At 38.9% G+C, this 72,089-nt stretch overlaps 1 protein-coding gene and 1 long non-coding RNA gene across 2 annotated transcripts; both read left to right on the forward strand.

Moving 5' to 3' along the window:
- The first annotated feature begins 24,160 nt into the window (after positions 1-24,160).
- Positions 24,161-25,451, forward strand: LOC110917464. The gene is made up of 2 exons (XR_002580579.2): positions 24,161-24,545; positions 24,656-25,451. It is a non-coding gene; the product is annotated as an uncharacterized LOC110917464 (long non-coding RNA).
- A 23,007-nt stretch (positions 25,452-48,458) lies between these two features.
- LOC110916724 (dentin sialophosphoprotein) lies at positions 48,459-50,749 on the forward strand. The gene is made up of 2 exons (XM_022161407.2): positions 48,459-48,886; positions 49,790-50,749. The coding sequence occupies exons 1-2, from the start codon at positions 48,497-48,499 to the stop codon at positions 50,510-50,512; spliced, it is 1,113 nt and encodes a 370-aa protein (XP_022017099.1). The 5' UTR covers positions 48,459-48,496; the 3' UTR covers positions 50,513-50,749.
- Positions 50,750-72,089: the final 21,340 nt, after the last annotated feature.

A 72,089-nucleotide genomic window follows, 5' to 3' on the forward strand; every position in this document is an offset into this window, starting at 1 on the left:
TACCTGTTTTATCAGTAAATACCACACCAAACAATACCAAACGTCCTAAATTACCAAGTTAAACATCCAAACCATCAAGTTAAAAACAAAAGCAGAAAATAAAAGTAAGTTAGGAAAAGTAAATTGTTCAACACTTCGGCACGCAGGCCGGAAATTGTTCGATAGAAAGGGATTTTAACCTGTAGGATCACCAACCAGCCGCTCCTACTCCTGCTCCACCCACCTAGTCCATGTCTTCATCACTGTCGTCACCTCCTCCCCCATGCCCCGCCATATACTCCCGGATGCTTCCAATGTCATCTTGGATATCGGTGATGTTCCTTTCAACGGCTCCGATCCGGTGGTATGTGTTGTTGGCGAGGTTGTAGGTGTTCCTGGTGCACATAAGGTTTTCCTGCAAAAGATCATGTAAACTCTGAAAGTTAGGAAAACCACCTCCTTGTGAGGAGGACGGGCCTGGTTCACCGTGGGGTTGGTACTGGTATTGGGGAGGTGGAGCGTGAAGGACTAGCGCCTCTTGCGGGTTCCATGCATGACCTTGCATCCTTTGAAAGCTCACCGACCCGTCTTCCGCCTCATAGATTAGGTTCATGGAGCGACAAATGTGTATATCAACCCGTCCTGACCATGGGCTCCTTTCAAAAGACCTAGGTATGCGCGTGAAGTGCTTGAAGAGGCGGTACACCCATCCCCCGTAGAAAATAGGGGTTGGTGCATGAGCAAGCCGGTTCAGATGCATGTTCCGGAGTAGGAGGAATAGAACATCGAGGGGTCTTCGGGTGTGAATGCAGTGGAGGACTACCAAATCTCTCAACCCAACAACGCCGCTGCTGTCATGCCTCTGACTAAGAGAGTAAGCAAGGAGCCTATGAATGTAGCGGTAGAGCAGATCCCTTAGCTTAGTGCTCTTAGTACTGCTCGGATTGTAGAACCCATCACCAATCTGAGCCCATGCGGCTTGGCGTTCATTTTCATCCAACTCTCACATTCCCCCTGTGTTTTCTTCACTTCCCGAATCCTCCTTCGTATACAGCCCCACTATTGCCCTGAATTGCGCCATAGAGATCGAGTACCTAGTTCCACCACACCGAAATGCAACACCCTCATTGTCGAAAGGGTCGCACCTTAAGTTAAAAGTGAAGGTGCTGTAGAACTCCATGGTGCACTCGTGTACCTATCGTAGTCGAGTGGTTAGGGCAACCCTTAGTGGGCCGGTAACGAGGTTGTTGAACCGGTCAAGTTGGTTCACCATGGCTAAGAGGTCCGTGCATGCTTGCCTTGGGAATTCTTCGGGTCTTGTTTGAAGTGTGTCATATCTGGCTCTAGCATCGAGCTCATTTGCGTTGAATCTTGTGAACTTCTTCGACATCTGAAAGAATACACCAAAAGTTAGCACGAAACAGTGAGATTTTCGGAAGAAACTACAAACAGTGAGCTGGACACGGCCCCGTGCTCAGTGGGCACGACCCCGTGTCCAGGCGTCTGTTACTCAAAAATTGCATTTTTCGACCCGGTCCCGAAAATCTGAAAATTTTTGGCCAAGTAGGTGCGGTTTCCCCCGAAAATGAAACCCCAAGTGCCGTTTTTCCCAAAACAAACCGTTTACCCTTTCAATTTCATCTTTTTCGGTTCAAAAACAAGGGTTTGGGGTTTTCATGAGAAATCGGCCAAATCTATCAACAATACAAGTGTATTTACTTCCCATTACACTATTCTAAACTAATGCTAACAGATTATTGCAAAAATTTGAGGTTTGATCCGGATGAACTTTAAGAACCCTAGATTTTTCCCAAAATTTTTGGTGTTTTAACTACATGCAAGTAACTAATCTAACTACTAATGATGATAGAATCATACCTTGATGTTGTTAGAATGAGAGGAAACGTCGAAAATCTGCGGAAAATCGCCTGGACCAGAGCGTTTTTCGGGGAAACGGGACGTGTGGAATGGTGTAACTGATAAGAAAAGAGGGTTTTATCCCGACAGTTGCGCGGACACGGCCCCGTGCCGAGCAAAGTTTTTTTTAAATTTTTTTTGTGCTCGTGTGAGTGTCCTGTTTTCCCAAAATCTTAATTCGATGTTTACCCATTTGTTAGTAAAATACCAGGTATGATGTGGATGCCTCTATTCGTCGACCGTTTGAAGCGAGATCTCTTCCTCTTCATCCTCAATGGATCCTCGATAGAGTTTCAGCCGTTGGCCATTGACTTTGAATGGAATTCCATTCCGAGATTTAATTTCTACAGCACCGTGAGGAAAAATATGGGTGATGGAAAAAGGTCCTGACCACCTAGATTTTAGTTTACCCGGAAATAATCGAAGTCGTAAATTAAACAATAGAACCAGATCTCCTACTCGAAATTCATTAGGTTTAATGTATCTGTCGTGTAAATTTTTCATTCTTTCCTTATAAATTTTCGAGTTAGAGTATGCATAATTCCTTAATTCGTCTAATTCATTTATTTGACAAAATCGATTTTTGCTTGCAACTTCTAAATCCAAGTTTACATTTTTTATTACCCAGTAGGCCTTGTGGGCTATTTCTACTGGCATATGACAACTTTTTCCATAGACGAGCTTATAGGGGGTTGTGCCTATAGTGGTTTTATAAGCAGTTCGAAAAGCCCATAAAGCATCATCTAATTTATCGGCCCATTCCTTTTTATTTAAACCTACGGTTTTTTCAAGTATTCGTTTTAAACCTCTATTAGTCACTTCGGCTTGTCCGTTTGTTTGAGGGTGATATGCTGTTGAGACCCGGTGATAGACCCCATATCTTGTTAAGATTTTTTTCGAGTTGATGGTTACAAAAATTGGTACCTCTATCACTTATTAATGCTTTAGGTGTTCCAAAACGAGAGAATAATTTTTCAGAAATCTTACCACTACTCTTCCATCATTTGTTGGAAGTGCCTCGGCCCATTTAGACAAGTAATCGACTGCCATAAGTATATATTTGTTTCCTTTTGACGGTGGGAAAGGTCCCATGAAATCGAGTCCCCACACATCAAAAATTTCACAAACGAGAATGCCATTTTGTGGCATTTCGTTTTTAGAAGAAATATTACCTGATCTTTGGCAAGCATGTCTTGACAAGACTTTGCGCATCTTTATAAATGGTTGGCCAATAAAATCCTGAATCAAGTACCTTTCGTGCGGTACTAGCGGCACCCTGATGTCCTCCATATGGACCTTCATAACAATGGCGGAGAATTCTTCGTGCTTCGCTGCCATGTACGCACCTTCGGATGAGTTGGTCGGCACATATTTTGAAAAGATAAGGGTCTTCCCAAAAGTAATGCTTTACATCAGCAAAGAATTTCTTTCTTTGGTGATGTGGCCATCCTTTGGTGACTATACCGCTAGCTAAGTAGTTAGCGTAGTCGGCATACCATGGTTCTTGTCTACATTCCGCCATTTCCAGGGACTCTGTTGGAAATTTTTCGTTGATTTGCTCGTCCCTGGTTGCCTTCAAAGCTGGGTCTTCTAGGCGCGAAAGATGATCTGCTGCTGTGTTTTCTGCCCCTCTTTTGTCTTTGATTTCAATGTCAAATTCTTGGAGGAGTAGAATCCACCTGATCAAACGGGGTTTTGCATCTTGTTTCTTGAAGAGGTATCAGATAGCTGCATGATCTGTATAGACTACAGTTTTAGAAAGAACAAGGTAAGAACGAAATTTATCAAAAGCAAATACCACAGCTAGTAATTCTTTTTCAGTGGTTGTGTAATTTTCTTGTGCATCATTAAGTGTTTTACTAGCATAATAAATCGGGTGGAAATGCTTTTCTTTTCTTTGTCCCAAGACTGCTCCAACGGCAAAGTCACTTGCATCACACATGATTTCGAAAGGTAATTTCCAATCGGGCGCTATCATGATAGGTGCATTGACTAGCATTTCCTTGAGGGTTAGAAATGCTTGATTGCAATCCTTGTCGAAGATGAAAGGCACATCTTTTTCAAGTAATTTTGTTAGAGGTCTTGAAATTTTCAAAAAGTCTTTGATAAACCATCTATAAAATCCGGCATGTCCTAAGAAACTTCTGATTGCTCTAACGGAGGAGGGTGTAGGTAATCGAGAAATTGTGTCTATTTTTGCTCGATCAACTTCCATTCCTTCGCTCGAGATCTTGTGACCGAGTACTATTCTCTCTGTTGCCATGAAATGGCATTTTTCCCAGTTAAGGGCGAGGTTAGTTTCCTCACATCGGGATAGCATTCGTTCGAGGTTATCGAGGCATTGGTCGTATGAATCTCCAAAGATAGAAAAGTCGTCCATGAAGACTTCCATTGTCTTTTCTATCATATCATGGAAAATGGCCACCATGCAACATTGGAATGTTGCAGGGGCATTACATAGACCGAATGGCATGCGTCGATAAGCAAAAGTTCCGTAGGGGCATGTGAAAGTTGTCTTTTCTTGGTCTTTAGGTGCTATTGGAATTTGAAAGTAACCTGAAAAACCATCCAAGAAATAGTAAAATTTGTGACCGGATAGTCGTTCTAAAATTTGATCAATGAAGGGCAAAGGAAAGTGGTCTTTCCTTGTTGCTTCATTTAATCGTCTATAGTCTATCCACACTCTCCATCCTGTGACGGTTCTTGTTGGTATTAATTCATTCTTTTCATTAGTTATTACCGTCTTACCTCCTTACTTTGGGACTACTTGGACGGGACTCACCCATGGACTATCGGAGATAGGATAAATAAGTCCGGCGTCAAGTAGTTTGATGACCTCATTTTTAACCACTTCTTGGACATTTGGATTTACTCTCCTTTGTGGTTGTATTACCAATTTGTAGTCATCGTTCATCAGAATTTTGTGCGTGCACATGGAAGGGCTTATTCCTTTTATATCTACAAGCTTCCAAGCGATCGCATTTTTATGTTTTTTCAAAAGTCTAATTAATTTTTCTTTTTCTACACTATTTAATTTAGACGAAATAATTACAGGTGAATTACCATATTTGTCTAGAAAAGCATATTCCAAACCTTTTGGAAGTTCTTTGAGCTCAAGGGGCGGGTCTTTAGGAGACTCCTTATTTTGGGGCTCATCTAGATCAAGAACTTTAAAGGTTTGTTCTATGGCGACCTCTTCTTCAACAAAGTGGTCAATCTTTTCACTTATATCGGGTGGCTCATCTTCATCTTCAATTAGGGGATCATTGTTGCCAAAAGGATATTTCATTGAACGCTCAAGATCTATGCTTCTTTTGAATGCCCCTAACTGAAGAGGTAGATTATTAAATTTCCGGTTTTTCAAAGCTTCGTGAGTTTTTACAAAAGGTCTTCCCAACACTAGAGGAGCGTCATCGAGGATGACAAAGTCGGTTGGACTAACCATTTGATTTGTTTGAACCAAGACGTCCTCAACTACACCGATTGATTTTATTACTCTCCGATTGGATAGAAAAATGGGTATTTGAAGTGGGGCAAAATCACTAATACTTAATTTTTCGAAAATGTAATTAGGCATTATGTTAACACAAAGATCCTTATCAATGGTGACGTTACTAATAAATGAATTTTGAAAAAAACATGGAACCGGTGTAATGTTAATTTCAAAAGGGTCTTCTTTTATTAGCGAAGTTTGATCATTAGTTAACTTAACACTTACCATTTCTTCAATTTTAGTGTTAGTGTTTAACTCTTTTAAAAACTTAGCATGAGTTGGTACTAAACAATGATTTTCGAAAGAAGGTGACAAGAGATTAATTTCTTCAAAATTAGACTCTTCTTGAATTTCAACGTTATCGGCCTCACATTTTTCGTTGTTTAGCTCATGTGTTGGTTTTTCACTTATTTGTTCTTCCATTTTTAACTCTTCAATTATCGTTTTTTTATTTAATTCTTCTCTTGCGCGGGACTCCTCTTCCCTTGCGCGAGATTCTTTTATGCACCGTTCGATAGTTTTAATGTGTTCTAATATCCTATCGGTCACTTCGGTGATAGAGAAAGGATCGGGATCCTCAAAGCTTGAATCTGGTTGTTCGATCCTTGGTTCCTCATAGTACTCATATGAAGTATATGGTTCATACCATTGTTCTTCATTGTAAGTATATGATGGATAAGGGTCGTAATTTTGTTCTTCATAGTACTCATATGAGGTGGGTTGTTCATTCCATGGTTCCTCATAATAAGTATATGAAGGTGGTAGTTCATATCTTGATTCCTCAAGGTATGAGTATAAAGGTTCATACCTTGGTTCATCAAAATATGAGTATGAGGGAGAAGGTTCATACCTTTGGTCTTCATAGGATGTGTATGAAGTCGATGGCTCGTACCTGGGCTCCTCATAATAGTTGTATGAAGTAGATGGTTGAAACAAGTTACAATATTGTACCGGGTGCGGGTTACCACAATTAGTGCAATAGTCTCTCATGTAATCATCCTCCTCATATGTGTAGTTGTAGCCTCCTGAGTATTGATCCATAGGGATCACTCAAGGGATGAGTTGCAAGAGCTCCAAACACTCCTATTTATAGGCTGAACAGAAACCCGGGCACGGCCCCGTGTCCGCTGGGCACGGCCCCGTGTCCATCTGACTCTCTCTCTTCATTAATTGTAATTCGCAATTACAATAAATGCGCCTGCAGGAAGTTGACCACGCCCTCGTGTCCGCTGGGCACGGCCCCGTGGTGGGCAACAGAAGCTTCTATGAGTTTGTCTTTTCTGCTGGCACTTGGGCACGGCCCCGTGCTCACTGAGCACGGGGCGTGTTCAGTCTTCTTGCTTCTTTGTTTTGCTTGGGAAGATGTTGTCGGGGGTCGGGCATATCACTTTTGTTCCTTTTCTTGTATTTATGTTAGATTTTGCTGTCTTTTTGCTTCTTTTGTTATTTTGAGCTCATTTAATCCTGAAAATACAAAAGGAAGACAAAAGCACACTTTTTCCAACATTAGTACTAAAAAAGGGTTAGTTTTAAGCCACAATTGATGTAATTTATATGTTGCATTTTATGCACATTACTGTCACACCCCCGATTTCCACGTGTCACCGGTGGGCCCGGTGTGGGGTACAGTGACGTAGTTGGCATCGTCATAGACAATCAACACAATATAATAATGCACAGCGGAAGCAGAATAGAAGCATTTCAACTTTTAAACAAAGTGTAATAATAAATATCACAGTAGTTGAAATGGATCCACAGGCGGATCAAATAAAAATAGAAATAAATAGTTCAACAGATAAATGTCGTCCGAGTTTGCGAGACTATTGTGGACGCTCTCTAGGAAACAGCCAGCCTATTTCCGTATAGTACCTGCACTTAATCTTTTGGGAAAAATACGTCAGTTTACACTGGTAAATACAAATCGACTGACTCATTTTGAAAATGATTTAAAATTGATTTAAATGCACAAGGCATAAATATTTTATTAACTTGGGATAATTATAAAATATAAACTTGTGAACGATTTACATGCACTTATATCTCTGGTGGCCCGGGATCTACTGTCCGGGCTAGAGATTTAATTGACACACCACATCAAAGAGTTATACACGACGGGTGTACGCTTACACCCCGTGCTCTGGTCGTGGCCATCTCGTAAGATAATGCCAAGGATATCCGGGACACGGTCAACAACCCCCCAAAGCCTTTTAAGTAAGACAAAACTGTTTAAACGAAGTCGCACAAGCTATTCAAGACTGAACACCTATAAGGAGCAGGACTTGTGCGCCCGATCAAGCGGTATTTTAAATACCGTACCCCAAGCCCGTATAGGGAAAATAAGTCAAAATGTATTTACCTGAGCAAGTATAAGTCACAAACGATAAGTGGTGGTAGCTTTTACCGGGCTTCCTAATCTGGAACAAAGGTTTATAATTAACCTATTAGATTCCTAACGGCCTTTTATTTAAGCTTAAGCTTTGACCGGTTAGTTTTAGGAATGATACGGTTTACGCACGATTAAGCGAAAGACCGGATAGAATGTGATTTAGACCCGACAAGTTTGTATACTTGTATAATATGGGTATACTAAATACATTCTGGATTTTGAAGCAAAAATGATATCGTTTGACCCGTTTCGGTCAATTTACGCAAACTAGTTACGTAAATCGAACCGAACGCGAAAAGGGCGATACGGGTAGCCAAAAGATTCAAATGCAAGTTCCCTGAATTAATATGCTTAGAATATGATATTATATCAGTAAGTTATGTCCTATATTGCCCGGGATAATTTTAAACTCAATTTATGCCTTAGAAGGGCATTTTGGTCATTTAAAAGATAATAAAAGGATAAAATTAGAAATCTGAGTTTCGGGTCTGGTTCATACAGTAAATATACTTAATAATCATATTATATCAGTAGGGTATGACCCATATACCAAATATATCATTTAAAACCAAACTATGCACCGTAGGGGCAATTTAGTAATTTCACAAGGGCTAAAAATGCCAAAACTGGAAACCTGAGTTCAAAATATCATACTTACTGTTATTATATGAAAATATGTGATTTACATCAGTAGGTATAAGTTTTATAGGTTTAAAACAAGTACAACGCTTACTATGCGCTTAAAACGCTAAAAATACGATTTAAGGGCGTTTTCGGGTTTTCAAAGTAAATCTGAGATTTTTATATTTCCAGAAGTCTTATAATAATTTATTCATCATACAAAATCAGTAGAAAAAGGTTTCGGGTCAAAAGGATGTGTAAAACTCCTTTTATGACTAAAACGGTCAAAACCGACATAAGCCGAAATGACTAGGTGATCTAGGATCCGTCCAGCCAAAAATTAATTAAAAATCATCAAAATTCCCAGAATATTATATATAATCAGTTGGTAAAAAGTTTTGTACCAAAACGTGGCCAGAAACGGGTTCTACGCAAAAAGGACCGTTTATGTAAATTTATAATATAGTTTTACGCTAATGGCCATAACTCACAATCTGGACCACCAACTGATCCGAAACTTTCGGTGCAAGTTTATATAATAAAAATAAAGATTTCTATCCTTTCACTTTTCCAAAAATCCCGTTTTAAATCAAAAAGGGCAAAATAGTCAACTTTATGCATAAACCGGAAACAAGCATTCGAATAGGCTAAGCATAGACTTAATCAACGAAAATTCCAGAAAGTTTAACTACAATAAAAATAGTCAAAAATACTTTCCAATACAGATCTTGTACATGCATGTATGAATCCGAATCGATAGTCTACGAAATAATCGTTTTACAAGACTTTCGGTTCCGATTCGTGGCTATACTATAGAGTGTCGAGTTGATGATGATTAAAACACATTTATATATATGTTACAAGTTATTTTCAATGATCAATCAGGTTGTATGTCATCTATATCATAAATCATGTCATTTTTCGCAAAAATCACTTCTGTTGACTTTTTAGAAATAGGTTTGACTCGACATTAAGCATGCATGTAGTGGGAATCAGTTAGTAACCTTTAGAGGGTTTATTTCCCACATAAATACTAATCTATAACAAGTTTCAATTCGAGAAATTACTGAAAGAAATCCGTTTAATCAGAAAGTCAAAGGTTATGAACACCCAGTTTGACTTTTACTAATAATCACAACAAGAATGGATTAGAGAATGAATTGAAGGCTTACAAGAGTCCTATAGATGTTAGATGGTTACTAGGAGTCGGCCTTGTTGATCAGAATCCCTCCAGAAAGCTTGCTTGAAGTGTTCTTGAGAGCTCTTGAGAGAATGCTCCTTGTTCTTCACTTGCAAATGATCAAAATGAGATCAATTCTTGTTTTAAATCAGTATTTTCGAGCTTCCTGTAGTTGTAGGCATGCAAGGCATGCTATTGGGTCGATTGGAGGTGCAAGTGAGCTGGATTCCACTCAAAATCGGAGCCAAAACAGCCCAATTCGCGACTGTTGTCGCTGGGCGCTGGGTCGCGGCCCGCGTGGCACCTCAGGCGGGGCGCCTGGGGGTCAGCTGGTCAAACTTGGCTCATTTGTTGCACGTTTGGTCCTTGAACTTTAGATGCGATGGTTTGGCTACTTATCTTGATCCGTAAACCCCCAACCTTGGCTTTTAAGGACCTTAGGACTTTTACCAACATGGTAATGTCCTCGGATAACTTAGCGCTCAACCGAAATGCCCTGAAATTCGACGTTGACGCTTTTAGTCCCTTACGTACGGTTTTGGCCATAACTTTCTCATACGTTGACGAAACTTCATGAAAATTTTACCACATATTCTAGTGAGTATATTTTAGCTATACAAAGCTTCGGGTCTGCCAAAAGTTCACTCAGAGGTATAAATTAAACATGTTGACACTTTTGGCCCCTATAGTTTATAATACTTCACTTTTGGGCAATTTCCGCGTCGTATGATCCATGAACCATCCGTTAAAGGTTATAAACATTATGTGGGGTTATCATAGAGTCTATTTATCCATTGTTGACACTTTGGACCCTTACGTTCCATAGTTTTCACTGTTTGTCACTTTTAGTCCCTCTAAAGTATGTTTTCACATAACGGAACCTTATGACACGTGTCAAGACACTATTGGACGAATTTTTTCGAGGTGTTACATCCTCACCCCCTTAAAAGAAATCTCGACCCCGAGATTTATTCAAACAATTGGGGATATTTTTCTTTCATCGTGGATTCCACTTCCCACGTGTATTCGGGACCTCTACGGGCATCCCATTTGACCTTAACAATAGGCACTTGCTTCCTTCGAAGCTTCTTTACCTGTCGATCCTCGATCGACAAAGGTTTTTCGACAAACTTTAGACTTTCGTCTATGTGTATATCTGTATGCGGTATAACCAGTGAATCGTCAGCGAAACACTTCTTCAAGTTACAGATATGGAACACGTTATGAATAGCACTAAGCTCTTCAGGCAATTTTAACTTGTAAGCGACTGCCCCGACACGTTCGATTATCTCGAAAGGTCCAATATATCGCGGGCTCAGCTTGCCTTTCTTTCCAAATCTCATCACACCTTTCCAAGGTGATACCTTGAGCAATACTTTTTCACCCACATCGAAGTGAAAATCTTTGCGCTTAGGATCCGCATAACTTTTCTGCCTATCCCTGGCAGCTTTCAAACGATCACGGATCTGAACGATCTTGTCTGTCGTCTCAAAGACGATATCTGGTCCAGACAACTGGACATCTCCAATTTCTGCCCAACAAATGGGCGATCTACACTTCCTACCGTATAGGGCCTCAAAAGGCGCAGCCTTTATGCTGGAATGGTAGCTATTGTTGTAGGAGAATTCAATCAGTGGTAAGTTCTTATCCCAACTACCACCTAAGTCGATCGCACATGCACGAAGCATGTCTTCCAAAGTTTGAATAGTACGCTCACTCTGACCATCAGTCTGAGGATGGTAAGCCGTACAAAAATTCAAACGAGTGCCCAACGACTGTTGGAAACTTTTCCAAAAATGTGACGTATATCTAGTATCTCTATCCGAGATAATAGATATGGGTATACCATGTAGCGCTACTATCTTATCGACGTATAATTGAGCTAACGTATCTGAGCTATACGTCTCTTTGATGGGTAGAAAAATGAGCTGACTTAGTCAGTCTGTCAACTATGACCCATATGGTATCATTTCCTTTTTTCGTCTTCGGCAACTTGGTGATAAAATCCATTGTCACCATTTCCCACTTCCATTTGGGAATTTCAGGTTGTTGAAGCAAACCTGACGGTTTCTGATGCTCAGCCTTGACTTGCGCACAAGTCAAACATTTGGCCACATACTCGGCCACGGACTTTTTCAAACCAATCCACCAGTAGTTTGATTTCAAATCCTGGTACATCTTATCAGCTCCAGGATGAACGGAATATTTAGAGCTGTGGGCTTCCTGGAGGATAACATCCCGAAGTCCTCCATAAACTGGAACCCATATTCGTCCGTTTAGGCGTAGCATTCCATCTTTGTCGTGGGATAACTGCTCCTCAGTTACTCCCAACTTTTCTGCAGGATAGTTAGCTTCCAGCACAGCTTCCTTCTGTGCAGCTAACACCCTTTCATTCAAATTATTTCTTATCTCAATGCGCTTGGCATTGATTCTGATCGGTTTAACCCTTTCCTTTCTGCTTAAGGCGTCGGCAACCACATTTGCCTTGCCTGGATGGTATCTTATCTCACAGTCATAATCATTTAGAGTTTCCATCCATCGCCTTTGACGCATGTTCAATTCCTTCTGATTGAACAGATGCTGAAGACTCTTGTGATCCGAATAAATGATACACTTGGTTCCATACAAGTAATGTCTCCATAACTTCAAAGCAAATACAACCGCACCCAATTCCAAATCGTGGGTGGTGTAGTTCTTCTCGTGCACCTTTAGCTGGCGAGAAGCATAGGCAATGACTTTGCCTTTCTGCATGAGTACACAACCCATGCCCGTATGTGATGCATCACAATACACCACAAATTCATCTATACCATCGGGCAATGTCAACACTGGCGCATTGCTCAGCTTCTGCTTCAGAATGTCAAAGGATTCCTGCTGCTTAGGGCCCCAATCAAACTTAATCTTCTTACGGGTTAATGAGGTTAGGGGCGCAGCAATCCTTGAGAAGTTCTCGATGAATCTCCTATAATATCCTGCCAATCCGAGGAAACTGCGGATCTCGGTAGGAGTTTTCGGTTCCTGCCAGTTCATGACTGCTTCGACTTTAGCGGGATCTACTTGGATACCACGCTCGCTTACTACATGTCCAAGGAACTGGACTTCTCGAAGCCAAAATTCACACTTCGAAAATTTGGCATAAAGCTTCTCTTGATACAGAAGTTTGAGAATACAACGAAGGTGTTTCTCATGTTCAGCTTGGCTCTTCGAATAGATAAGAATGTCATCAATAAAGACGATAACGAACTTATCTAAGTAAGGTTTGCAGACGCGATTCATGAGATCCATGAACGCGGCTGGTGCGTTAGTGAGCCCAAACGGCATCACTAGGAACTCGTAATGTCCATAACGAGTCCTAAACGCGGTCTTGTGTACGTCTTCTTCCTTGACCTTCAACTGATGATAACCTGACCTCAGGTCAATCTTGGAGAAATAGCTTGCTCCTTGCAACTGATCGAACAGATCGTCGATCCTGGGTAACGGATACCGATTCTTGATAGTGACCTTATTAAGCTCACGATAATCGATGCACAGACGCATCGAACCATCCTTCTTCTTAACGAACAAGATTGGCGCTCCCCAAGGAGACGAGCTAGGTCTAATAAAACCTTTAGCTAATAGATCATCCAACTGCGTCCTCAACTCCTTCATCTCCGTTGGTGCCAATCTGTATGGTGCTCTCGCTACAGGTGCAGCACCTGGTATGATATCTATCCGAAACTCTACTTGTCTATCCGGTGGCAATCCGGGTAGCTCTTCAGGAAACACTTCAGGATATTCCGAGATAACAGGAATATCTTCAATCTTCGGCTTCGGCTCATCTATGGTAACTTGTGCCATATAAATGACACATCCTTTTTGCATGCATCTGGATGCCTTGAGCATGGACACTTGCTCGGGCAATCCATGCTGGGTATCTCCTTGAATAGTAAGCGACTCACCAGACGGAGTCTTCACTATCACTTGCTTTCTATTGCACAGAATCTGGGCTTGGTTACTTGACAACCAATCCATGCCTATTACTATGTCGAATCCAGCTAACTTAAAGGGAAGCAAGGATAACGGGAAAGAATGATTCCTAATGGATATAACACATCCATCTAGAACAGTCGAGGCGGTTTCTATGGTTCCATCGGCTAATTCCACCTCATATTTCACGCTTAAGGTTTTAACAGGAAGGTTTAACAGTTTACAAAACTTATTATCTACAAACGATTTATCAGCCCCCGAATCAAACAAAATTCTAGCAAAAATATCGTTTACAAGAAACGTACCGGTAATGACGTTATCATCAAGGACTGCTTCCTTTGCGTCCATTCTGAAGACTCTCGCATTAGTCTTCTTCCCTTCCTCGGCCTTCTTCGCAAACTTTGGACAGTTGGGCCGAATGTGTCCTTTTTCGTTGCAACCAAAACACGTTGCATCCTTCATCTTTTTGCAATCCACAGCCTTATGATCGGTGGACTTGCAGATTCCACATCGCTTCTCCGAAGACTGGGATTTTGTTTCAAACCGACACCTCCCAAAGTGGTGTCTCCTACAAAACTTGCATCTGGGTTTTTCACCCGACTGATGATCACTTTTCCTAGACCCCGACCCCTTCCTGTGGTCGTTGTTCCCTCTATGTCGCTTTTCAGATCTCCGTGAGGTGTCATCCTCACGTTTTCGTTTGTTCTCCTCAGAGCTCCTTATGGCTCTCAATCTAACCACGTCTTGAGTGAGGGAGAGGGATAGATCCGCTACGGATCTAAATGTAGTAGGTCTTGAAGCTTTGACGCTGGCTTTAATCTCCGGTGCCAGACCCCCAATAAATCGAGCAATCCTACGCGGCTCCGGGGTCACCAAGTAAGGCACTAACCGAGACAGCGTGTTGAACGTAGTAAGATACGTTTGACAGTCGAGGTTCTTCATGACTAAGGATACGATATCCGATTCGATTCGCTCGACCTCGTGCTGCGGACAGAAGTTCTCTTTAATCAGGGCCACAAACTGTTCCCATGACAAACCGTACAGTGTGGCCTTACCGGTAGCTTGTAGGAGTGACCTCCACCATGCTAACGCATCTCCTTTGAATGACTGGGACACGTACTTAACGACGTCCCTATCAGCACACCCGCTGATATCAACTACAGTATCCATCTCGTCAATCCACGTCATGCAGTCGACGGCTCCTTTTTCCCCAGTGAAATCCCTGGGCTTGCAGGATACAAAGTATTTGTACGTACAGGACCTGCTGTACGTGTCACGTTTCAGCTCAATCTCCTGCTTTGGAACGCTGCTGTGGTTGGAGGAATGATTATCACCCTCAACTTTCTTTGGCTCACTCTTTTTAGACGGCGGCTTACTATGAGCCCCAGAGTGAGTCTTAGCCTTTACATGCGTCACTGAGCGGGTTATACTCTGAGTACCACTAGATTCTCTGAACTGCCTATCCATAGCCTTGGCGACAGCATTATCAATCAGTGCTTGCAATTCTGCACCGGTAACGTGAATCTTTGCATTATCTGAGCGTTCCCCAGAATGACTGTTGGTTTCTTCCGATTTGGCCATCGTAGCTTTAAGCTACAATAAAGGACAAGGTCTTATTTAGAACCTAACAGTATTATCGTCCTAGACGATTTATTAACCATGGCATCAAGAACCTTAGCAGTTAATTTAATAAATTCATTCAGGCTCTTATTAGCAATCAAGGAATGAAAAAATATATATATCGGCACTATAGGCCTAGTCACAAGGACAATCATTAAATTATAAATTTAGATTTTTATAGGACTATAAATTGTATAATTAAACAAATAATCCTTTACTAGACAGAGAGTCATAAACCACAACTGTCACTATATAACATAGTTGTAACCCGTAGGTATCAAGCCATTAATAGACTTGTGTACAGATATAATCTGTAGATAATTCTTCACTAGGCAGGGAGTCATAGACCACAACTGCCACTATATGACATAGTCATAACCCGTAGGTATCAAGCCATTAATAGACTTGTATACAGATAGAATCTGTAGATAATTTATTAAAAAGGGTGGCTTGTGTGATTCTACAGATCACGCTTAGCCAGAATGTTAACATGTTCTCAGATGTTAACAGGGAGTTGAATCCTTTCAACCAGGTTTTACCATCAGGGCCAGGCCTGTTAATAAGGCATTCAGGCTAGGTTATACCTTACTAAGATTCTTATAAAATGGCAAATCAAATAAAAATTGATATTCTCCATTATTTTAATATTATTCATGCATATAAAATAAAATGATAAATTCAAATTAACCATTTAAATTTCCAATAAAATACCAGTACATAATTGCCCTAAACGGGACTTTGAAATAACATAACTAGCATGAATAACATGCCCGCGCAGGGGCTAAACAAGTACAACAATAACAAAATAAAATAAAACAAACCCACGCAGGGGTTAACAAGATAACATACCCACACAGGGGTAGAGAAGGATAGATATACCCACGCAGGGGTAGAGTACTGGAATAAATGTCCACGCAGGGACATGAGTACATGCAATGAAAATCGAAGGATTCAACGATCCTTCTTGCCCTTACCCTTGAGCAAATCGAATACCTTCTTAAACAGGCCACTGGTGCGTCGGCGATCCTCTCGCATATTGTGCTGAAACTCGCGTCGCATGCTATCAATCCCTTGCAGGATCTCCTGAACCTGCGGTGGCGACATCATAGGTGCCGGTGGTGGTGGCTGGTAGTGCTGTGGCTGCGGCGGCTGGTAAGGCTGCGGCTGCGGTGGCTGCTGGTAACCCGGAGGGTAACCAAAAGTAGATGGGCCAGCAGCCCAAGGGTCTCCAAGTGGACCACTATGTGGGAGTGAGCTGTAGTTCACAGCATGCCAATAAGGGTCTCCCGTGTAATCATAACCCTGAGGGAACACCTGCTCGAACGGGTTGAACTGAGCGGCACTAGCATAAGCCGGAATCGGCTCTCCAAAATTCTGCAGCGGCAGAGGCGGGATCGGAACAGAAGTAACCTCCGATACGGGATGCTGAGACTCCCCTGTCTCAGACTCCCCGGGTAGAGATGTGTAGCGGCTGCTACTAACACGTGGAGGGGTGCCTATGCGAATCCCTCCGCGCGTAGACATGCGCGCATTCCTCCTAGGCCTCTGAGGCGGAGGAGGTAAGACTGGTGGCGGCGGTGGTGACGGAGTGATCACGTCACGCCACAGGGCCTCTGATAGGTCCTGCGGTAGAGGCGGCTGCTGCTGGAGCTGCTGCTGCTGCGAGTGGTGCTGTGAGTGCACCGGCGAACCATGGAGCGATTGGAGCATCGGAGTACCATGGAGTGACTGAAGCATAGGAGAGTTGTGGCTAGGGGTGAAGTACCAATCATGCTGCTTGAACCTCTCCTGGAAGCTGTCCACACCATTAAATGGTGATCCCGTGTATGGCGACCCATCCGATATCTCAATCGGGTGGTTTGGTGTACCTGATGGTGGGAGCGAAGGGTCCGTCTCCTCGTCCACGTCCATCCCGTGACCACCAGAAAAGTGGTCCTCCTGTCCAAGTGGGTTATGGCCCACTGGCTCCTCCACATAAGCATTAGGGTTATACAAACCCTGGTAGGCTGGCGCTGGGTGCTGGTGTGGTGACTGGTGCAACGGTATGTATGATCCAAGCGAATCATGGGGCCCGTTCTCCGAATGGGGCCCAAACGAGTGGGGTAATGACGGAGAAGTGCTCGCGGAAACCGAATGCCTAGCAGGCTCGGCAATAGACTTCCAAAGGTCGTTGGCGGCTGTGTGGTGTGTAGCAGATGGGGCCCGCCTATGCGAGGGACCAGCCTCATGATCGTGCGATGTAGGAAATCCTCCACGACCTCTCATCCTTGGCGGCATCCTGATCCTGTCAAAAGTCAAACAAGTTGCGCAACAAAATATATAAGACAATGCATTAATAAATAAAATAAATTAAACGAAATGTCGAACATTTCCTAAGTTCTTTGTCTAGACTCGAAAATCGAGGAATGTGCAATTGTGTAACTGAGATTAAACACATTAGGATAGTGTTTAATTCGCTCAGCGTTGGCTCTGATACCAACCTGTCACACCCCCGATTTCCACGTGTCACCGGTGGGCCCGGTGTGGGGTACAGTGACGTAGTTGGCATCGTCATAGACAATCAACACAATATAATAATGCACAGCGGAAGCAGAATAGAAGCATTTCAACTTTTAAACAAAGTGTAATAATAAATATCACAGTAGTTGAAATGGATCCACAGGCGGATCAAATAAAAATAGAAATAAATAGTTCAACAGATAAATGTCGTCCGAGTTTGCGAGACTATTGTGGACGCTCTCTAGGAAACAGCCAGCCTATTTCCGTATAGTACCTGCACTTAATCTTTTGGGAAAAATACGTCAGTTTACACTGGTAAATACAAATCGACTGACTCATTTTGAAAATGATTTAAAATTGATTTAAATGCACAAGGCATAAATATTTTATTAACTTGGGATAATTATAAAATATAAACTTGTGAACGATTTACATGCACTTATATCTCTGGTGGCCCGGGATCTACTGTCCGGGCTAGAGATTTAATTGACACACCACATCAAAGAGTTATACACGACGGGTGTACGCTTACACCCCGTGCTCTGGTCGTGGCCATCTCGTAAGATAATGCCAAGGATATCCGGGACACGGTCAACAACCCCCCAAAGCCTTTTAAGTAAGACAAAACTGTTTAAACGAAGTCGCACAAGCTATTCAAGACTGAACACCTATAAGGAGCAGGACTTGTGCGCCCGATCAAGCGGTATTTTAAATACCGTACCCCAAGCCCGTATAGGGAAAATAAGTCAAAATGTATTTACCTGAGCAAGTATAAGTCACAAACGATAAGTGGTGGTAGCTTTTACCGGGCTTCCTAATCTGGAACAAAGGTTTATAATTAACCTATTAGATTCCTAACGGCCTTTTATTTAAGCTTAAGCTTTGACCGGTTAGTTTTAGGAATGATACGGTTTACGCACGATTAAGCGAAAGACCGGATAGAATGTGATTTAGACCCGACAAGTTTGTATACTTGTATAATATGGGTATACTAAATACATTCTGGATTTTGAAGCAAAAATGATATCGTTTGACCCGTTTCGGTCAATTTACGCAAACTAGTTACGTAAATCGAACCGAACGCGAAAAGGGCGATACGGGTAGCCAAAAGATTCAAATGCAAGTTCCCTGAATTAATATGCTTAGAATATGATATTATATCAGTAAGTTATGTCCTATATTGCCCGGGATAATTTTAAACTCAATTTATGCCTTAGAAGGGCATTTTGGTCATTTAAAAGATAATAAAAGGATAAAATTAGAAATCTGAGTTTCGGGTCTGGTTCATACAGTAAATATACTTAATAATCATATTATATCAGTAGGGTATGACCCATATACCAAATATATCATTTAAAACCAAACTATGCACCGTAGGGGCAATTTAGTAATTTCACAAGGGCTAAAAATGCCAAAACTGGAAACCTGAGTTCAAAATATCATACTTACTGTTATTATATGAAAATATGTGATTTACATCAGTAGGTATAAGTTTTATAGGTTTAAAACAAGTACAACGCTTACTATGCGCTTAAAACGCTAAAAATACGATTTAAGGGCGTTTTCGGGTTTTCAAAGTAAATCTGAGATTTTTATATTTCCAGAAGTCTTATAATAATTTATTCATCATACAAAATCAGTAGAAAAAGGTTTCGGGTCAAAAGGATGTGTAAAACTCCTTTTATGGCTAAAACGGTCAAAACCGACATAAGCCGAAATGACTAGGTGATCTAGGATCCGTCCAGCCAAAAATTAATTAAAAATCATCAAAATTCCCAGAATATTATATATAATCAGTTGGTAAAAAGTTTTGTACCAAAACGTGGCCAGAAACGGGTTCTACGCAAAAAGGACCGTTTATGTAAATTTATAATATAGTTTTACGCTAATGGCCATAACTCACAATCTGGACCACCAACTGATCCGAAACTTTCGGTGCAAGTTTATATAATAAAAATAAAGATTTCTATACTTTCACTTTTCCAAAAATCCCGTTTTAAATCAAAAAGGGCAAAATAGTCAACTTTATGCATAAACCGGAAACAAGCATTCGAATAGGCTAAGCATAGACTTAATCAACGAAAATTCCAGAAAGTTTAACTACAATAAAAATAGTCAAAAATACTTTCCAATACAGATCTTGTACATGCATGTATGAATCCGAATCGATAGTCTACGAAATAATCGTTTTACAAGACTTTCGGTTCCGATTCGTGGCTATACTATAGAGTGTCGAGTTGATGATGATTAAAACACATTTATATATATGTTACAAGTTATTTTCAATGATCAATCAGGTTGTATGTCATCTATATCATAAATCATGTCATTTTTCGCAAAAATCACTTCTGTTGACTTTTTAGAAATAGGTTTGACTCGACATTAAGCATGCATGTAGTGGGAATCAGTTAGTAACCTTTAGAGGGTTTATTTCCCACATAAATACTAATCTATAACAAGTTTCAATTCGAGAAATTACTGAAAGAAATCCGTTTAATCAGAAAGTCAAAGGTTATGAACACCCAGTTTGACTTTTACTAATAATCACAACAAGAATGGATTAGAGAACGAATTGAAGGCTTACAAGAGTCCTATAGATGTTAGATGGTCACTAGGAGTCGGCCTTGTTGATCAGAATCCCTCCAGAAAGCTTGCTTGAAGTGTTCTTGAGAGCTCTTGAGAGAATGCTCCTTGTTCTTCACTTGCAAATGATCAAAATGAGATCAATTCTTGTTTTAAATCAGTATTTTCGAGCTTCCTGTAGTTGTAGGCATGCAAGGCATGCTATTGGGTCGATTGGAGGTGCAAGTGAGCTGGATTCCACTCAAAATCGGAGCCAAAACAGCCCAATTCGCGACTGTTGTCGCTGGGCGCTGGGTCGCGGCCCGCGTGGCACCTCAGGCGGGGCGCCTGGGGGTCAGCTGGTCAAACTTGGCTCATTTGTTGCACGTTTGGTCCTTGAACTTTAGATGCGATGGTTTGGCTACTTATCTTGATCCGTAAACCCCCAACCTTGGCTTTTAAGGACCTTAGGACTTTTACCAACATGGTAATGTCCTCGGATAACTTAGCGCTCAACCGAAATGCCCTGAAATTCGACGTTGACGCTTTTAGTCCCTTACGTACGGTTTTGGCCATAACTTTCTCATACGTTGACGAAACTTCATGAAAATTTTACCACATATTCTAGTGAGTATATTTTAGCTATACAAAGCTTCGGGTCTGCCAAAAGTTCACTCAGAGGTATAAATTAAACATGTTGACACTTTTGGCCCCTATAGTTTATAATACTTCACTTTTGGGCAATTTCCGCGTCGTATGATCCATGAACCATCCGTTAAAGGTTATAAACATTATGTGGGGTTATCATAGAGTCTATTTATCCATTGTTGACACTTTGGACCCTTACGTTCCATAGTTTTCACTGTTTGTCACTTTTAGTCCCTCTAAAGTATGTTTTCACATAACGGAACCTTATGACACGTGTCAAGACACTATTGGACGAATTTTTTCGAGGTGTTACAATTACTGACACATCAGATTTTCTTATGTCATTGGGATTTCTCCATTTATAGAAAGTATAGATAGATATATATATATATTTTAACTGAACTATAATCAACAATAACAAAATAAGCATAACGTTATATAAGTTTTCTTGGTTTACATATTATAACTAGGGAAAAGATCAAATAGGAAGTTTATTTTGGCTATAAAGGATAGGAAGCAATAGGATTAGGACATGTGGCAAAATTTAAAATAAAGAGGAAGGGTATTTTAGTCAATCTTATCATTTCTTCTTCCTTTTCAAAACCCAATAACTTCAAAACCCACCATTTTCAACCATTTCTTCACTTTCTATCTCAATAATCACTACATTATAGTGCGATTTTCGTCACCAATCAATGATTCAAACACCCGATCAACGTGTTCTTCAGCTTTTTTTTTGAAGAAAACCCAGTTTAATTTCATAGAAAATCTCGTTTTTTCCGGTGATTTTGAAGATAATCACTCAATCCGTTCGATTCGAGCGCTGATAAGTGTTGCAATCATTCAAAATTCGTCAATTGTTGAAGAAATCACTTCGATCCATGTAAGAAATTCTTTAATTTCATTTTTACGATCTGGGTTTTTGATTTAGTCATTCCGTTTTACGATCTTGGCAGGGGTCCGGGGGCAGCGCCCCTGGTAGCGGGGTCCCAGGGGCGGCAGCCCCTGGCGGGGTCCAAGGGGCAGAGCCCCTGGCTGGGGTTGAGCTGCATTCGTAAACTGCATTGGTTCAGACAGTTCACAGCACAAACAATTCATAGCACAGGCAAAACTAGTGTCATGGTTCAATGCGTTTTAGAGAGAAAACTTTCTTTGGTGTTTTTAGGCAATTGCATTTTAGAACTAAAACATTTTTATGTGTTTTCTGGCCATTGCGTTTTAGAAAAACACATTCTTGAAGTGTTTTTGGTGCATTGCGTTTTAGGTAAAAAAACACTTTTTTAGGTGTTTTCAGTCCATTGCGTGTTACAGAGAACACTTTCTTTTGTTTTTTAGGCAATTGCGTTTTAGAATGAGTCATTTTTAAGTGTTTTCTGGCCATTGCGTTTTAGAAAAACACATTCTTGAAGTTTTTTTGGTGCATTGCGTTTTAGGTGAAACACTTTTTAGGTGTTTTCAGTCCATTGCGTTTTACATAGAACACTTTCTTTTGTTTTTTAGGCAATTGCGTTTTAGAATGAGTCATTTTTAAGTGTTTTCTGGCCATTGCGTTTTACAAATAAGACATTTTTTTGTGTTTTTGGTGCATTGCGTTTTAAGTAAAACACTTTTTTATGTGTTTTCAGTCCATCGCGTTTTAGAAAACATACATTTTAAGTGTTTTCTGGCCATTGCGTTTTAGAAATAAGACATTTGTTTGTGTTTTTGATGCATTGCGTTTTAGGTAAAACACATTTTTATGTGTTTTTGGTCCATTGCGTTTTAGAAAGTACATTTTCTTTTGAGTTTTTAGGCTATTGCGTTTTAGAAATAAGACATTTCTTTGTGTTTTCTGGCCATTGCGTTTTACAAATAAGACATTTCTTTGTGTTTTTGTTGCATTGCGTTTTAGAAAAATGTCATTTTTTAGGTTTTTTTTTCATTGCGTTTTACGTAACTTGGGGTTTTTCTATTGCGTTTTACGCAACTGGTTTTTTAAATTTTTTATTGAAAATATAGCAATAGTATACTCGTTTTAAAGATAAAAAACGCTCGTTTTTTTTTTGTGCAATTTTTATAAAAAAAAATAATGTCGTATGAAAGAGTTATTGATGTTTAAAAAATGGGGGGGAATTGGAGGAGAGAGAAACTATTGGCTTAGATTGACTAGAATGCCCCTAAACAAACTCACGCGCCTCTTTTCTTCCCTTCAATTTCCATCATTTAATCTTAGTACTTGATTAACTAAATGAATGATCAAGATCACTTTCTAGCCTTCTTTACCAAATAAACTTTCTATTGTATCTACACTCATTATAACTATAAGATTAAATCTTGTCCCTGTAAAAAAGATACCAAAACTAATATCTTCCCATCCGTTTGTAGTACTCGTTATATATAACTAACAAGTTTAACATATAACAGAGCTTGTTGATAATACTGTTATTTTTTTAAAGTTACACCATACCGCTAGGTGTTGGGTGTGTGAGTACAGGGGAGCAGGGCGCAACTTCTAGTGGGCGGAAGCGGCGGCCGACCTCAAATTTTTCGCTTAGTAGTGATGAATATGTAGTTTTTGTATAGAAATTTTTGGGTATATACGTTTTCGACCCTCGATCGGAAATCTCAGACTTTCCCAAATTTTCTCATGTTTTTTTCATTCTTCGGTGCCATCACATTTGACAAAAAAAAAATAAAAACACTGCATGATCTCCTAACAATTTGGAACTACTGCAACATGGATTAATAATACAAAAGTGGGAGCTAAAATGATTCCTAAATGCATGCAAACACCTTACTGTGAAAATGGAAGATGGAAAAAGTTGCTGAAGGCTTCTCATGACCCGGTCATCATTCTAGAAAACGTGCAGGGGTCCTTTGGAGACTGACTGATCGGGTATGGACCAGGGGCGGACCTAGGTAGGTCCGTGGGGTGACGGCATGGCCGGCCCTGAGGGTGGACGGGGAGGACCACCGGTCAGGGCGTGATATTTTGAAGGGCATGTTATTTAAAAAAAAATGAGTAAACTGTCATTTTGGTCCCTGTGGTTTGAACACTTTTGTCATTTTAGTCCAAATCTTAAACTTTTTAAATCTGGGTCCTTATGGTTTCACTTTTATTGCTATTTTAGTCCAAAATTCAAAAACCTATTTTTTTACTGTTGCAACCTGTCTATTTAGTCTTTTTTTTTTTTGTATGGGCATTTTGGTCATTATACTTTTATTATAACTAATTATTAATTATTAATTAAAAATAAATATATATAACTAAACCCCCCTCTCTCTCATACACATCCCCCTCTCCCCCCCCCCCTCTCTCTCTCTCAACCAAACCCCCACCCTTGCTACCTCTGTGACAGCTACCAACACCACCAAATTTGTCGCCGCCACCACCAAATCCCAACCCCACCACCACTGTGACAGCAACTACCTCCACCTGAACCCCAACAACTTCGAAAAAAAAGTCAACAGGTCGGAACATGTGTATGGCTTCCAGCTCCGACACACTCGTCTCCGGCAACTCTTCTTCTCCAACTGTCGCCAACTCTTTGTCTCCGGCAACTCTTCTTCTCCAACTGTCGCCAACTCTTCGTCTCCGGCAACTCTTCCTCTCCAACTCTTCTTTCCGGCAACTCTTTTGAAAGATAGAGTTGCGTATGATTCACGGCATCCTCCTATTCATTATGTTGCAGCTAGTGAGGATTTACATATTAATGTGTTTTTACTGTTTTTGTTTGATTTTGGTGAATTTTAATTAGTTGAAGTGAATTAGGTTTGTTTGATAATGTGTTTTAATGAATTGTAGGCAGGTGATACTGTGTTTTGTGTTCTCTCTACTCCGTCTCTCTGTATCATACCACAACTTCCTTCAACCACCACCACTCTTCCTCTCTCTCTCTAAGCCACACCGCTGTTATGAACATTATGGGTTCCGGCCCAGCTATCATTTGTAAACCACAATGACCCAATCAAGTAGCCCATTACCCAAAGCCCAACAAGTGAATGACTAGAATTTTCTGACGTATGTTATAAACACAAGGATGAGAGAGAATATAGGATTATGAATGAGCTTGTAGTTGTGTGTGATTTGTTCTAGTTCCCATCTCCTTCTTTCTGTATTTCTCATCTCCTCTTCTATGATTAATATGAATTAGTGCTAGTTTTTGCCCTAATTTCCATTGTTGATTACTCATTCAATATCAATTCACTTCAACCGCCCCAATAGCTACCACCAACCACCATCGCCGTGAATAAAAGAAGCCGTGAACAAAGAAGACGTCAACAAAAGAAGCTGGATCTGACGATTGGATGAGCAATGGTGTTTCAACGAAGCTGGATCTCTCAGCAATGACGTCGTCGGTGAGCAATGGTGTTTCATCGAAGCCGGATCTCTCAGCAATGACGTCGTCGGTGAGCAATGGTGTTTCAACCTGAAAACAGTCGCCGATTGGGTTGGGTATGTATGTATGTATGTATATAAAAAGGGGGGAATTTTGGAATTGGTTGATTAGTGTTGTACGTATGGTGGATGTGATGGGTCGAACATGGGTGTTTGTAGTTGGGTTGAATATTGCTAAGAGTATATACAGTAAATTTGTTCATGCCCATCTCTTCACTATTGATTTTGTCATAAACCCCAAAAGCTACAAAACCTTTCTGCTCCTCTAAATAAGAAAGCTACAAAACCAGTAAATTGATGAGCTACTTTAATTTTTGTTCCAACTTCTTTAGTACTTTACCGACTTATGTAATTGTATGGGTCATAATGAATATAAAGTTTTAAAATTCTCAATCTGGGGCTGCAAAATGAACTTGATCCAACTGTGTTATGCTAATTGCTAAGCTTAACACAAATGATTTGAGGTGGTGGCAGGGGCGGGTGGTGGTTGATGGTGACGGTGGAGGGCTGATGAAAGAGAGGGGTGGGGAGGGGGTGTACAGAGAGGTGTGTGCATATATATGTATAATTTTATATTAATTCTTATAATTTAATTTTGTTTTACTTATTAAAGTATTATTAAATAAATGGGTAAAAAGACTAAAATACCCTTTTGTTATCTTATTTAACAGAAAAGTTTAATTGAGTTAGGGCCAAAGGACATACCTTGTAAGATTTTGAAACATAAAGTCCAATACTCGTCAATTTTAAAGATAAAGGAGACCGCTTGAAATTTGGTATATAGATAAAGGACAAAATTTGAAATTCACTCTATGTAAAATAAATAAAGAGTAAACTGTCATTTTGGTCCCTGTGGTTTGGGCACTTTTGCCATTTTAGTCCAAATCTCAAACTTTTTAAATCTGGGTCCCTGTTGTTTCACTTTTATTGTCATTTTAGTCCAAAATCCAAAAACCCCCTATTTTGGCTGTTGAAAGCTGATTGTTTTGTCCTTTCTTCAGGGGCATTTTGGTCATTATACTTTTATTATAACTAATTATTAATTAAAAATAAATATATATATATAACTAATCAAAATATATATAACCAATTATATAGAGTAAACTGCCCAGACCTGCAATCCCCCCCCCCTCTCTCTCTCTCTCTGCAACTACTATCACGCAACAACTTCATCTCTGAATGTTCAATCGCAAAGATCCCAGACCTGCAATCCTTCAGTTTTCGATAACAAACAGATCTGCAACTGGGGGTTTTATCGGTAGTGGAGGTTTATTTGGCTGAGAAAACAGGGATTGAAAGGGTTTCGATGTGAAAATAAGGGTTCGTTAGATGACGACAACTACCTGTGCGTTTTTAGGTGGATTGATGCGGTTTCTGATACTAGATCTGAGGATATAGGCGGCGTACTAGGGCTTCAATGTCGGCTGAGGGTAGAGGCTGTGGTATTGAGGGTGTACGGTGGTGGTGGGTGTACCGTGGTGGAGGGTGTACCGTGGTGGGTGTACCATGGTGGAGGGGAGACGGTAGTGGTGGGTGATTCCGGTACAAGCGAAACCCTTCGTTTCTCTCTCTAACTGTTCACCGGCAAAACGAAACTCTTTGTTTCTCTCTCTAACTGTTCACCGGTGAGAATGTTGGAGTTGATTTTTGGGTCTTTTGTGGAGAGAAAGATCACCGGAGAGAATGGATGTTAAGGCTGGTGAGTTTAGAAAGAGAGAGAGGAGAGAGAGACTGAGTTTCAGATTTTGGGTTTGAAGATGATGAAAATGGGGAAACGAGAATTAATAAGGGTATTTTATAATTAACAAAATGTTAAATGAAAAGAACTTGGACAAAAATACCCCTGCACAAAAAGACAAAATAGGCATGTTGGAACAGTAAAAAATGAGAGTTTTTGAATTTTGGATCAAGTGGCAATAAAAGTGAAACCACAGGGACCCAAATTTAAAAAGTTTGAGTTTTGAACTAAAATGGCAAAAGTGCCCAAACCACAGGGACCAAAATGGCAGTTTACTCATAAATAAATTAATAGGGTATACCCATACAAACATCAACATAGGCCCACTTACAAAATTATTTTTATGGTTTAGATTAGTTATTAGCTCATTGGCATTAAATTTAGACCTTTAGTGAGCCCAATACCCATTTTCAACAACGCGTAAGGGCACATTTTTTCGAGCTTGAATATGGTACATGAATTCTCAGGGCTGATCTGGGTGGCGGGTGCACACCTTGAAAAAAAAATTAGGGGCTGTTTGTTTACCTCTTAATGAGGCTCTTAATGGTTCCGATCTCTTACTGGTTCAGCACTTAATGGTTCAAACTGTTTGTTTCACGAGCAGATGTCTGAATGGTTCAGACATTTGCCTCTGAATGGTTAAAATTTATACAGAGTCTAACTGGTTAAGATCTCTAATCTGAATTGGTCAGACATTTGCCTCCGAACAGTTAAACATTATACAGGCTCTTAATGGTTTTGACCTCCTACTGATTCAGCATTTAATGGTTCAAACTTCTTACTGGTTCAGCACTTAACCATTCACATGTTACCAAACAGCTCCTTAGTGTATTATTAATGCAAAAATCCCAATTGCACCTTTAAAAATATGGTAAAACCCTCTGATCGTACTATAGAAAATAAATCATGGATCCGCCATTGATAGTATGGACCTGTTCATACGTTACTCGGATCGTGTCACATGTCTACCAAGTGAAAGTAATATTTTAATTTATATAGCTTGGCACGAAGATGTCTCATGGTGTTTATAATAATGGGGCGATTTTACATATATCACGACCATATATAAAAAGTAGATATTATTATCTACGAATGAGACTGCAAAAAGTAAACCTCTTATTAAGTTTCAAACTTTAAATCGATTCAAGCTCATTCTGGTAAAAAAGAAACATATGCTATTATAAGCTCAAAAAAGTTATATCAAGCCATACAAAGTTAAGTTGACTTATTTCAAGCGATTATCATGATATAGTCCTAAATTTTAATTTAACAGAATATATATATGTCACATTTAGTAACTTTTCCATATATTTAAATTTTATACAACCTTTATTTATCTCAAACCATATGCAAGCAATAACTTGCTAATGTTTAAACCTTAAGAGTTAATTGCCATTTTAGTCCCTGAGGTTTGTCCAAATTTGTCATTTTAATCCAAATAGTTCTTTTTCGCCTCTGGGTCCCTGACTTTTCCCTTTTGTTGCCATTTTGATCACATACCCTAACTCCATCCAAAAACCCCATTTTTTACCAGGGGTATTTTGGGGATTTTCATTTTAAAACTTTTCAATTGCCATTTTGATCCAGTTCTAAAAAATCAAAAAAATTCTAAAAAATAAAAAAAAAATCATAAAAATAAAAAAAATCTAAAAAATAAAAAAAAAATCACAAAAATCAAAAAAATTCTAAAAATCTAAAAAATTCTAAAAAATCAAAAAAAATTCTAAAAATCAAAAAATTCTAAAAAATCAAAAAAATTCTAAAAAATCAAAAAAATTCTAAAAAATTGAATTATATATCAGCGAATGGATCTTATAGTGCAGTGAACTGACAAAATCTGCAGTGAAAGAACTGATTTCTGGATCCGTTACAAACTTTTGCGGAAAAAACAAATCTGATTTGTGAATACGGATTAACTTTCTTGAACCGTATGTACCTCAAAACCTTGAATGTACTGAATCTATTGATTCATATAAACAGAGTCGAAATAAACGGTATAGAACCAAACGAAACAGTACCCTGCAGATATTTGACCAACTTGTTTCCTAATCAATTTAAACAAATCTGCTTAGCAACTTCATAACACTACTCAACTTCGACCAAACAATCTGCACTAATATTTGCAGCGGACAAACTGATCTACAGCGAACGTAACAACGTATAATCTGATTTCTCTGCGAAACAATCAGATTCTGTAGTGGACACGAACTCGAACAGATTTTATTGATGAATTATATCATCGACCAAACACAGCAGCAAATATGATTTGTTTTTTAGTGAACATAACATATTTGTGTGTAGATTTGTTTGGTTCTGCAATGACCTGTTTCTGATTCTGTTTTTTTATAATTTTTATAATTTTTATGATTTTTTTTTATTTTTTAGAATTTTTTTGATTTTTTAGAATTTTTTTGATTTTTTAGAATTTTTTATTTTTTAGATTTTTTTTTATTTTTTAGAATTTTTTTAATTTTTAGATTTTTTTGATTATTAGATTTTTTTTATTTTTGTGATTATTTTATTTTTTAGAATATTTTTTATTTTTTAGAAATTTTTTGATTTTTTTGGAATTTTTTTTTATTTTTAGATTTTTTTTATTTTTATGATTTTATTTTTAGAAGAGTTAAATGCCATTTTAGTCTATATGGTTTGGGTCATTTTGTCAGTTTAGTCCAAAGGTTTTATTTTTAACCTGTGGGTCCAAAAAAGTTTCACAGTTGCCATTTTAGTCCACTGGGTTAACTTCATCCATTTTTTCTGTTAACGAGAAGGCTAATTCGATCATTTTATATGTAATTCTGTTAACTAGAAGGGCAATTCATCCATATAAAATGACCGAATTGGCCTTCTCGTTAACAGAGAAAATGGATGAAGTTAACCCAGTGGACTAAAATAGCAATGGTGAAATCTTTGGACTAAACTGACAAAATGACTCAAACCACAGAGACTAAAATGGCATTTAACTCTTTTTAGAATTTTTTTGATTTTTAGAACTGGATCGAAATGACAATTGAAAAGATTTAAAATGAAAATCCCCAAAATACCCTGGTTAAAAATGGGGTTTTTGGATGGAGTTAAGGTATGTGATCAAAATGGCAACAAAAAGGAAAAGTCAGGGACCCAGAGGCGAAAAAAAAAAAACTATTTGGACTAAAATGACAAATTTGAACAAACCTCAGGGACTAAAATGCCAATTAACTCAAACCTTAACTAGAGTGGATATTTGAATTCGAAAGAGTTTATAAGATATATCAATTTACAAAACGAATGCGATTAGCCCAACCCAATGAAATGTTTGAGATGCTGTACACTGCCCTCAACACAATTCTGGGCAGATCCTGTATGATAATATACAAGCTTAATTTTGACAGTTAGTATAGCACGATCACTCCATCTTATTCATCCGATTAGTACACACATAAGAGACCATAAAATGTCCAATATTCATTTAAATCATATTGGTTCAAGTTAAACTGAATCTTACATTTACAAAACAAAGAACTTACCTCCAAATTAATAAAACATAATACATGTACAATAAATTTAAATTTATAGGTAGTTAATATATATAATATCCACTTGGGAATAGCCTAATGGTGTTAGTAACTTAGATAAAGTTTAGAGTAGTAGGAGCAGTGGCGGAACCAGAACTTTTTTGTCGGAGGGTCGAAATGGAAATGTGTTACAAACATTATAGTTCATTTAGTTATATAATTCTTGCTATTAAAAAGAAAATAGCTGTTTTACCCTCTTTTAAGTACATTAATCATTTTTTAACAATAGATGTATCAATTGGTAATTGTAATCTTAGGGAAAACCTGACCTTTTGGTTGACAAGGACCTTTTGTTATGTGTCGTCTCCTTAACGTAAATAATCATTAATTGGTTTTCACAAGGCCGGATCACTAATGATTTCATCCCGACTTCTTTTGTTGTTACTTGATGAAGTTTCAATACATGATTTGAGTTTTTTTTTTTTTTTTTTTTTTTACCAAAATATCTTTTTAAACATGCATTTCTACACGTGGTAATTTTAGCAATTAGCAAATTTTGATAAAAGTTATATTAAATAATAACCTAATTTGCTAGATAATTAATTAAATATCTTAAAAGTTAGAAATATAAAACACATACAAAACTAATTGGTATACGTATCAAAGTTTAATTCACAAGCAGTATTCAAATATTAACTAAACAATTGAAAAAGTTTAACAAAGGATAAATAACTTACTTCTTAATGCTTCACTTTGCCATGTATTTAACACTTCTCGAGACAAAGAAAAGTCTTTAAGAAGATCGGAGAAAAAATGCGGCAGGAATAGGGTTAGATTATTTTTATTGGGAAAGTAATATATAAATAAAATATTAGTTTTCTCATTTTGAAAACCGGGTCAATCTAATTTACTTTTAAAGCCCATAATAGTATTTATTATTAACCCAATAAATATTAGACACCACATCTTCTTTTTTCCCTATTTTCTCTGCAATGAATTCAGAAGTCATAACAAACCACCGCTAGCTGCAGTCGCAGCACCGCATGCCGCCGCCGCTTGCCGGCCGGGAAAGCTTCAAACATTTTTACTTTTTTCTTTCAGTTTTAACGCTTTAGAGAAGAAAATCTAGAGGGTCAACTGTAAGAAAAATTTTGGTTGAATATTCCGATAAGCTTCTAATTTGGCCGGCCGGAGGGTCAACTGACCCCCCTGACCCCCTTGTGGTTCCGTCCCTGAGTAGGAGGTTAGAGATTCAATCCTCATAGTTTGCAAGATTATTCATTAAGAAAAAAATATTTAATTTAATATATATTCATATATCGTTCTAATAAAATAATATACATGCACACGCTAAAGCAAAAGAGTTGGTATCGGCTAAATGATTTAGGGTAACCAAATGAGGTTTACAAAAACTCTTTTCTAGCATAGCCGTCAAAAGTATTATTTATGTTAAATTTGTATTTGTTTTTTTTTAATTTAGAACGGTAATTTGAATTACTGACAGATCACTGGATTATCATCGTACCACTAGCAAAATCACCCGATCACTGGTAAACTCTTTTTAGAAAATATAACAAACTCTTCCACTCGATCCCACCCACCATATCCTTTCTCTATCTAAAAACATACACACTTTCTCTCTATCTCTCTAAAATCTCTCCCCACCACCACATCTAGGGTAGTAGAACGTGGTCGGGTGTTGGTGGTGGAAGGTGGTTAATGTGATTGACGCTTTCATAAATAGAAAAACAAGAAAATAGTATAATAAATGTACATGAGACCAATTATTTGCTGGTCATTTGGTCTAGTGGTTATAGTGGAGGTGGGAAGCTATGCTTCTTTTGGAGGTCATGTGTTCAAATCCAGGCAAATGATATTAATACTAACTTTGTGATGCTAATATACTAACTACTAACCCGGTTAACAATATTCTAACCGTACGTCGTTCAAAATAAATAAATAAATATATAAATGTACATGGCCCCACAAAAACCCTAAGCTCATAACTTTAGTGTTTAGACACAAGCGCCATCACATCACCATAGATAGACCGCTCCATCGCAGGGCGTTGTCATGAGTGGTCTCTGTAAAGAGGACGTGGATGTAGTCTTAATTGGTTTCAAATTTATTTACAAGACTTACCGCAAATTTACATAACCATTATTTGTAGAAAGGGTAATTTTCCAATATGGTCACTGATGTTTGGGCATATTTGCATGTTTAATCCAAAACGATTTTTTTGTACATTGCAAACTTGCAGTCCTTCATCTTTGTTTTTTTTTTTTTGTGTCATTTTCATCCCAGAGGATCGCAATTTATTGCGACTTTCGTCCCTCGAAAAACAGCCCTTAGGAATAAAAATGGTAAGATTTCAAACTTTTTGGACGAGAATGGCACCTTAGGGACGAAAATAACAAAAGTGACCAAACCTTAAAGACAAATTTAGCAATTTACTCTAGTGCAAATTAGTAGGCCATTTAGTTATGATTCCTAAATCCCCACTTGTGGCCTAGCGGTAGGAAGCTTGGTTTTTTCAATGGAGACCCAAGTTCGATCCTCACTTGTGTCACTTTTGGCGGATTAAGCCAATGAAAGATTTGAGCTAGGTCTTGTGCGAGGTTGTCAATTTGAATCTTGAGCCCACCTGTGTTTTCATCCTACCAAGTGTTACGCCAGAGAGTTCTGTTATTGTGGTGACACAACGCCTATCAAGTAGAAGTTAGCGGTATGGTTTCCCCAGGGAACACCTAAGCCAAACTCTGAAGTGTGCGTGAGCTCGGTTAAGACAAAATAGTCTGGTCGGGGTGAGGCAACGAGGCTCTCCAATTTGGAGAGTGCGATGACATAACACAAGAAAGTCGGCTTTTAAAAAAAAGTTAGTTATGATTCCATCAAACAAATAATAATAATCATGTTAAAACCGCACATTCAGAAACCCTAAAGTTTAGATCATGTGTGACAACCCGAACTTTCAAGGTCGGTAATGTTGCATCTTTTGATCTTTACTTCTCGTTATCTTTCCCTAATATGTTAAAGCGTTCTATTCGTGTAACCTTGTTAAAAATTGATTTGGTACAATAACTTATGTTTTGACGTTTGGGCCGCACCTTCACACCCGAGCCCAATACATCATCTATTTTAACTTGATCTCGGCCCAATACAATGTGCATGGTAAATATTGATTTCGGCCCAACTGAATATAAGCCCACCTAGTTAGTCATGATTTATGCCTTATCCTATTCCTGTTGTGCGACATCTCAAAAGGGATGGGCTTGAGCCCATCTCGGCTGTTTGCATGAACCGCCCCAAACTTCCCCATTATATGTATACGTAATAGTTGTTAAACTCAAAATCCAAAAACAAACCCTAACTCAATCAAGAGTACGCACGGCACACGGCAACAGGAGGTTTCCCCCCCCCCCTCTTGAGACATCATCTTGTTCGATCTTGATATTGGTTAGCAAACCCAAACTTGTGTTGTGCTAAGTTTTGATATAGGTTAATGATGTTAAAACTTGATAATCACATGTTCTTGATATGCTTATAAGCATGCAACTGAAGATGTTATATGATGTAATAATCCTTATTCGGGTACTGGTTGCTACTGATTCATTAGTGATAATAACAATAGTGGCATGTTAAATAATTGTTGTTTGATCAATCTAATAGTTACTGTCAATGATGTTTGGCTGATTATTTCGAAACAAGGAATGGGTTATGTTGTGTTAGTTAATGTGATCTTTTAAATACTTAGTGGGTAGGGTGTCTATGATCTAAGAACTTGAATTAATGTATAACATGATTTGGCACGAATCGAAACTTGTGCTGTTATGATTTGACAAGTTTGATAACCTTGATTAAATGTGGCGGCCCATGTGCTGTGTTGAAGTCTTGATTTAATCAACAAAGTGGACATCCTAATAATGTGTCAGTGATAGGTAAGGATATTATATGAATTAATTAAGGAGATGGTGCTTTGCTTGTTGAAGTTGGAATCTGTGCTCATATGTCATAGTAATTAATAGTTCTCAGATAATGGTGGTAATGATGGAAGTAATTAATGGGTCATTCTCATTCGGATTCATTGCATGGATAAATTGGGCCACGCACGCTAACTGGGTCACATTAGTGAATAAAACATACATAATAATGGATAGATTTGTCAGCCCACTATATGTAAATCGGTCCAATCATAATAATCCTATGAATGCTTTATCAAGTTGTCAGCCATTGTTTGTGTTGATAATGATAATTACTTGTGACGATGTGTGCTATTGTTATGTGATTCCGTGAATTGATAACTATGATGATTGGTTTAGTTGAATTATGTGCTTGGTTAAATAATTAGATTAATGTAATGAAAGTGGACATATTATAAGGAACCTTACATACGCTTATAAACAAATGGTTGGAATACGTTAATGATGAATAATCGATGACTGTTCATGAGATCCAACATAGTTAGTGAGGTGGTATATTGATAAAGATGAACCTGAATTATGTTAGCCTAAATAAACGTTACATGATGTTTCTTAAGGATCAAATGAAATATTGGAGTAAGTCTGCTTTTGAACCAAATGCATGCTAAGTGACTACTTGATGATATTAGGCCGATGTGTTAACCGATTATGATTTGAACTATATGTGTGTGTACCTGTGCAAAAATTGTGTGGTATGTGATTAAGGAATACATGAATTAATTGTACCTGAAATACGTGGGTTATGTGCACATGAAACTGATTGTTGTCGGTAACCATGTTAGGACGTGATTGACCAACCCTGACCGTTAGCTATTTTAAGAGTTCAACCGAGCAACCAAAGGTGAGTTCACTGCACTTTTCTAAGCTTGCGTCCCGGTGGTTTGGGACAACTGGTAAACATTCGGAAGGGAAACATTGGGTAAACAACTTAATCGGTTTTGGTTATTGCCTGGAGGGCAATGGAGGTGTTTAGTTGATAGCGCTATTAGGTGGGAAACCTCACACCGGGCCGTAAGGACGGGCGTGAACTAATTATCTGGGTATGGCTATGGTTGTTAGAGGCACACTCCTTGGATACATATGGGCACTCTCCCTAGGGTATCTAACGAAGGCAACATAGCAATCGGTCGTTAAGGGGTACCCACTCCCCGGATACACATGGGCACATTCCCTAGGGTATCTAACATGAGCAACATCGTAACGCAACATTAAATCGCATTAACATACATATGGTAACATAACCTGTTAACAAAACCTTGAACTCACCAGCGTAGTCTGACACACTTGTTGCATGCTTGTAGGTAATTATTGAAGGAACTTGGGAGCTTTCCGTCTGATGCTGCTGGAGTGGTTATGGTCATGATAAACAATTACATTGATTCGGTTTCGATACATTCATACATTTATATTTTTATGCTTCCGCTCAGTACTTTGGTTTTGGTTTAACTTTTCAAACGATACATTTATTTCAATTGGGTATCTCAATACATTATAACTCGTGTTTGATATGATTGGTGGCTCTTTGTTGGATCGTTGCACCTCCAATAGGGACATACCCTAGGTGATAAATTGGGGGTGTGACAGTTTGGTATCAGAGCCACTGGTTATAGAGAACTCGGTTTTAAAAATGTTTTCATAAAACCAGACTATAACCGAATTGATCCAAACGATGACCATGACACTCAGCTTCAGACTGCAAGGTTCGTTCCTCGTTAGCTTATGCTTTATATGCCTAGTAAACGTAACTATATTTATAGCATGCACGATACGACATGGTAGACATCAGGACACATTGATAGTGTAACATAACGCTTGCATCTAGTAAATCCTAATCTTGTTGGTAGTGCATATTTTGTGTTGATTGGGGTGGGAGAAACTTCAAACATAAGTTAAGAAGCATCGAGAGAAGCATGCAAACCGCCTTATTATCATGGGTGCACACATAATAATAACGCGTGGTGCATGCAAATCCCAATGAGGCTTAACGAGTGTAAGAGGGGTTCTTCCCTGTTTGTGTAGGAACATGGTAGTTAATCGTCCCTAACGTGATAAACCTGAACACTTTTCTCGTTCTCGACTCCTAAATTTGTTCCCTTCCCCTATTATAGAACCATGAGTGGACGAGGAAACGGACGTAGCAACATCAACATGACTCAGGCTGAGTTGACAGACTTAATCAACACCCGTGTGGCTGAGGCTTTAGCAGCCTATCAAGCTGGTCAGCAAGTGCAACCTCAACCCAACCAGCCTGCGTGTACATTCAAAATGTTTATGGACTGTAAGCCACAGACCTTCACCGGGACCGAAGGGGCTGTGGGACTTCTGAGATGGTTCGAGAAAGCAGAGTCCGTGTTTGCTATCTGTAACTGCCCCGCTGGGGACAGGGTGAAATATGTTGCGGGTACCTTGGCGGATGGTGCCCTAACGTGGTGGAATGCCCAAGTGCAGTTGCTGGGCATTGAGGCAGCAAATGCCACAACTTGGGATGATTTTAAAGAGCTGATCAGGGAAGAGTATTGTCCTTGGGATGAGATCCAGAAGTTGGAAAACGAGTACTACGACTTGAAGATGGTTGGATCTGAAATCGAAGCGTATGTGAAGCGATCGTATGAATTGGCCGACATGTGCCCGAACTTGTCCCGGCCTATGTCTCGGAGGATTGAGCTATTCGTCAAGGGGCTGCCTTCGCGTGTAAAGAGTTTGGTCACCGCAGCCCATCTCAATGACTTGACACAAATTGTTCGTTTGACCCACAAGATTGTGGATCAAGAGGTGGAGAGTAACTCGTTACCACCGCGTGTTTCAGCCACTACTACTGCACCCACTGCCACTGCGTCCGCTAATGATAACAAGCGGAAGTGGAATGACTATGACAAAGCATCTAGCGCGGGTCAGACTCAGAAAAGGCCAGACAACAGTAGCAACCGCAGTATCAGCCAGACGTTTTCTGCCAATCAAGGCCAGGGAAGTAGCCAAAGTCAGGGTTCGTATGCAGGGAAGAAGCCGCGATGTAACAAGTGCGGCTATCATCACTTCGGGCAGTGTGGACGAACATGTAACAGGTGTGGTAAAGCAGGCCACGAAGCCAAAGATTGTAGAGCCCCACAGCCCAGACATCAGCAACAACAGAACCAGCAGCAGCAGCAAGAGCGAGGCAACAGGGGATGCTTTCAGTGTGGTGCGGAAGACCATTTCAAAAGAGACTGCCCCCAGCTGAATCAGAATCAGAACAACAACAACCAAGGAAATGGGAACAACAATGGGGGTAACAACGACGACAATGGTGCTAGGGGACGTGTCTTCGTGATCGGTCAGGGTGAGTTTCTACTTGACGACTTTTGTGTTACTGTTTTATTTCATTCGGGTGCCGATACTAGTTTCGTGTCTTTAAAAGTTAGTCAAATTCTTAATCGTACCCCAACACTTTGAACACCAAGCACATAGTAGAACTAGCAAACGGTAAAAGTCTAGAAGCCACACACATAGTTCAGGGTTGCAATCATGTTCTTACAGATCGGACCTTTTCTATCAACCTCATTCCTATCGTTCTACGGAATTTCGGGACGAAATTCCAAACCAACGGGGGAATGATGTGACACCCCAAGAAAAACCCGGAAACCACGCAACTTAGCTAACTTCCTCAGTAACCGCATGCTAAATTTCGGGACGAAATTTCTTTCAAGTTGGGGATGATGTGACAACCCGAACTTTCAAAGTCGGTAATGTTGCATCTTTTGATCTTTACTTCTCGTTATCTTTCCCTAATATGTTAAAGCGTTCTATTCGTGTAACCTTGTTAAAAATTGATTTGGTACAATAACTTATGTTTTGACGTTTGGGCCGCACCTTCACACCCGAGCCCAATACATCATCTATTTTAACTTGATCTCGGCCCAATACAATGTGCATGGTAAATATTGATTTCGGCCCAACTGAATATAAGCCCACCTAGTTAGTCATGATTTATGCCTTATCCTATTCCTGTTGTGCGACATCTCAAAAGGGATGGGCTTGAGCCCATCTCGGCTGTTTGCATGAACCGCCCCAAACTTCCCCATTATATGTATACGTAATAGTTGTTAAACTCAAAATCCAAAAACAAACCCTAACTCAATCAAGAGTACGCACGGCACACGGCAACAGGAGGTTCCCCCCCCCTCTTGAGACATCATCTTGTTCGATCTTGATATTGGTTAGTAAACCCATACTTGTGTTGTGCTAAGTTTTGATATAGGTTAATGATGTTAAAACTTGATAATCACATGTTCTTGATATGCTTATAAGCATGCAACTGAAGATGTTATATGATGTAATAATCCTTATTCGGGTACTGGTTGCTACTGATTCATTAGTGATAATAACAATAGTGGCATGTTAAATAATTGTTGTTTGATCAATCTAATAGTTACTGTCAATGATGTTTGGCTGATTATTTCGAAACAAGGAATGGGTTATGTTGTGTTAGTTAATGTGATCTTTTAAATACTTAGTGGGTAGGGTGTCTATGATCTAAGAACTTGAATTAATGTATAACATGATTTGGCACGAATCGAAACTTGTGCTGTTATGATTTGACAAGTTTGATAACCTTGATTAAATGTGGCGGCCCATGTGCTGTGTTGAAGTCTTGATTTAATCAACAAAGTGGACATCCTAATAATGTGTCAGTGATAGGTAAGGATATTATATGAATTAATTAAGGAGATGGTGCTTTGCTTGTTGAAGTTGGAATCTGTGCTCATATGTCATAGTAATTAATAGTTCTCAGATAATGGTGGTAATGATAGAAGTAATTAATGGGTCATTCTCATTCGGATTCATTGCATGGATAAATTGGGCCACGCACGCTAACTGGGTCACATTAGTGAATAAAACATACATAATAATGGATAGATTTGTCAGCCCACTATATGTAAATCGGTCCAATCATAATAATCCTATGAATGCTTTATCAAGTTGTCAGCCATTGTTTGTGTTGATAATGATAATTACTTGTGACAATGTGTGCTATTGTTATGTGATTCCGTGAATTGATAACTATGATGATTGGTTTAGTTGAATTATGTGCTTGGTTAAATAATTAGATTAATGTAATGAAAGTGGACATATTATAAGGAACCTTGCATACGCTTATAAACAAATGGTTGGAATACGTTAATGATGAATAATCGATGACTGTTCATGAGATCCAACATAGTTAGTGAGGTGGTATATTGATAAAGATGAACCTGAATTATGTTAGCCTAAATAAACGTTACATGATGTTTCTTAAGGATCAAATGAAATATTGGAGTAAGTCTGCTTTTGAACCAAATGCATGCTAAGTGACTACTTGATGATATTAGGCCGATGTGTTAACCGATTATGATTTGAACTATATGTGTGTGTACCTGTGCAAAAATTGTGTGGTATGTGATTAAGGAATACATGAATTAATTGTACGTGAAATACGTGGGTTATGTGCACATGAAACTGATTGTTGTCGGTAACCATGTTAGGACGTGATTGACCAACCCTGACCGTTAGCTATTTTAAGAGTTCAACCGAGCAACCAAAGGTGAGTTCACTGCACTTTTCTAAGCATGCGTCCCGGTGGTTTGGGACAACTGGTAAACATTCGGAAGGGAAACATTGGGTAAACAACTTAATCGGTTTTGGTTATTGCCTGGAGGGCAATGGAGGTGTTTAGTTGATAGCGCTATTAGGTGGGAAACCTCACACCGGGCCGTAAGGACGGGCGTGAACTAATTATCTGGGTATGGCTATGGTTGTTAGAGGCACACTCCTCGGATACATATGGGCACTCTCCCTAGGGTATCTAACGAAGGCAACATAGCAATCGGTCGTTAAGGGGTACCCACTCCCCGGATACACATGGGCACATTCCCTAGGGTATCTAACATGAGCAACATCGTAACGCAACATTAAATCGCATTAACATACATATGGTAACATAACCTATTAACAAAACCTTGAACTCACCAGCGTAGTCTGACACACTTGTTGCATGCTTGTAGGTAATTATTGAAGGAACTTGGGAGCTTGCCGTCTGATGCTGCTGGAGTGGTTATGGTCATGATAAACAATTACATTGATTCGATTTCGATACATTCATACATTTATATTTTTATGCTTCCGCTCAGTACTTTGGTTTTGGTTTAACTTTTCAAACGATACATTTATTTCAAATGGGTATCTCAATACATTATAACTCGTGTTTGATATGATTGGTGGCTCTTTGTTGGATCGTTGCACCTCCAATAGGGACATACCCTAGGTGATAAATTGGGGGTGTGACATCATGTTTTTTTTTCTTATTAGTGAAATTATTTATGTTATCCATGAGTGCTGTAATTAAACTTTTAAATCGATTTGGTGGTGTAGTAATAACTGAAATACACATCGTACACCTCATAGCTAGTAAAACTGTTGTTTGTCTCTCATTAAAAACATTAGACCAGACGGTATGGGGGCCGGTTTAGGCCTGGCGCCGGTCCCCCACACTGCCCCCTCGGCCCGGCTAGTCCTTCTCGGCTCCCACTCGCCGGTCTCGCCGTGCCTCTCTTCTCTCACATATACCTATACATACATATATATATAGGGTAAGGTTCATTTGAGAATCACCTTTATTGCGAGAACCGCGAGAACCAATGTGAACACAAAATAGAATCTAAAAAAAATAAAAAAAAGCACTCAATTTTTTTTTTATTTTTTTTAACAAAAATCGCTATATTTAGTTACAAAAAAAAACATTTTTTTCGAGTAACAGTTATCCATGCACATGTGCATATGTATCATTACTTCAACAAATTTCGTAATACGTTATCAGTAATAGACAATTGCACTTTAATTTACAATACCATTTGTAATACACTGCTTTTTACATTACCAATATTCAAAATGCACATGTGCATCATTAGATATAACCATGATATAACATGTTTTGATACAAAAAATTTGTGATTTTGAATGGAGAAGTAGGCCCATATACATGTTTTTTGATTAGTTATATCTAGTGGTTGATGGTTTGGCTATAGTTGTTACTTTATGATGTAATATGATGATTGGATGGTATAAATTATGTTGATATACATGTAATAAAGTGAAAATATTGGTAATGGTATTTTATTATGGATGGTAGGAGGTAATGATATTGTATTATGGATGGTAGGAGGTAATGGTGGTGTATTATGGATGGTATGATATATGAAAGGGAAAGTGTATTCAAAGTAGTGTACCAAAACATCTTATTTCATGTTGATACATATAGATGCACATGTGCATTTCTAATATTGGTAATGTAGAAAGTAGTGTTTACATATGGTAGTGTAAATGAAAGTGCAATTGTCTAATATTTGTAACGAGTTACGAAATTTGTTAAAGAAATGATACATATGCACATGTGCATGTTTGTGTATTATGGATGGAATGATAGATGAAAGAGAAAGTGTATTCAAAGTAGTGTACCAAAACACCTTATTTCATGCTGATACATATAGATGCACATGTGCATTTCTAATATTGTTAACGTAAAAAGTAGTGTATTACACGTGGTAGTGTAAATGAAAGCGCAATTAACTAATATTTGTAATGAATTACGGAATTTGTCAAATAAATGATACATATGCACATGTGCATATATAACTCTTACTCGATTTTTTTTTTTTTTGAATTTTTTTTCATTAACAAAATATAGCGATTTTTCCAAAAAAAATAGTAAAAAAGTAAAAAAAAAAAATTGGGGTGTTTTTTAGATTTTTTTAGGAATTGTTGTTTGTGTGCACACTGGTTCTCGCGGTTCTCGCAATAACGGGTGGTTCCTAACGGATCCTTCTCCTATATATATATATATATATATATATATATATATATATATATATATATATATATATATATAGGGGAGGGTTATCTTGAGAACGCTAAATATTGCGAGAACCGTGAGAACGAATGAAAAAACCAATTTTTTTATACAAACCTCATTGTAATTAAGATACAACATCAAAACAAGAATTTATAACATCAAATAATTCATTTCTCATTTCAAAATCATTCTTTTTAGATTTTTTACACATGTGTAAATATAGCAGATTTACACATGTATAAATGGCAAACTTACACATGTGTAAATTTTCTTTATTTATGAATTCACATAAATTTAAACGTGTAAATTGAATTTCTAACATTGTATTCGAATAATAATGATAAGTGTAGAAAAAAATTTTGAATTTGAATTGTTTTTGACCAAGTTCTCATGGTTTTTTCATTTGTTCTCACGGTTCTCACAATATTTAGCGTTCTCATTTAAACCCTCCCCTATATATATATATATATATATACATATATAGGGTAGGGTTCATAAGTGAACAATGATTTATTTGTAAACAAAATGAACTTATCCTGACCATTGATTTTGTAGATCTAGATTTTTTCTTTAATGGCAAAATTGTAATTATCTTTTGTAACTTACAAGTATTTTAATAGACACAAGGGTATAATTGTATATTTCTATCTTCATTTAACTAATTAATTTTTTCTCTCTTCTGATTTATCTTTCCAATTAAAAGAATATTTAATTATATTCTCTATATTTTTTTTTCTCTCACACATTACCTAACTTAATATTTTATAATTTAAAAAAAATACAAACATTATCAAATATTGTTCCAGCTATAACACATTAAAAATATTTAATTACATTCTCTATACATATATGTATTAGATCAATGTTTGGTGAAAAGATGTATAGTCGAAACAATATATAGTAATACACAAGTGTATAAGTCTAATATATATCGACATGTATACACTATGTACTTGAATAATACACAGGTGTATACGACTGGTATATACCGACCCGTATACACATACATACTTGATTAATACACAAGTGTATAAATATGGTTTATACTAACCCGTGAAAACAAGATGTAATAATACACAAGTGTATAAGTCTTGTATATACTGACTTGTATACACATATGTTAAAAATCATAATTTAATTAGGTTTAATATTTAATTTTAAAAGGAACATAACCGTTTATTTAAAAAAAACATTAGCCCTTCAATCTCTTATAATTAAAACTAGGTTAGTTCCCCGTGTGTTACACGGGTTGAACAATTTAAACTATATAGTATAGATATTTCCTGTAAATGCAAAACAAAGACAGAGACATTTACATACCATATTGACATAAATGAGTTAATATAAATGTAACTCATCAACTCGTACATATTAATTAATGTCGTAGAGTTCGATAAGACGACTCTAATGTCGGTTGAATGAGGTTAATCAGAGTCTATTTGATACCCTTTGTACGACTTCTTATTTTTTGAATTTTTGTATTTGATTCTAAACCTATTATTAATATTATTGATAATAATTTTAGTTATATATATCAATAATATATTTTATATATAAATCAATAATATATTTAGTCTAACATATTACTATTATTATGAATTTCGAAACTTGTTTAGCTAGGATTTAAGATTCTATTGAAGTTTTAGTTTAACAATAGGTTATTGAATTAATAATAAGAATTTGTATTAGATTAGATTAAATATTATTATTATTTGTATTAGATTAGATTAAATATTATTATTAGTATTATTATTATTAATTTTAATCAATTAAATGAGAGAATGACAAGTGTCCCAAAACAAGTTTCTTTTATTATATAGTATAAAAATAGAGAAATAATAAAAAGTGAGAGAGAAAGAGAGAGAGAGAGTTAAGAGAAGAGAAAATTAAGGGATTTTAACTAAAAGTAATTGGCTAATGTCAATCTTACCTTTTTAATCTAAAAAAATGGTCAAAGGCCAATATTAGTTCACTCAGTTCATTCTCACGAAGTTGTTCACTCATGATCATAATCCTAATCCTATATATATATAAAGGGGTTCATCCCCCACCCCCTAGGTCCATCCCCTTCAAACCTCTCCTACGTGGCGGTGACGTGACGACCCATCCCCTTGGGGTTGGGGATGAGCCTCTCCATACCCTCCAGCCTTACACTACGCCAAACACATATAACATTATCTCACGGTAATAAAAAAACCTATATACGTTTATTAACGATTGATAATCTTAACAAATATAATCTTATCGGTTAGCATAGTATTGATTGTGACCATTGATATTCTTAACAAATATAATCTTATCGGTTAGCAGAGTATTGATTATGTTAGTCTCACGTGGATTTTTCAATAATGGAGTACTCGAGTTAAAACAACCAGTACCAAGTTCACCAAAAAAGTAGTAGACAGTGGTATAACTATAACTGCCTTCGGATATTTTTTCTATAAATTTACTACATATACGTTTTCCGTTACAGGGAATAGTTATGTTTTCTTATTGGCCCAAAGCGGCGGCAAGCAACCAATTTTTTTTTAACTTGGCATATAATAGTTATCTATTACTATAAAAGGAAGATGGGAAACATTGTCAAGCAGCTGCTTGCCGCTTCTTAATTGGTCATGTCAAATTGCAAATTTATCTCCAGTTTAAAATTACGATTTCCCATTTTAAAAATACGATTTTGCCCCCAATTCAAAATAAAAAATGTAGTTTGCCCCCAGCTTAAAATTACGATTTTGCCCTTAGTTAAAAAATACGATTTTGCCAACAGTTCAAAATAACATATAATAGTTATCTATTACTACAAAAGGAAGATGGGGAATAGTGTCAAGCAGCTGTCTGACACTTCTTCATTGGTCCTGCCAAACTGCAATTTTATCCTCAGTTTAAAATTATGATTTTGCCCCATTTCAAAAATACGATTTTGCACGCAGTTCAAAATAAAATGGTGATTTTGCCCCAGCTTAAAATTATGATTTTGCCCTCAGTTAAAAACCACGATTTTGCCAACAGTTCAACAAAAAATATGGTTTCCCCATAGCTATGGTCCTGCCAAATTACGATTTTATCCCCATTTTAAAATTATGATTTCGCCCTCAATTCAAAATAAAATTTTGGTTTTGCCCCCAGCTCAAAATTACGATTTTGCCTTCGGTTTATAATAAAAATATGGGTTTGCCACCAGTTCAAAATATGATTTTGCCAACATTCCAAATTTACGATTTTACCGCAGTTCAAAATTGCAAATTTGCATCTTTTTTTTTTTTTTTTTTTTGCAAAACTATGGTATTGTTTTATTTTACTTGGTTGGCTCAATATAGTTTTTATCCGTGCCAAATAGCTACCTAGTACTCGCTAATTGGTCCTGACAAATTATTGTTTTGCCCGCAGCTCTAAATTACATGTTTGTCATCGTTTAGTTATTTTTTTAGCAAAACTATGGTAGTGTTTTGCTTTAATTGGTTAACTCGATGTATCTTTTTTTAGAGCGTGTTATAAGTATCTGAAATAAAGGCGTACATATTATTAAACTAAAAAATATTCGGTTTAGCGGCCCGCAACGCGGGCGACGCATTACACTAGTTATTATACAAATGTAACAAGCATTGGAATGTTAGTCTAAATTGGGTTGGTGATATAATGATTAAATGATATATTGGAGAATAATAGGACTTAGGACCTTTGACCAAGAAGAAGTCAACAATCAACACATATTGGAGAATAATAATAGGTCACACCTCACAAGTCTTCAACGCCCTTTTACTTAAATAAACGTAAAAAAGAAGTTAAAAACAGTCCAGTCAACTAGTCAACAACTCAAGATGAACCGGTAGCCCAAACCGGGAGGAAGCACGTATGGTCCAATCAAGGGAGGCTTAGATGGTGTGTGGAGAGGACTTCTACACAGTGCCCGTGATTTCGAGGGGCATATGTTTTCAAAAACAAAATCCGATATATGCATGTTATTTTTTAAAATAGTAAACTCATACCAGTTTCAAGTAAGGCTCATTTACAAAAAATTTTTTATGGTTAAGACTTTAGAATTTAGCCCACTAGGTTAATTGAGTCCATTACTAATTGAAAACGAAGTGTTAGATAATATAAATTGTGAAGAGTTGATCCACCAGTTTGTTATGAGGAATGCAAGGAGGGCTGCACGAATCATTGATTAGTTATTAGCTATTTACTTATTACGGTACGTAACTCATTCGAATATTATAATTTTTTCATTTTTCGTAATTGCATTGTTTATCGAATACTACGATTTTATCATATTCGTAATTGCATTGTTTATCGTTAAGGCATAAGGGCATATTTTTCGAGCTTGAACAGGGTATATGAGTTCTCAGAGACGACACTGAGTCCAAATCCAATCGTCGAAACAGCCAGTTCCAGTATAGACAGTGACCGATACTGCTCGGCCCGATCTAGATGTTTGGTATTCTATTTTGTTACGACTTCTAAGTTAATAAATTTTGGATTCCATTTATAGATTTTATGTTCATTAATAAAACCTGTTATATCCCCAAAGTAGGTGAATGGGCGGCTAGAAATGTAATCGGCATCGACTCAATGGTCACAAATAAATGGTCAACATGAACAGGCTACGTATGTCAAATAAAAAATAATTAATGAGATTTGGGCCCTTCATTAATTTCATTTCATTTTCTAACATTTTCCAATCAATGGAAACATGCCAAATTTGAAAATATGTAGAGCGGTTTCTTTATATTTTCATTTTGAACTAAACGGGTCGTACACTCGACATTTTATCATTTTATTTTTTTTAGTTTTGAAATGGTCCCTTAACTATTCATTATATGTTTTTTTGTCATTGTAAATTTTCTCTTATGCATTACAAACCCTTTGAATCTTTGATGATAATTACTTCCCATTATTTAGTTTGTACCGTCAATACGAGGCGATTTAAATTATAGTTTATTTTATACTTAGACGTAGCTTTCATGCTATGTTGTAATTTGTTGTTCTATTGTAAGCAAAATAACTTCTTGTCATGCTTCTTTTTTCACAAATAATCCCTTCTTTGCTCACCAAATTAACGTTTTTACCAAGATAATTAAGATAATAACCTTGACTTCTAGAATCACTAAAATAGCCATCTGCCAACCAGCTTTCTTCCTATGCCATACCAGTTCTTCCTGCGCCAACCATCTAAACTTCCTACGACATTAATTTTCAACTACTGCGCCATATGGTGCAGTACACCTTCTTCCTGCGAAGCTTCTTAGTTTCAAGCCTAGGTAGCTTGCTCCTGTGCCTTATATGTCGGCGACGAGAATCTCCAATGCCATCCCTTAATCTCCCGCGCCATTCAGAAACTTTCGGTTTGCTTCCATCTTCCTTATCCGCTTCTCAATCTCCATTTTCATCTTTCCATCTTCGTTACATCAACCTTCTCATACGTCACACCATCTTGCGCCACCCTTTTCTATTGCGCCATTTTCGCCCTCCTGAAATGATAATCTAACATAAATGATGGCTACTTTGATTATCTTTGTAGTCAAATTGGTTGATTTGGTGATTTTCCCTCGTTTTATTCGTTCCATTTATGACATACATACTTGTGTTCCAAAAAAAAAAAGTTTCTACTAGAGGGTCATCAAATCACCTGGACTATTCGTAGTTTGTTGACGATCATCTCATCGAAAGGTTGTCATAGTGTATGGATGCATGACCATTTTATCATAATAATTTCAACAACTTGTAATAATTAGTTTCATACGTAACAAAAACATTCAAAGTTGGTAATCAAACATTCAAAAACAAACAGCAAGTTATTCCCAAAGTTAAAATAAAAACAAAGTAGAACCACCTAACTATTTCTAGTTTTAACAATACGTTTAACAACTAGCGTAATACATAATTCTCATCTTAGATTAAGATAATACATACAATACGTACAACCAATGTGGGGCTAGCCCATTGGTAGAGAGACACATGTCCCTTAGAGAGAAACCAGACAAAAAAGATTAATTTAGAATTGTTGACGTAAGTAAAGTAATAGTAGTTAGAAAAAAGAAAGTATATAATACGTACAAATATTGACACACTTCAAACTACAGGGACCAATAAGATAAATTATTCCATAAGTATTTAAAACCGGCATTTGTAAAGAATGTGGAAGACGAAGAGCGGCAATATCGGCCACTCTCGCTCATGTACTCATGTTTTCATCAACATTTTCCTCTCTTGTTTTCTCCCCCTACAAACAACAACAACCTTAACCAACAACAACAACAACACGACCGTTGTATCCTCTCTCTCTCTTTCTCCCTCTCTCTCTTCAGCGTTATGGCGGATCATAAGAGAAAGAAGAAGAGAGGGAGAAGCAAGCTCTTCAGGTCTTGCTTTCGGTCTTTCGCTGTCGATAGCGAAAGACCGATTATTAATAATAATAATAATAATAAATCAGATACCCGGGATTCTAAAATCGGACGCCTAGGAAAACCGGCTTTGATTGCAGCAACTGGATGCGGTGAAGACGCTGTTGTTGTTTCGGATGTTAATTCCGATAACCGGGTTTCCCGATTGCTTAAAGCGGTTATGGTTAGTTTTTTGTTTGCGAAACCGTTTTGTTCATTTTGGTTTGTTTTTGTTTGTTTGTTGATTGATTGATTTGTATTTGAATTATGTTGATGTACGTTTTGTTGTCATTTCTGTTGAATTTGTTAAAATTTCATTGTCTAGATTCATGAATCGTACGTTTTGTTGAAATTTTGTCTTCTAGATATGATTTATAACCAACGTTTTAAAAACCAGTCGGTTGAACCGGATGCTGGAATCTAGGTCGGCACGAATCATGCCGGTAAATTGAGGGAATGACAAAGAAGTTGTACCGTTCGTAAATTGGGTTAAACCAGTATATCGATGTCGGGTCAAAGGTTAAAATTTGGAATATTAATCTTTTATGAGCCAAAAAAATGTGTCGATTTAACTTTTTAGTAAAACCTAGCGCCCAAAAACGTACAAATAGTGAATTTTTTGATTATGGATTAACTTTTAGTATATTTTTTATTATGAAAATAGGTAGTTTTGGATTATTTTTTGAGTAAAAATTGTATTTTATGGATTTATTGGGTAATTTGTCAACCCGGTTGAACCATCCGGTATAACCTGGTTCAACTGGTTGAACCATTTCTGAGCCTATCCCGGTACGACTTAAAAACCGGTTTTTAAAACATTGTTTATAACTAATGCAGATATTCATGATTTGTGCGTTTTTAACCGACGTGTGAAGAAGATTTGATATTGAATTTCATCTTCTAGATTATCTGAATTAATGCAGATAATTATTAATTTGTGTGTTTTAAATTTTAATCAACATGTGAAGAAGATTTGAATTTGAATGATGCGGATATACGTTTTGTTGTAATATCTGTTAAACTTGTTAAAATATTAATACAGAGAATCATGATTTATTTGTTTTACATATTTGTTTTACATCTACAGGTGAAGAAGAGTAGGAGTTCATCTAAATCATCGAACGCTTCAGACATAAACGAATCGTTTATACCAATCGAAAAGACCGGAAAACAATCCGACGACAGTAACGCGTGCAGTATGCAATCAACAGACATGGAAGATACATCAAGTCGTTGTTCGAATACACTATCTTCTTCACGAACCACTAGTTGTTCCTCTTCGTCCACAAACGCCAATTCTCGATGGCTATCTGAACCAAAAACATCATCTCAAACAGATACAACAGATTCTAATAATCAAACTTCATCCAATTCATCAGCATTTCCGAAACCTAACCGAAGCAACTCCAGTTCTCAAACATGTTCTATCCTGTTACCATTATCAAAATCAAATACTCTTATTCGATCATCATCGTCACCATCGTACCATAAAGGATTATCACAATTAGATTCAGTCGATTCGAACAATGTGATGGCATCTAATCTGGATAAAGTTAAGTCTAGCGGTAACAGTTGGAATATCCGTTGGTGTTTGTTTCTTCTTTTGAGTCTTATTGTGTTGGTGGTGTACGGAAGAATATACGCTATACTTTGTACATCTATTTTGTTCTATTTAGTACCTTGTCGACGAGTGAAACGAATGAACTCAGTTGGCAACGCGAGCAGGGTGGTGGATACTGAGTCGGAGCAGTACAAGAAAAGAGTTATTATGGCTGGTTTGCTTGATAGAACACGAAATCCTCTTCGGTAGCCTTTACAGGGAAGATGTGGTTAGACTGTATGTGTATGTGTACGTGTGTACGTGTACGCATCTGTTGTATAAATTTATGAACTATAAATATTTATATTTATAGAAAAGATGAACTGTGTGATTTCTGTATTTGTTTTGCATCTGGAGATTGGAGATAAGAATTAACAAATCTGGTTGCCTTCCCTCCAGTTTCAATTACTACTTGATATGGATAAGTAAACCATCCATACTAATTTATGGGTATTTAAGTTCCACCTGTGGTGGGTCCGGGTGAGTTTTTCCCTCAATGTCTTAAGTTCGAGTTTGTGTGATTGGGGGTTCTCCTTGGAGGGTTTAAATTAGGGATCTATCGTGTGAGGAAGCTCTCTAGCACGAACCCAGTTAAAACAACGCATGTTTGAACTCCCGACATTCGCGAATATTTTTTTTTTTGAACGGCTGATATGGATAAGTAGGTTTGGAGTTTTTCATCTAGAGATTGGACATGTGTTTTTTTATGTACATTGATATTCACGTCTTATCTTATGAATATTAGTAAAAGAAAAATATTAGTAAATTTATGATGTGTAGCACAAAATTTCCCAAAAACTAAATTCTATATAATTTAACATGTTTGGGTACTCTCCGTCTACGCTGAGTACTCTTAACTCTTCAGTCGATCAATTAGAGAGCGCCTAACGACTTTTGTAACCATGGTATGGAAAAGAGGATCCTACTTAGAATGCTTTTCAAATGGGAGTTAAGATATCATGTGACTTTTCTTTTATATCTTAATCAAATATTCTAACAACCATGGGCGTAGCATAGTTCCGTCCCCCGAACTTTTTGCTCAGTAATGGAGAGTATGTTGTTTTCGGATTGAAATTTTTGGGTATATACGTTTTCGACCCACCGTTTTATAGATTTTTAGGTATATACGTTTTCGACCTCCTGGTCGGAAATCTCAAGCTTCGCCATAACAACGACAACTATACAAAATGCATGGATGAATTTTTAGAGTTGAGATCTCATGTCACTTTCCTTTTTATCTTGCATTCGTCGCATATGCATTAAAAACTTGTAACTTATGATAAAGAGTGTGGATTTTATAATCCATGTGAGAAAAAAAAATATGTATAAAATGTGCTCACGTGATTTTCAAGGTGTTTTGTTTTGTTTGACGGTTATTAGGTTATTATATATGTATTTTGGTTGTTTTATGTTTGATTGGTATGTATTAGATGTTAAAATTTAATATTCTTCTAATCATTTAAAAAGTGTTTTGGAGAAAAAGCTAAGATTATTATAATTTGATGTCAATTTGTGCCATTTATCTAAATTGTCATGTATAAAACTTTACAATGCACGAGAGCGATGTGGTTGAATAACTACAAAAGTACAAATATTGGTTGCATATTTGTTTTTTAATTGTGAAATTTAAACATAATAGGCGTAACAATCGTTCAAAGGTTTAATTCAATAGGGTTCACGTCGGTAGACAATTGAGTGAATGAGCTCATTACAAAAATTGGGTAATTTGTATAAGAATTGGGTTTATTACCGTGCCAAAAACGTCTTGTAGGGAATAAAGTCTATCAAACGTCTTGTAGGGAACAAAGTCTATTAATGTGATGTTAGAAACAATAATGCTTAATAATTCATTTGGTAATTTACTTCAATTTAGTCAATGTGGGGGTAGCATATCAGGTAAAGGAATATGTCTTTTGGAGAAATTTTAGGTTTAATCATAGAAAATTGTGAATAATGCAGAATTATTGGTGTAATGAAGTAGAAACAAGCATTGTCATTAAAAAAAAGGAAAAATTACAAGTTTTGTCATTTATCTATATACCCCTTTTCAGGCAGTGTTATTTTCAAAGAATTTTGACAGGTTTTGCAATTTATAGAGAAGTTTGTTGCAAGTTACGTCATTTGAGCATAACCCAGTTAAATTTTTCTGTTAAATGGACCCCATATAAGGGCAAAATAATATTTTACCCTTTTAATATTAAAATATAAAACAGAAAAACATTATATATGTGATCCCTTTCATTTTCTTCTTCACCACTCACCCTCTCCCTCTCTCTCTTACAATTTGCCACCACCACCATCAAGCACCTTCGTTTTCACACCCCTATTTTTCCACGTGTCACCGGTGGGCCCGGTGGGGAGTACCGTGACGTAGTTGATATCATCATAGTCAAACAACACAAATTTAAATGCACAGCGGAAGCAAAAGATAAATATATTACAATCCGATATGAAGTAATATCCAAGTATTACAAACGGAAAGTAAAAGATCCACAGGCGGATCGTAATAAAGTAAAACATTGTTCAACAGACTTCAGGCATCCTAAGCTTGCGTGACCTTTATTGATGCTAAGGAGTGACCAGCCTATTACGCGTAGTACCTACACTTATCCTTTTTGGAAAATACGTCAGTTTACACTGGTAAATACAATTTAACTGACTCATTTTGAAAATGTTTTAAAAATTGATTAGAATGCCCGCGGCACAAAACTTTTTATAACTTGGGATAATTATTTGCTTATAATCTTGTAAAAGAATTACATGTCTGTTATGCGTTCAGTTGCCCGGGTTGTACCGGGTTAAAGATTAATAGACACACTGTAACACCTCGAAATTTTGTGTCCAATAATGTGTTGACACGTGTCATGAGTTACACGTGGTATTAAATACTAAATAAAGGACTAAAGTTGACAAACCTTGAAAGTATGTAAATTCGAGGGTTAAAAATGTCAACGAGGGGTAAATATACTGTATAGTAACCCTAAATGATGCTCGTACCTTCAAACGAATAAATCATGGATCGTACGGAGCGAAACGCGGAAGAAAGTGAGAGATTACAAACTACAGGGGGTCAAATGTGTCAACATGTTTAATTTATACCTCTGAGTGACCCTTTGACGAACCCAAGACTTTGTAACGGTAAAATACGCTCACTAGAATATACGATATAAATTCCGCGAAGTTCCGTCTTAAAACGAGAAAGTTATGATCAAATTCGTATGCAAAGGGTTAAAAGCGTCAACAATAAAAGTTAAGGCTTTTCCGATAGTAATTAAACTAACCGGGGACTTAACAATGCGGGTAAAAGTCACGAGGCCCTTAATTGTAAATAATCGAGGGCCAAATCGCAAAGTTACTGTGACAACCCGAACTTTCAAGGTTTTTCCCTTACACAATACTTGTTTACACTACTGTCCTTGTACTTTGTTTGGGGTTATAACTGGTGTATTTTGTACATGGTTTAGGTGATCTATGTTGGTATATAATTCTTGTGTGTGGGATTATTAATAGGTCTTGTAAACTACCACTAACCTGTGTTTAACATAACAAAGGAATCAAACATTTAATCTTGACGAAACTTAGAGTTTCGCCGACCACACCGCACAACGAAACATGGAGTTTCGCCGTCCACACTGCATGACGAAACACAGTCGTTGGGTCAGTGAGCATTCGGCCCAAAGGCGGCCCAGTACAATCTTTGACTTATATCATTCGTAACCGTCCCATGTTAGCAAATAAAAACTTAACGCAAACCCTAGTTCTTTCTTTCTATGAACTGACGGCAATCATCACCATCTTCGAATCATTTCGAATCATTCTGATCCTTTGTTATCTCGGTCAGTAAAATCAGTCGTTACTTGTCTTATTATTTGTTGATTACTGAAAGTGAAGTCAATTAGATAAGAACACTTCATTATTATCGGCCATTGTGTTTGTAATTGTATACTATTGTCAGTAAACATGTGACCATTATATGTGCCTTTAGATTAAATATAGCATGCTTAGGGCTCTCATTTATCAATGTTTAGGGTTCCAATGTAAACCGAATGATAACTGGATGTGATATGTTAATATGTGTGATCTGTTTGATGTATATATATATATCACGTGAATGAACTGACAGTCCACTACAAAAAATCCAACTAATAGTAGCATGAAAGAAAGATAAGTGGTCGGCCATTGTTGTATGTTGTAATAATAGTAATGATGCTGGGAATTAATGAATTATGATTAGGGATCATGTGAGGCTCTGAGTGTTATTTTGTTTGAGAATTACTATGATAATGACAACATAGATAAATCTAATTTCATGCGATAATGGTTGTCATCGGTCATAGGGGGGTTGCGATGATTAGGGTTCTGGTGTGCGTGGTTATCTGTTATGAGACAAAGCCTCATGATCGACGAAACCCCATAAGGATTCGTCACATGTTTGACGACGAAACACTCCAACCCTCACAGACCAAACATGCAAGGTTTCGTCGAAGAACTTCACGTGAACAGTAAGTATCGGTGTGTGATCATTTTTGTAGATGAAACCCTATAACTGCATGTATTATAGTGAATGAATATGTTATGATGTTACGGGTTGGTAATGTTGATTATGATCAAGTGCATGAGTATTACGTTTGACTTTACATTATTCTTTGATGCATACGTTTGAACGGAGGTTTGTGAATGGATGTATGTGGTTGCTTCGTAATGATGGGAAATTAGTGTTTGAAGTTCATACCCTTATGACATTGTATATATGCATATGTATGAATCTCGTGAATGTAAACTGATCACATATACATGCATATCGTAGGCTTTGACTGAGTTTGTGTGCATGCTAGTAACAAATTATACCGAGCAAACCAAGGTGAGTTCACTACATTCGAGCATGCGTCCCAGTGGTTGGGGACAGTCAGTGGGTATTCCATGGGGGGAATATGGCTTTGGGTAAAAACGAGTATATTGGTTAATGATCTCACCTATCATCTGTTGTAAGTCCCTCATCGGGTATTAGTTAGTAGCGCTACTTAGGTTTGGCACCCTCACCCCGTGCCTGTAGAGGACGGAGGTGAACTAATGACCCAGTCTGGCCCAGTACTAGATAGGAGTACGTGGGAAGGGCAGTCGTGTATTTCAGGAGCCGTCATTGTTCGGAAATGAGATATTAACAATATTACTTGCATTGGTTATTGAACTGTTTTATACACATATTTGGTAACTAAACTCGGTAACAAAACTTGAACTCACCAGCGTCGTCTGACACACTTGTCTGCATGCTTGCAGGTCGTTAGGTTGCTTGTCAAGGACTTGCTATCTGGGAGCGCTGGAGTAGTCATGGATCGAAGCTCTTGGTTATAACTATCATGTTACTTTTCCTTGAACATTATTATGAAACAGTCATTCAACATTTTACTATATGCTTCCGCTACGCAACTTTATTGATTGAATAATTATGTTGACAAGTTTATTTGACGATTAATGATATGTTTTTATTAAACACAATGCATGGTTCAATGTGATTGGTGGCTCAAATCCTGATACGTCACATGCCCCGCGGCGTTCCCGCAGGTGGTATTTTAGGGGTGTGACAGTTTGGTATCAGAGCCACTGGTTATAGTGAACTAGGTTTTAAAACATATTATAAAACCAGACTATAACCGAATACCTCCGAAGATACGATCATGACACTCAGCTCCAGATTGCAAGGTTCGTTTTCCGTTTAGTTTGTGCATTACTTGCTTAGTAGTCACACACTCACAACTTGCATGAGATGACACACTAGATATTATGGTGACTTGATAGTGTGACACTACTTTTCAACTTATGTGAATCATAACTGTACGATACTTATGTGGTGTTATTTGAACGGGGGAAACTTCTGGCGCAAGCTAAGAGGCACTGAAATAAGCATGCAAATTACCTTATTATTATGGGTGCACACTTAATAATAAAGTGAGGTGCATGCAAGTCCCAGTGAGGCTTAACGAGCGCGAGGGGGGTTCCGCTCTATTATGTGTAAACTTGGTAGTATATAGACATCGGTGTGATACTTGACTTTCATCCTATTTTGACTCCTAAATCGGTTCATTACCATATATAGAATCATGAGTGGACGAGGACACGGACGTGGTAACATCAACATGACTCAAGCTGAGTTGACCGATCTGATAAACACACGTGTGGCTGAGGCCCTGGCAGCCTACCAAGCTGGTCAGCCAGCGCAACACTAAAACAACCAGTCTGCTTGCACGTTTAAGACATTTATGGACTGTAAGCCCCAGACCTTCACTGGGACTGAAGGGGCTGCGGGACTCTTACGATGGTTCGAGAAGGCTGAATCGGTATTTGACATGTGTAACTGTCCTGCTGGGGACAGGGTGAAATACACTACGGGCACGCTTGCAGACGGTGCTCTAACATGGTGGAATACCCAGGTTCAGATGTTGGGTATCGAGATGGCAAATGCTACTACCTGGGATGACTTCAAGGAGCTAATGAGGGTGGAGTACTGCCCTCGGGATGAGATCTAGAAGCTGGAGAATGAGTACTACAATCTGAAAATGCAAGGATCGGAAATCGAAGCATACACGAGGAGGTTTAATGACTTAGCAACCTTGTGCCCTAACCTGTCTCGGCCGCCACCTCGTCGAATCGAATTGTATCTCAAGGGCTTAGCCCCAGCTGTCAAGGGGTATGTCACTGCTGCAAACCTAGACAATTTACCTCGTATTGTTCGTCTGGCACACAAGATTACTGATCAGGAGGTCGAAAGTGGCAATTTGCCGCCACGTGTCTCAGCTATTACCTCAACTGCCACCGCCACCACGCCTGCCAGTGACAATAAGCGCAAGTGGAATGACACCGATAAAGCAACTAGTGCAAGCCAACCCCAGAAAAGGCCTGAAACCAGCAACAACCGTAGTTTCAGTCAGTCTTCATCAGTTAATCAAGGTTCGGGCGGCAGCCATAATCAGGGTACTTATGTCGGAAAGAAGCCACAGTGCAGCAAGTGTGGCTATCATCACTATGGGCAGCGTGTCCGGGCTTGTCGTAGATGCGGGAAAGTGGGCCACAAGGCCAAAGACTATAGAGCCCCACAGCCAAAGCAGCAGCAACAGCAAAACCAACAGTATCCACGTCCGCAAAGGCAACAACCCCAACAGAACCAAGGCTTTAAGAAGGGATGTTATCAGTGTGGGGATGAGGGCCACTTTAAGCGGGATTGCCCTCAGTTGAACCAGAACGCAAACGGCAATAACCGCCAGAATAACAAAAACAATGCTGGAAATAACAACAACAATGATGGCGATAACGGGGGCAGCGGTGCTCGTGGTAGGGTGTTCACGATCGGGGCTGGGGATGCTAGGAACGACGGCAATGTCGTGACTGGTACGTTCTCTGTAAACAATCTTGTTTCTTCTGTGTTATTTGATTCCGGTGCCGATTGGAGTTATGTGTCCCTAGAGATTAGTTAGAAACTAGGGTCAACCCCCACACCTTTAGAGGTTAAGCAAGTAGTAGAACTGGTTGATGGTAAAACGATAGAAGTTTCGCATGTCCATTCTGGGTGTAAACTAGACCTCATGGGTCAAATATTTGATATTGACCTTCTTCCTGTTACCCTCGGTAGTGTTGATATAGTGGTAGGCATGGATTGGCTGTCTAAGTACCAAGCGGAGATTTTGTGTAGGGAAAAGATTGTTCGAGTTCCTCTCCCTGATGGAGAGTCGCTATCAGTTCAAGGGCATCGTAGTGGGACGATAGTCGGTATCATCTCGGCTATGCATGCGCAGAAGTGTCTACAAAAAAAAGGGGTATCTTGCAATGCTAGCGTTAGTTACTAATGCTCAGCCTGAAGAGAGAAAGATCGAGGATCAACCAGTAGTACGAGAATTCGCTGAGGTATTTCCTGAGGAACTTCCAGGTTTACCTCCTCACCGTCAAGTGGAATTTTAGATTGATCTTACACCGGGGGCAGCTCCAATTACTCGAGTTCCTTACCGGTTAGCACCTGGAGAATTACAAGAACTGTCTAACCAGCTGCAAGAATTATTGGACAGAGGTTTTATTCGACCCAGTTCTTCGCCATGGGGAGCCCCAGTTCTGTTGGTAAAGAAGAAAGATGGGTCATTTCGCATGTGCATTGATTATCGGGAGCTCAACAAGGTAACCGTTAAGAACCGTTACCCGTTGCCACGCATCGACGACTTGTTTGACCAATTGCAAGGGTCAAGTGTCTATTCGAAAATCGACTTAAGATCGGGCTATCATCAGGTAAGAGTCCGAGAGGAGGATGTTCCGAAAACGGCTTTTCGAACACGCTATGGGCACTACGAGTTTTTGGTTATGCCGTTTGGATTGATGAATGCACCAGCGGTCTTCATGGATCTCATGAACCGCGTGTGTAAGCTGTATCTCGACGATTTCGTTATAGAATTCATTGAGGACATCTTGGTCTACTCGAAGAACAAGGAAGACCACGAGCGTCACCTACGCCTTATCTTGGAACTTTTGAGAAAGGAGCATCGATTCAGGGTCTTGGTTGTGTGTTGATGCAACGCGAGAAGGCGATAGCCTATGCCTCGCGACAGTTGAAGGTTCACGAGAAAACTACACAACACACAACTTGGAGTTAGGAGCTGTAGTATTTGCGTTGAAGATCTGGAGGCACTATCTGTACGGTACCAAATGCACCATCTACACCGACCATAGGAGCCTTCAGCATATCTTCGACCAGAAGGAATTGGATATGTGACAACGACGATAGGTTGAGCTAGTGAATGATTATAAATGTGCCATCAAGTATCATCCGGGCAAGGCGAACGTCGTAGCTGACGCCCTCAGCCGAAAGAATAATGCACCTAGGCGTGTGCGAGCATTGCAGCTCACGATTCAGTCCAATCTTCCTTCCCAGATAAGAGACGCTCAAGTAGAAGCGTTGAAACCAGAAAACGTTCGGACTGAAGCTTTACGCGGCTCGAGGCAACGGTTGGAACAAAAGGGAGGCGGTGCCTACTACGTAGCCGGACGCATCTGGGTTCCAGTCTATGGCAAATTACGGGAACTTGTGATGGAGGAAGCTCATAAGTCTCGTTACTCAGTGCATCCTGGTTCAGATAAGATGTACCACGACATAAAGACTACCTATTGGTGGCCTAGCATGAAGGCTCACATAGCAACCTACGTTGGCAAATGTTTGACTTGTGCCAAAGTCAAGGCAGAGCATCAGAAGCCCTCGGGTCTACTGCAGTAGCCAGAAATACCCACGTGGAAGTGGGAGCAGATCGCCATGGACTTCGTTACAGGGTTACCTAAAACTCAAGCTGGGAATGATACTATTTGGATGATTGTTGACCGTCTCACGAAATCAGCGCATTTTATGGCAATCAAGGAAACAAACAAGTTTCCACAACTGGCAGCGATTTATCTTAAGGAAGTAGTATCTAGGCACGGGGTGCCAACTTCTATCATCTCGGATCGGAATCCGCGTTTCACTTCGGAATTATGGCAGTCAATGCATAAATCGTTTGGTTCACAGCTCGATATGAGTGTCGCTTACCACCCACAGACGGATGGTCAGAGCGAACGCACCATTCAGACACTTGAAGACATGCTGCGGGCGTGTGTAATTGATTTTGGGAAAGGATGGGAGAAGCACTTACCGTTGATAGAGTTCTCCTACAACAATAGCTACCACACTAGTATCCAGGTGGCTCCATCCGAAGCATTGTACGGGCGGAAATGTCGTACTCCTCTCTGTTGGGCTGAAGTGGGCGACAGTCAGATTACAGGCCCTGTGCTTGTACTTGAAACGTCAGAAAGGATTGTTCAAATCCGAAACCGTATGGCTGCAGCGCGCGATCGCCAGAAAAGTTACACCGACAAGCGTAGGAAACCCTTGGAGTTTGAAGTTGATGATCGAGTCATGTTAAAGGTCTCACCCTGGAAGGGTGTGGTGCGTTTTGGGAAGCGCGGCAAACTAAACCCTCATTATGTAGGGCCATTCAAAATTCTGGAACGAATTGGAAAGGTGGCCTACAGGTTGGAATTACCTACTGAGTTGGTTAACGTTCATGACGTGTTCCACGTGCCTCAGTTAAAGAAGTGTTTGGCAGATGAAATACTAGTAATCCCATTCCAAGAGCTAAAGATAGACGACAAGTTGCAGGTTGTCCGTAAGCACAGCCGTATTCCAATCGTGAGAGTTCGCTGAAACTCAAGACGTGGTCCGGAATTCACGTGGGAACGCGAGGATCAGATGAAGCTTAAGTACCCACATTTATTCCCAAAGGACAAGACGAAGCTCGACAAATCTAAACCTAGTTCAACTAGTGAATTTCGGGACGAAATATCCATTCAAGTTGGGGATGATGTGGCACCCACGGAAAATGCTCAGTCACTCTGATCTAGCATCGTACTGTTTTGGGTTACTTGTCAAATTTCGGGACGAAATTTCTTTCAAGTTGGGGATGATGTGACAACCCGAACTTTCAAGGTTTTTCCCTTACACAATACTTGTTTACACTATTGTCCTTGTACTTTGTTTGGGGTTATAACTGGTGTATTTTGTACATGGTTTAGGTGATCTATGTTGGTATATAATTCTTGTGTGTGGGATTATTAATAGGTCTTGTAAACTACCACTAACCTGTGTTTAACATAACAAAGGAATCAAACATTTAATCTTGACGAAACTTAGAGTTTCGCCGACCACACCGCACAACGAAACATGGAGTTTCGCCGTCCACACTGCATGACGAAACACAGTCGTTGGGTCAGTGAGCATTCGGCCCAAAGGCGGCCCAGCACAATCTTTGACTTATATCATTCGTAACCGTCCCATGTTAGCAAATAAAAACTTAACGCAAACCCTAGTTCTTTCTTTCTATGAACTGACGGCAATCATCACCATCTTCGAATCATTTCGAATCATTCTGATCCTTTGTTATCTCGGTCAGTAAAATCAGTCGTTACTTGTCTTATTATTTGTTGATTACTGAAAGTGAAGTCAATTAGATAAGAACACTTCATTATTATCGGCCATTGTGTTTGTAATTGTATACTATTGTCAGTAAACATGTGACCATTATATGTGCCTTTAGATTAAATATAGCATGCTTAGGGCTCTCATTTATCAATGTTTAGGGTTCCAATGTAAACCGAATGATAACTGGATGTGATATGTTAATATGTGTGATCTGTTTGATGTATATATATATCACGTGAATGAACTGACAGTCCACTACAAAAAATCCAACTAATAGTAGCATGAAAGAAAGATAAGTGGTCGGCCATTGTTGTATGTTGTAATAATAGTAATGATGCTGGGAATTAATGAATTATGATTAGGGATCATGTGAGGCTCTGAGTGTTATTTTGTTTGAGAATTACTATGATAATGACAACATAGATAAATCTAATTTCATGCGATAATGGTTGTCATCGGTCATAGGGGGGTTGCGATGATTAGGGTTCTGGTGTGCGTGGTTATCTGTTATGAGACAAAGCCTCATGATCGACGAAACCCCATAAGGATTCGTCACATGTTTGACGACGAAACACTCCAACCCTCACAGACCAAACATGCAAGGTTTCGTCGAAGAACTTCACGTGAACAGTAAGTATCGGTGTGTGATCATTTTTGTAGATGAAACCCTATAACTGCATGTATTATAGTGAATGAATATGTTATGATGTTACGGGTTGGTAATGTTGATTATGATCAAGTGCATGAGTATTACGTTTGACTTTACATTATTCTTTGATGCATACGTTTGAACGGAGGTTTGTGAATGGATGTATGTGGTTGCTTCGTAATGATGGGAAATTAGTGTTTGAAGTTCATACCCTTATGACATTGTATATATGCATATGTATGAATCTCGTGAATGTAAACTGATCACATATACATGCATATCGTAGGCTTTGACTGAGTTTGTGTGCATGCTAGTAACAAATTATACCGAGCAAACCAAGGTGAGTTCACTACATTCGAGCATGCGTCCCAGTGGTTGGGGACAGTCAGTGGGTATTCCATGGGGGGAATATGGCTTTGGGTAAAAACGAGTATATTGGTTAATGATCTCACCTATCATCTGTTGTAAGTCCCTCATCGGGTATTAGTTAGTAGCGCTACTTAGGTTTGGCACCCTCACCCCGTGCCTGTAGAGGACGGAGGTGAACTAATGACCCAGTCTGGCCCAGTACTAGATAGGAGTACGTGGGAAGGGCAGTCGTGTATTTCAGGAGCCGTCATTGTTCGGAAATGAGATATTAACAATATTACTTGCATTGGTTATTGAACTGTTTTATACACATATTTGGTAACTAAACTCGGTAACAAAACTTGAACTCACCAGCGTCGTCTGACACACTTGTCTGCATGCTTGCAGGTCGTTAGGTTGCTTGTCAAGGACTTGCTATCTGGGAGCGCTGGAGTAGTCATGGATCGAAGCTCTTGGTTATAACTATCATGTTACTTTTCCTTGAACATTATTATGAAACAGTCATTCAACATTTTACTATATGCTTCCGCTACGCAACTTTATTGATTGAATAATTATGTTGACAAGTTTATTTGACGATTAATGATATGTTTTTATTAAACACAATGCATGGTTCAATGTGATTGGTGGCTCAAATCCTGATACGTCACATGCCCCGCGGCGTTCCCGCAGGTGGTATTTTGGGGGTGTGACAGTTACCCCTTCGAAACCGAAAGGTCAGGCTAATCATGACAAAAGATTTGAAAATCTTGAAATTCAGGCCTCAGGCGGCCCGCGTTAGTGAAACAAGGAAGTTGAGGCGGGCCGCGAGCCATTTGAAGATACGTTTACTGACTTAAGGATTCAGGCGGCCCGCGTCTGAGTTGCTTGATCCTTAAAGCGGGCCGCGTACGACCTGCAGATGCAGAAAGTTTGGACAGATTCAATGTTTGAGCTTGGAAACGATCATTGATGCATTAATTGAAGCATGGGCGCCCCCTACATGTCCCCTAGTACTCAGGGACACCTGCTGATCATCCATGAGCAATCATAGGTTGAGTTGTAATGATCTTGAGCTAAATTTTTCACTATAAAAGGCAAGGTAGTGTTCCATTGTTCAACACACCTCAAACCTGCCTTCTTGATCATTTCTGAAGCTCTCAAGCATTCTTCTAACATCACTAGTCGTGCACCAAGCTTCTGTAAGTATCCCTACCCTTTTGTGGCTTAGTTTTTGCATAGTTTAGCTTAAAAGTCAATCCATCATAATTAACGATTGACTTTGCGATAAATCACAAATGGTCCAGTGGTTTGTCGAATCAAAGGTAGTTATACGTTGGTAATCATGTGGGCTTTAAACCCCTAAAAGGGCACCCTCTGATTCCCACTCTAACTAGTCCGAATGTCGAGTCAAACGTGCTTAGAAAAAGTCAACAGAAATGCTATTTTGCGATTTAATGCATAATCAGTAATGTAGATGGTGTGTAACCTGTTTTAACACTCATAAAACATGATAATAAGTATATTAACTAGTCTAAGCTTGTTTGATCCGACCATTTACTGTTTTGACCCGGTTCGGAGCCGAAAGTCGCAAAACTTTGACTTTTGCTTTGACTTCAGTTCTGACCCGTTAAATTATGATTTAGATATGCCTTAGGACTCTCTTAGGACCAGGTTACATGATGGTATAACCCTCTGTGACCGGTTCGTTGTTTGTCCGAGTCTTTTACACCTTTCCGTTAAATGCTTAAAAGTTGACCGTAACGCCCTTTTTAATTTAAAACGAGAATTACGGACATGTGAAAGGACCATAACCTTGGTTACTGATTTCTAAGCATGTCCCTAAAATCTCACGTCAATCCGAGGTCCAGAATAGGAGTTATGCTAAATAGCACAAATTACGGAAACTTTAGTAATTAAATGGCGCAATTAGCATAACGCCTATCTAAACCCAGATTACGACACCAAACCTTTTACACACTGATGTAAAATAATATTTTGGGATTTTTAAAGATTTTTAATTATTTTTTTACCTGCTCATAACCTGCGGTTATGGCAACGGTTCGGTAAATACCGAATATACCCTTTTCGGCCATAACTTGAGTTCTACAAGGTCTTTTGACCCGATTCCAGTTGCTACTGATTTTAAATAATAAATAAAGTATTTTGGACTTCATAAACTATTCGGGAAACTCAGATTTCCTGTAGAACTCAGAAACCTCCTTTATAATCTTTAAAAAGACCGAAATACCCTTACGGGGCATAATATGAACTTAAACTCGTTACGGGCATTATGGAAGGTATCCTACTGATACCACAACCTCCTTAAAGAATATTGACTTAGGAAACCAGTGTAGGACTCTTACGGTTACCCGTTACGCCTTTTGCGCGCATGGTTCGGCTTATGTAACTAGTTTACATAAACTAGCCGAAACGGGTCAAACCATATTGTTTTGACCCCAAAATCCAGAGTGTGGTTATTATACCCATATAAAACAAGTCTTCAAACTTGTTGGGTCTAAATCACATTCCATTCCCGGTTTTCGCCTTTCACGCGATTAAACCGTAACTATCCTTTGAAACTGACCGGTCTAAGCTACGACTAAATTAAAGACCCGTTAGGATTCTAATAGGTTATTTTAAACCTTCGTTCCAGAATAGGAGACCAGTAAAATCTATTTGCAATTTATTCGATTAAGTATTTATACTTGCAAAGGTAAATACTTTTATCTTATTTTCCGTTATACGGGCTTGGGTTACGGTATTTAAAATACCGCTTGGTCGGGCAATTGACCCCAACTCATTAGCAGTTGGGTATTATCAATGTGACCCGTTTAAAAATTGTTTTGTTGGCTTTACGCCTTTAGGAGCTTAATGACCATGTCCCGGATATCCTTGGCAACATTTTACGAAATGGCCACGACCTTGACATCCGGGTGTAGGCGTACACCCGGCATTATGTCCATAACTATAAAGGTATAGCCGTTGGTTTTCCCGCCACGGTTTTATGCTATGTGGTGTGTCTATTAAACTTTAACCCGGCACGACCCGGGCGACCGAATGCATAGTAAACATGTAATTCTTTACAAGATTTAAATTATGAATTATCCCAAGTTATAAAGAGTTTGTGCCTTGTGCATTCAAATCAATTTTATTAAACATTTTACAAAAGTGTCGGTTGAATGTATTTACCAGTGTAAACTGACGTATTTTCCCAAAAAGACTAAATGCAGGTACTAAGCGTAATTGGCTGGATATTTCTCCTTAGCATCAATAAAGAGTCTCGCAAGCTTAAGATGCCTACGTCTGTTGAACAATCATTTTTATCTTATTATTGATCCCCTGTGGATTTTATTTCAACAATGGTGATACTTTGATATTACAATAAATGTTGAAATATATTTATCTTTATGCTTCCGTTGTGCATTCATATATTGTGTGGTTTGACTATATTGTTGCCAACTACGTCACGGTAATCCCCCACCGGGCCCACCGGTGAGACACGTGGAAATCGGGGTGTGACAGGTTGGTATCAGAGCCAACGTTGAGTGAATTAAACACTATCCTTAAGTGTTTAATCTCAATGACACAATTGCACATACTTGAGTCTAGACAAGAACATAGGACAAATTCGAATTGTTATTCCCGTTTGTCTTTCTATTGTTTATTGTGATTTAAAGTTTTGAAAGCAGGAAATATGCCACCTGCAATTAGACGAGGAAGAGGAGGAAGAGGCAAAGGCCGATCACTACTCACAATGATCACGAGGCCGGACCTTCGAACATGCGAGCTCCTTCGAGTACAAGGAGTGAGGAACCACAGAGACGTAGAAGGAACCTCTTTGAACCTGCTAGACATTCTACCTCGCACAGTTCAACACCTTCATACCGTCATTCTTTTGGGCCAAACTCAGAAAATGAACCCAATAACCCTCAACCTTCGTTTATACCTCTCTAGCGATCTGCTTCGCACCGTTCTTATGGCGATCCTTCTCCTTTCTTCGTAGGACAATTCAACCCAGCGGATTATGTCCAAGAACCAATAGGTTATAACCCTTTGGGACCAGAGGATCACTTCTCTGAAGATAACGCGGTAGATATGGATGAAGACACAGATCCCATAGAACCTGCAAGGGGTACTCCCAATCATCCAATCGAGATCTCTGATGGGTCATCCTTTCATGGAACACCTTATCAAGGTCCTGACAGTTATCAGACGAGGTTTGACCAATGTAATTGGTACTTCACACCTTCTCATCATTTCTCGCCTCATGACCAACAGCAGCAACAAAATCCTTCTGAGGATTCCTGGTTCGTGGCAGTTACGCCTCCACCGCCACCAGCTCAACCAGTAATTCCAGATCCGCCAAGGCGTAGGAGATCAGGTGCGCGGATGTCCACCCGAGGAGGGCAATTCCATTTCAGCACCCCTCGCCACTCGAGTGCGAGTCACTTTCCGTCAGTGCCTGAAGAACCACAATTAGGGGAACCTTCGGGTCACCCTGCACAGGTGAATTCTGCACCAGTTGCACCACCTCCGCCACCTTTCGGCTATGATAATCCGATACCAGCGTACGGCGGCTCCACCGCATACAATCCGTTTGAGCAGCCGACTCACACGCACTACAACTATAACTATGATGCCGATCCATACGTGGTAGCGGCTAATTACAACGCCCTCCATGGAACCTCTTGGAGACCAGATTACTCAGCTCATGGGTATCCAATACCTCCTAGACCTCCGGTTCAGCAACCGTCGCAGCAGCCACGTTTTTCTCCACCGGAGCAAGAAGAAATCCTCCACCGTCTAAACCGAGTGGAACGAGACTTCGAACAAGAACGTAAGAGTAATCGTGGATTCCTCAAGGGCCTAGCAAACCTACTGAAAGGGAGGAAGAAACGAGATCATTAGTCTCCTTATGTATTGTTGTATTTACAATTTAGTCCCTGCGTGGACATTTATCGTGTTTTAGTCCCTGCGTGGACAACTGCAATTCAGTCCCTACGTGGACTTATCTTTTAGTCCCTACGAGGACATCTATCTTTGTATTTGGTCCCTGCGTGGACTTGTTTTCTGTAAAACTCTGCGTAGGTATTTATTGATTTAAAAAGTCCCGTTTAGGGCAGCGTGTAATCATTATTATAATTAATGGAATGTTATGTTATAAATTTCATTTTTGTACTATATATGAAATAAATCAAAAATCATTCCCTTTTAAATTAATTTGCCTAAATAAAGAATCTTAATGGTGAAACCTAGCCTGGTGTCGGTATAAGACCCGACCAAGATGGTAAGACCTGATTAAAAGATTCAGATTCCCTGTTAACCTCTATAAACATGTTAACGTTCTTGGCAGATGTGATTCATTAAAATCGCACGCGTCATTCTTATATAAGAATCCTTTTAAGGATTCCAAAGCCCAAATTAATGATTTGTAAATCATGAGTTAAATCGTCAATAAAGATGATCATTTATTAAACATCCATTATCGATGTAGTGCCTATGGGCCAAACTATTTAAACATCCATTAGTGATGTAATGCCTACGGGCCACATTTATTGTCATATAAGACAAAAGGCAGAGGTAGTCTATGACTCCCTGTCAGAAAAGGTAAAAGGACTACGTTTCAAACCTTCATGCCTTGATTCTCTGTAATCCCGACTTATATTATAAAACGTCCTTATGACTAGGCTTCTGTGCCACTAACAATATTATTTGTAAATAGGATAAGTTATATTCAAATCCTAAATAAAAGTGAGTAACAAATTAACCAGATATGGTCTATGTTTACCATGGTTAATGAATTGCCATAAAAGAAAATTCCATAATAAACTCCTAAATAAAACTTTGTCATTATCTTCTGTAGCAGATTCAAGTTACAATGGCTGATCCCAATGAAGTGAATAGACATTCAAAAGAAGATGAAAATGATAACGCCCATGTGACAACTCGAACTTTCGACTTTCACTTTCGTATTTATTGCACGCTGACTTTGACCGTTGACTTTGACTGTGTAGTTTTTGACTGGTTTGACTTGTAATGTACATATTGTGTTATGACAAACGTATGGTATTGCATGCTTATGTGGTTGATATTATAATATGGAACTTGTTATGAGACTTAGAATTTTTAAGCCATGTATAGGCCCGACGAAACAACACTATGATTCGCCAATAACAGCTCGACGAAACAGGAGCATGATTCGTCAACCCATTCTCGACGAAACAGAATCTGTTTCGCCGAGCCCAGTTTCGCCAAAGCCCATTAAGGGCCCAGAACACATAAACGCGTATAAGTTACACGGAACATTTACTTCGTCACACTTTCACCAAGAACCGAAACCCTAGAGCTTTTCTGTGTGACGGCAGTTTAAATTCTCGAAGCCTTCCTTGGCTCTCAATCCATCGTTCTTTTATCACGGTTAGTGTGATTAGTCTTGTGATTGTTCTTGTATGATTATGTGATGATCTTGTCCTTGTAAATCTGAACAGGAAATCGAGTAGAGTTGTAGTAATGTTCATGTGTTAGATTATTGTATTGATGGATGATTTAGATGGTACGATGTTGTGAACTGTCATGTGTCAATGTATAACCGATTGACATATACAAATCATTGAACTGTTAGGGTTGTGGTTGAACCGAATGATGACATGATCCCGGTTTCATTGATGGTTCGATAGTGATGTATACAGATTAATGATTAGCAACATAAGGCTCAGTATGATGAATTATGATTGTATGATTGATTCATGATGATTTCTGTGATTGAACGATTTCTGTATGATGATGAGGATTCTGTTTGATGTTGATGATCGATAATGTTCATGACGGCTGAGTATATGATTAGGGTTTATGTGTTTAATCATGTAACTGTTGTACGTCTTTGACGTAACTGATGTTGACGTAACTGACTTGTCCACGAAACAGAATACTCGGCGAAACAGAATGTGTTTCGCCAAGGGTTATCGACGAAATAGAATTGTGTTTCGCCATAGGATGATTGACGAAACAGAATGTGTTTCGCCAATATGTGTTTCGCCAATCTGTGTTTCGCCAACTTGAATAATTTGCACAGTAACCTAGTTAGACTCTGTTAGAAGTTAACTGCATTAACTAACTGCTGTTAAGTGATGTGCATGACTTATGTGATAGCGGTTACATGCGAGTACTTCTATGATTATACCTATACGTGAACAACTTGGATATAAACTGATTATGCATACGTACGTATTTAGGACGTGATTGATTTACTTTGAGCACATACTTAGCATACCGAGCAAACCCAAGGTGAGTTCACACAGCCAGGGCATGGGGTTCCCGGGTGGGAATGGGATTGGATGACTTATTGTATATACTCAGATGATAGAACCCAACGATAAGATACGACTAGACTAGTAACACTTATTGAACTGATCTTCGAACACCTGCCAAGGGTTGGCCGCGATATTATGACTGACTTCGCACACCTGCCTTAGGAAGGCCGCGAACTGAACTTACTAATCTTCGCATACCTGCCTGGGAGGCCGCGATACAAATAAACCTAGTCTAGAATACTTGGGAAATTTCCCCTAATCTTCGCATACCTGCCTGGGAGGCCGCGATACGAACTAATACGTGAATAACGAACGAACATACTGATACACGTACTATTACAACTTACTATTACTGAACTTTACACTGTGAACTCGCTCAACTAGTTGTTGACTCTCTGCTGCATGCCTTGCAGGACCTTAGGTACTTATGGAGCTTGCACAAGGAGGAGCGGGTCGTTGTGGGATACGGATCGTAGACGTTATGATAAACAATTGAACTTATAACTTTACTTTGGGTTTTCATATTATGCTTCCGCTACTTAATTTACGTTTTGTTGAACATCAATCATGTCGTGATGAATTACATTAACTACTTTTAATATTAGATGCTATGTTCGATATGATTGGTGGCTTGATCCTGGTCATGTCACGCCTCCAAGCGGTGGTACTCCGCGTAGTGGATTTTGGGGGTGTGACAGCCCAAATTCATATCACGGGCGCGGAATTGAAAGCTCTAGTCGACGGTGCTGTTAAGGCAGCCTTGGATCGACAATACGAAGAGTACACCGAGTCCCGGAGCAGAACCATATCCAAACCACACTCAAAGCCGAAAACCCACTCAAAATCTCACAGCAAACCACCGTCTAAGCCTAAAAAGGATGATGATAAACACTCATCCAGTGAAAACAGTGTCAGTCCTAAGGAAAAAGTGCTTACTGATGCATCTCGCGCCAGGGGTTGCACCTACAAGTATTTCGTATCTTGCAAACCCCGTGATTTCACTGGGGAGAAGGGCGCGGTAGATTATATGACATGGTTAGACGATATGGACACCGTGGTGGACATCAGTGGTTGTACAGAGAGAGACGTGGTAAAGTTTGTTTCGCAATCATTCAAGGGCGAAGCCCTGGCTTGGTGGAGGTCGTTGGTTCAGGCCTCGGGGAAGGCTGTTTTGTACAGCATGACGTGGGAGGAATTCATTTCTCTCATCAAGGAAAATTATTGCCCTCAACATGAGGTTGAAAAGATAGAGTCTGATTTTCTATCATTGGTGATGACAAACCTTGACTGTCAAGCTTACCTCACGAGCTTCAACACAATGTCCCGGTTGGTTCCGTATCTGGTAACCTCGGAGCCAAAGAGAATAGCTCGTTTTATCGGTGGTTTAGCCCCCGAGATAAAGGCAAGCGTAAAGGCCTCTCGGCCAGCTACCTTTAGATCTGTAGCTGACATTTCTTTGTCCCTCACTCTGGATGCGGTCAGACAAAGATCGCTGAGGAACAAAGAAGCTGAGAAGAGAAAACGTGAAGATGACACTTCACGAAGGTCGAGCAAGAAGCACCATGGAAACGGTGACAACAAGAGAGGGTCTGAGTCAAGGAAGAAAGGGCATCAATCTGGTGAGAAGCCAAGTGCAAGATTTGCAAGAAACAACACTTTGGAAAGTGTAGACTCGAATCGAACTCGCAGACTCAGTCGAAGTCATTTGCTTGTGGGATATGCAAGTCCAAGGACCACAAGACCTTGGATTGCAAAAAGCTGAAGGATGCAACTTGCTACAGTTGCAATGAGAAAGGGCACATTAAAACCAACTGCCCTAAATACGCAAAGAAGCCTGAAGAGACCAAGAAGACCAATGCAAGAGTCTTCAGGATGGATGCGAAAGAAGCAGTGCTAGACGATAACGTGATCACAGGTACTTTCCTCGTAAATGATATCTTTGCAAGGGTACTTTTTGATTCAGGCGCTGATAAGTCTTTCGTAGATCATAAATTTTGCAAATTGCTGAATATGCCTGTCAAAACCTTGAGTATAAACTATGAAGTAGAGTTAGCAGATGGCACCATAGAAACCGTCTCCACTGTGTTAGATGGATGTGTGATATCCATTAAGAACCACTCTTTTCCTCTGTCTCTACTTCCCTTTAAATTGGCCGGTTTTGACATAGTATTGGGTATGGACTGGTTATCTCACAACCAGGCCCAAATCGTCTGCAACAGAAAGCAAGTGGTGTTAAAGACTCCGACTGGTGAATCGCTTACCATTCGGGGAGATACCCAGTATGGATTACCTGAGCAAGTGACTATGCTCAAGGCTTCAAAATGTTTAAAGAAGGGTTGTGTCATCTACATGGCACAAGTGATTATTGATGAGCCTAAACCGAAGATAGAAGACATTCCAGTCATTTCTGAATACCCAGAAGTTTTCCCTGAAGATCTACCTGGTTTGCCACCAAGTAGGCAAGTGGAATTCAGAATTGACATCATCCCTGGAGCA

Source organism: Helianthus annuus, chromosome 11 (genome assembly GCF_002127325.2).
Source record: "Helianthus annuus cultivar XRQ/B chromosome 11, HanXRQr2.0-SUNRISE, whole genome shotgun sequence".
Taxonomy (NCBI): Eukaryota; Viridiplantae; Streptophyta; class Magnoliopsida; order Asterales; family Asteraceae; genus Helianthus; species Helianthus annuus.

What these genes read in the sequence shown, in the direction of transcription:
- LOC110916724 (XM_022161407.2), top strand. Translation starts at nt 48,497, where the DNA reads ATGTACTCATGTTTTCATCAACATTTTCCTCTCTTGTTTTCTCCCCCT. An exon ending in GATTGCTTAAAGCGGTTATG is followed by an intron (nt 48,887 to 49,789) that starts GTTAGTTTTTTG and finishes TTACATCTACAG; the next exon opens with GTGAAGAAGAGTAGGAGTTC.